Genomic DNA, 72,089 nt, shown 5'->3' with positions numbered 1-72,089 from the left:
CAGACCCCACTCACTCGGTCACTCACTTGGTGTTTGCAAACCCGGATCCTGTGCAGATCCCTGGTCACGGTTCCCTCCCTGACTGCATATCAGGACCTCGGCCTCCTTGGCCTGGCACTCAAGGCTCCCCCCGCAATGCCTCTGCTCTCCCCCTCCACTTTATCCCCCACCAGTCCCCCATGGACGACCTGCTCCGTTCAAGCTCAGTCACTGTACCTGGAAAGGACACTGAGGCCAGTGTGTCCCACCCACCCCAGCTTTCCCCTCTGTCCTCAGTCTGCTCATGCTCTCTTCAGCTCTGCGCAGCTTGTGGGGTTCACCTCAGCTCTCACCTCCTCTGGGGATCCTTGCCCAGCCCCCTCCAGCTTTGCAGAAGCCTCCCCTGCAAACTCCCAGCACCAGTCCTCTGTGCCCCTTGTGGGTCTGTAGGTTGTGGTGTTCCCTTCCTCTCTGTATCCTGGCTCCCCAGCTGGCCTGTGAACTCCTGGGGGCTCCCCGGTTTGGACTAGGTCCCCACACTAGAATGACATCAGTCTCACACAGAGCTCAACACGCACACATCTGTTGGTTAATAGAATAATGGGGCAACAGATGCATTCCAATGGCGTTTACCTCACTGGAATCCACTCCCTTTGAAGAGCAGGGCCAGGCCTGCTGTATTCTCCGTCCCAGGCCTTCCTCTCTAACCTGCAGGACCCACGTGGCTCCGAGATCGCTGAGACTAACGAGAGGCTTCAGCAAACGGGAGCCTCTCCACCCCTGGTATCTGGTTCCCTGTGCCAACAATTACATAGTAATTGACAGTCAGGTGTAGGCTGAGTGGGCAGGGACTCATGGGGATGTTTTCATCAAACACAAAGGACTTACAAACTGACCTCTCCTTTTTCCCACTTTTCCCCCACAGTCACTCTAAATTGAGCTGATTGGACCTCCTGGCCATGACAATCACTAATGTCAACGTCTCCCAAATGCACATCCCCGCCCTTAGAATAAGTTGGTGAGCTTCGATGACCCTTGTAACTTCTGTGTTATAATTTCTCTGCCAGGGGTGATTTAGCAAGCCCCTGCCTCCGCTGGGGGACATTTGGCAATCTGGAAACACCTGATTGTCACAACTGGGGAGAGGAGTGTTAGCGGCACTTAGTGGACAGAAGCCAGGGCTGCTGATAAACATCCTGGATGGACAGGATTGCCCCCGCCGGGGTGTCAACAGCGCTGAGAGTGACCACCCTGCTCGGGTTCTGTACTACATCTAGGAACATATCACAAATTGCATCTTCTAGATGATCTGTTTGATTTCAACTGTGAATTGACATCTGCTGTTTGTCCCTGCCGAGAGAAGCCACCAGCACCATCCTAGGGGGACGAGGAATGAAGACCTGTAGGAGGCTTCTAACTTGGAGACCAGGCAAAGGGCGCACGACACCCACAGTCGGTGAGCTCGAAGGGAAGTGCCAGCAGTCCTTGCGTTTCTGCCAGAACCCCCCACCCCCGAATTCAGAGCTCTCAATCGAGCAGCTCACAGGAAGGCTACCGAGGAAAGGGTGATGAGAGACATGGGAAGAGAGCACTTTTGTTTCTAAACTTACGGGGAAGGGCAGAGGATCTTTCAACAGGGCCAGATCACACACACCTCTGTTGGGCCCTGAAAAATGTGCGCCTCAACAAGACAAAATGATGCCCATGACTCAGCTTTTCATGGGCGCTACACACACGGCTTACCAAATGAAATGGGAAGGCTTATTTGCTTACTGGAAATTCTCCAATAATGGCCCTGCCTGTTGCAGCAGGTCAAACATGCAATTTCATCGTGCTGGAGTTTTTCAACGCAGGAGTTCTCTGAGAATATTTGAACAGATGGGGTGTGTGGCAGGCACCTAGGACAGCAAGAGGCCTGAGCCGTTCCCAGCCTGAGACCCAGATCCAAATGTCTCCCACTGCCGGCCGATGTGTTCGTAGAACTTGCAGCACCCCGAGATCTTGCCTTCTGTGTTACTTACATTCGACTGGTCTCATTTTTGCCGGCGTTTTCCCCCTAAAGTTTGTGGATTGTATGAGTTAGGATTGCTTTCAGCTGCAAGTCATGGCAAACCCATCGGAGACGGGCTTGTGAAATTCAGACGGTCAATTATGGCACATGACAAGAAATGGGAAGTTGGAAAGTCCCAGGGTTGCTCTCATGTGGCTCAGTGAGGTCCTGGAGGACTCTGTTTCTGCTTAGGTATTTCCAACAAGTTAGATTTTCATCCTTAAATTTGTCACCTCAAGGGCATAAGACGTCTCGGCAGCTGCAGCTACAAGGTTTCCAACAAGATCAAAGAGGGGGTCAATGCCTAGAGTGACCAACTAGCCCCCCTTTGCCCAAGACTGGAGGGGGGCCTTCCCTGGAAATTTCCAGGCAGACTTGGGCAGGTTGGTCATCCTCTGGCCCCCTGTTATTAGGGAAGGACTTCTCCTTCAGGAGCCCCAATGATTTCCCCTTATGTCTTTTGAACCAGACCTAGGACACACCCTCACCATTGGGCCAGTGACTAGAAAGAGGCCTGGGATCCCCTGTCATGATTCACCCCCTTGGGGCAGGGAGGAGGGCCTCCCCCGGGCTTGCCCAACACTTGAGCAGAGTTGGGGTTCTATTAGCCAGGAAGAAAAGTGAAGAACTGAACATCTACCTGAGTGCTCATGAAAAAATGTAATGAACCAACTGAGCAAAGTCTTAAAGACTATTCATTCAGGGGTGCCTGGGTGGCTCAGTTGGTTAAGCGGCTCAGGGCATGATCCCAGAGTCCTGGGATCGAGTCCCACATCGGGCTCCCTGCTCAGCGGGGAGCCTGCTTCTCTCTCTCCCTCTACCTGCAGCTCCCTCTGCTTGTGCTCTCTCTCTCTCTCTCTGTCAAATAGATAAATGAAATCTATTCATTCATTCATTTGTTCATTCATTGAACAAATGTGTGTTGAACCCTACCGGCTTGGGTGCCGGGAATACAGTCTCTGTTCTCCCAAAGCTTCCAGCCAAGTGAGGAATTATCTGCACTGAACGTGTAAGGTCAAGTGTGATGAGTAGTTGCAAGAGTAAGTAGCTGCAAGAATCAGAGTTCTGGGGCCCATGTAACAGGGAAGCTAACTAGTCAGGGAGGTCTTCCTGGAGGAGGTGACTATGAAGTGGAGACCTCCAGGGTGGACAGAATTTGCTAGGAGATGGAGAGGGGAGAGAGGCAGGAGAGGAAGAATAAAGGGAAGGAGGACATCCACTGCACAGAGAAGAGGCATTTCCCTGCTCTGGGTGGGTGGGTGGGAGGTGGAAGTGGGTGGTTTATGTTGGAGGAGCCTGGAGGACACTGGAGGGAGGTGTGAAGGACACTAGGGAGGGGCCAGGTTAGGTACCCATGCTCTAGGGCCTTGGTGTGGTCTCCTCCACCCCCACCCCCATTGCTTCCTTTCACTTTGCAGCCCCGCAGCCTGGAGCAGAGCAGGCCTTTCCTCCCCACAGGGCTTCCCGAGGGGCTGAACTCTTGCCCTGCCTGCACTCGCCATCTCAGAGGAGAGAGTTCTAGAGCAGATGGCTCCTCCTCTGGAGGACCTGCATTGGTGACACCTTCAACCAGTGCTTCTCGGACTTTAACGCACATAAATCCCTGGGGCTTGGGCACTACTCAGTAGCTCCCGGGGATACTGATGTTGCAGGTCCAGAGGCTGCACTTTGATAGCAAGGCCTCGGTCTGATTCTGGAAGCTCCATGCTGCTCACATCCTGCCCAACCCTGACCATCACAGCGATCTCCAACAGCTCTGCTCTCCTACCTCTCCTCTCTTACTTCCTGCGTCCTCAACTGCTTTAAAATTTAGGATGGGACTCTCCTTGAACCCCAACCACCATAAGGAATCCCTGTATATTAAAGTACTGATTCATTGAACTAATGAGTCCTTCCAGTGGCCATTGAATGATTGGAACTCTGGGCCACCTGCACGGAGCCACTGTGGCTATGAGCAGTTCAGTGAACAATGACATCATCCATCTAATTATTGAGTCCTTTCTACATTCTGGGTATTCTTCCAGGAGCTGGGGATAAAATAAAAGACAGAAATATCTGCTCCCATGGAGCTGACCGGGACAGTCCATAAAGGGAAAAAATGGTATGTGCTAAGAAAAAAAATATAAGGACAGGAAATTGAAATTATATGTAGGGCATCCAGGGAAGGCTCCGCAAACAATGTAGACTTTACTGCAAATTTGTGTAGAAGCAGGGAGGCTTTGTCTCATGTGTCACAGCCCTTTGTGGGCCTGTGAACCCCCATGTCTCTCCCTGGCAGGCCTGGTCCCCAGGGCGGTACAGCTGGGCCTGTCCCTGAGGAACGTCCCACACGCAGATCAGCCATGCAAGGTTTCCCTGAGCCCCGAGGAAGACAGTTGCCTCCGTTTTGTTGCAAAGGGTTACGGGCTTTCTGGTTAAAGCAATAGAAGTGCTGTGGTGTTAAACAGGGGCATAGGAGAATCGCATATGTCTTGGGGTCATTCTGGCCTCAGTGGGGAGACAACAGCCCCCTGCTTTCATGTACCACTTCATGCCCTTGACAAAACCGCCTTAAATACAACACTTGGGCTGCTTCCATAACTTCGCTGTTGTCAATAATGCTGCAATAAACATAGGGCTGTGTGTATGCTTGTGGTGATTTTAAAACAGGGCTGTAATATTTTTCACTCCTTCCTTTGTAGGGGCAGAGTAAGGTGGAAATTAAGTCTACATCTCCTCTGCTTGAGTCTCTCTGACTGCCTTGACCACTGGGATACAGAAAAGGTGTGACTTCGGGGCACCTGGGTGGCTCAGTTGGTTAAGCAACTGCCTTCGGCTCAGGTCATGATCCTGGAGTCCCGGGATCGAGTCCCGCATCGGGCTCCCTGCTCGGCAGGGGGGTCTGCTTCCCCCTCTGACCCTCTTCCCTCTCGTGCTCTCTGTCTCTCATTCTTTCTCTCTCATATAAATAAATAAAATCTTTAAAAAAAAAAAAGAAAAGGTGTGACTTCTGACATGGACTCATAAAAGGTCGTGCCCTTCTTCCTTGTTCCTGGGGACGCTTGCTCTTGGAGCCCTGAGCTATCTGTAAGATCAGCTCCCCGAGACGGCCATGTGGGGCGCTCTGGTCTGCAGCCCAGCTGAGTCCAGCCTTCCCAGATCCCTGCCATGCTCGGTGTCAGACATCATAGACCCTCCAGATTAGCCCACTCGCCAGGTGAGAGCCACCAAGGACCTCCATCCAACAATACCACGAGCAACAGAAGAGTCGCCCGGCCCAGCCCCGTCTGAATTTATGACTCACAAAACTGGGTGCTCTAATAAAATGATGATCGTTTTAGGCTGCATAGTGCTGAGGTCCTTTGTTATAGAAGTAATGGTTAACTGGCACATACTAGTAATGTTACTTTCATTAGTAGTGTTATTACTACTGTTATCAGTACCAGCATTAAAAGACTGACAGGCAGGCACTAGAGTGCCTTCCTAACAGAGCAGGAACCAAAAGCAGAAAGTTAGAAGTTCTCGAACAGGGGAGCCACAGCTGCTTTTCTGGGTTGGGCGTCCTTCCGACCGTCCGGCATGACCTCTCGGCTGGGTCTTGCACAAACCATTTCTGTCTGGTGAACTGCCCTTTGGGAAGCTACAGGAGTATCCCTGTAGGACTCACCCTCCAGGAAGATGACTCATCCTATAGGATCTGGCCCCAGAGAAACCCATCAAGCTCTGTATATAGTAAACACCACCATGTTGACAGTCCTCATTAAAAACCCTGCAAAATGCAAACCAAACCCGATGCCAAACTAGCAACAACACCCCCATGCACGCACACACTTTTTGAATTAAAATAATACAAAAGCTAAACTCCTGGTTTCCCCTGAATACAGCTGAGGAGCCTTGGCAAATCTGATCTCTGTGATATACCAGCCAAGGAAGAAAAGCTCTGATAACCTATTTGTTCTATCTGTCAGAGGGAAGGAAACAAACACAGTGCTTTTAATCAATATTTATGTAACACTCACCAAAAGCTGTACTTCCTGAAGTAAAATATAATCTTTCTCTCTTTAAACACCTTTTACTTGTTATTCATTAGGAAGTTATTCTTGCAGAATTAGCTACATCTGTCAACCCAGCATTCCTGAGTGCCACATATAAAGCTCTTACCATATCCCACCTTCTCAATAACTTTCTCCTTAGCTTAGACTTTATTTATTTTTGACAACTCTCTGGGGCTGCCTGGCAGGAGAAATCTTTAGGACTGGGGTAAAATGGTTTTTACATTCAGGGATATGTTATTTTTTTTATTAGTGTTTTCGACTCAGCCTAAGACAGTCGGACAAATCCATGCCAAAAGCAGGCTGTTTTTTATTAATGGTTCCACAGACCAACATTTATTTTAAGCCTTAATGTTCCAACTTTCTTGTCTCCTTCATTGGTTTAAAAGGTGCCCGGTATGTTCTCAAAGGTGTTTTTGTTGGATCGGCGTAGGCACTTTGGCAGGAAAGCACGGGTTAAGTAGATGACAAATCACTGGATGCAATCTGCAAAATTCCATGTGCGACTCCTATTGTTTCCTTACGAGGGCCATAAATTGATCAGGTTGAAACTGCGCCATTTGCGACATGGATCATGGTTTATAATCCCTTATCAATGGGTCTTCCAGCTTTAGGCCGTGGCTGAAGACACACGGATTTTTTTCCTTCTGCATTCTGCCCCATGTCTAACCCAGTCCTCGGGCTCTTGCATCTATGGATGGCCCTCCCCTGTCATGCTCTCTGTCGTTGGAGCGACACAGAATTAGGTAGTTTCGCGACTTCCCTAAAGCCGGCAGGTCAGAGATTTTCCTTACTCGCCTGGGAGGACATTGCACAGAGGGCCGCAGTCTGGTCCCAGGGGAGGAGGGTGCTTGGTTTGCAAGAGAATGGATTTGACCAATCAGGCCACTCTTGCGGGTGCTCAGCTGCAGCATTCTATCAGGGCTCCCGTTGGGGTCTGTCTGATTTCAGTGGAAGCCAGGGAGGTAGAAACTGAGCCCTGGAATGGATTGGCAGAGGTCTGAGCCCTGCTTTTTCTTTTTTAAAAAATTTGCCAACCACTCTTTGCCTGCCGCGTGGACACAACCATTGCTAGGTTCTCTTGAACACCTATGCGGCCCAGGCTCTAACTAGCAGGCTTACCGTGGTATTTTCCAGATTTCACTTTAAAATGTACATTATTTATTGTACCCTGCCTTGATCCAGAAAGGGCTTAAGGCAGCTGACTGAATATATAATCATGAAAAGCTGATTCAACTTATTTGGCTGAAGACATTCTGCTGTAAGTGGAAAAAAAGTTTTGAAATCCTTTTTTCATTAGAAGGTGATTACCTGATTTTACAGCAAATAGACGTTTCTCGTAAGTGAATACAGTTAAGTATCTGTCCAAAAATTTCCTTTGACCTTGTAACTTACAGCTAATATATAGTGTTTTCATTCCTTCCTAACGAGGAAATTTGATGTCATCATATAAATTATGCAGAAGAAATGTCTTGTATGGGCAAAGCTGGACAGTCAGGAGATGTGGATCAACTTTGACGGATGCCCTAGCCTGCAGCATGGAGGTTCCTCTGCTCCCATCCCTCCCAGGATTATTTTATTTTATTTTATTATTTTATTTTTTTAAGTTTATTTTACTATTTATTATTTTACTTATTTATTATTAATTATTTTATTTTATTTCCTCCATCATTGAGACACATCGCTTTCTCATTTTTTCCTTCCGTTGGCCACTTGAAATCCCACGTTTCTGTGATTTATTAAAATATTCAAATATCACTCTCTTGTTTCAAGTTGATAAGTGAACTTTGGGCTGTATCTCTAGAGCAGAATGGAATTTTCATATTCTCTGGCCAGGTCAGGCTTTGGTGGGATTCGGTGGCAGTGGGTGACCATGAGGTCATTCTGCTCGACCGGTCGTTGCTGTTTCCTGAAGTGTCTGCCATGTCCCTTCCCATGATCCCTCCCAGACAGCCCTCATGGATGGGCAGGCAGATTCTGGAGGAAGGAGGAAAGGGAAAATGCTTCCACCTTCTTACTTGGGCGCAGGTACAGGTGGGGATGGGTAATTCAAAGTCATTTGGTTACATGTTCCCATTTGGCTGTCATGTGTTGGACAGTAATATAGTGCTCACCGGGGTGTGTGTGTGTGTGTGTGTGAAATCTGAGGTTATGGGCTTTTACTTTTCTTTTTTGTTTTTTTAAAAAATGTGACAGTAAATTATGCAACAAAGTGGAGAAAGAGAATAAAATCATAGAGGGTAGCTTCTTTTAAAAAGCCACTCTCCATGTTTTGAGCTTTGTAGGGCAAGGCACCATGCTAAGTGACCTTCACACACAGGATCTCCCTGTAGGGGGGACATCATCACCCCCATTTTAGAGATGAAGAAGCCAAGACTTAGAGAAGACAGGATGTTCTAAGGATGTGTCTGGGATTTGTTTTAATCAGGTAAGCAAACACAGAAGTAGTTGTCAGGAGGAGTTTGTACTCACAGCTCCCTAGAAACCAGAGGCACAGGGTATGGGGAAGCACCGGGGTCCGTCAGGAGGCAGAAAGCAGGGAAGGGGAAAGCCTGGCCCACAGCCCTTTATTGGGGTTTTGTGGGAAGGGAAGGCGAGGCAGAGTTAACAGTTGAAGATTAGCTAGTTTGAGTGATTATGGCAGTCTCTGGGCTACAGAACTGTCCCAGTGTCTATACCTGGCCCTGGGGTGACAAAAGGGATGGGCTAGGGGGGATTGGCATGGCATCTGAGAGTCAAACAGAGGATCTGGTTGAGGCGTGGGCTCTGGATTGGTTCGTTTCTGATCAAAGGCATGCCTGTAGGGCAGTTGTCTGCTGTCTCTAGGAATTAGCTAGCCCTGGAAGGGGCATTTTCTCCAGGTTCAAGGCCCCAAATGCCAGAACGTCAAGAATACAGACAATAAGAAAACACAGTCACTACACAGGATGTGGCTCAGATGTGTGCTGGTAGTAAGAGGCAGAGCCAGGGTTCCCACCAGGCTGCCTGGCCCCCGTCCTTCATAGGATTCAACCCTGTGAAGTGTTCCCTTCCCCCACTACCCACAGCTAGCTGATGGGAGCACAGGAGCTGATTAAGGTGTATGTCCTACTCTTGGGAGCTTATTCTTCTTAGTAAAAGACAGACAGAGGCTCAGATTCAAGGTTAGGATAACCCTCCTGGAAGTTACCAGACTTGGCCCAACAGTATTTCAGTGCCTCAGGGACATTGACATTTTCAAGGAAGCTTACGATTCATCTTTTCTTTGTTTAAAAAAATTTTTTATTGAGGTATAATTGACATACAACATCGTATTAGCTTCAGATGTACAACAGGATGATTTTCAGTATTTGTATATAATGCTAAATGATCATCGCAAGCCTAGCTGCCATCCGTCACCATACATAATCACAAATTTTTTTTTTCTTGTGGTGAGAACTCTTAAGATTTACTCTCTAAGCAACTTTCAAATATGCAACACAGTGTTGTTAGCCACGATGGTGTCCGTTATCACCAGTAACTTCTTTATCGTGTAACTGGAAGCTTGTGTCTTTGACCCCCTATCACTCATTTCCCCTGCCTGCTACCCCCACCTCTGGCAACCACCAATCTGTTCTCTGTATCGACGAGCTTGGTTGGGTTTTGTGTTTTGTTCTTTTTTTAGATTCCATATGTAAGCAAGACCATAAGGTATTTGTCTTTCTCTGACTTACTTCACTTAGCATAATGCCCTCAAGTTACATCCATGTTGTCACAAATGGCAAGATTATCTTCCTTTCTTATGGCTGAATAATATTCCAGTGTGTGTGTGTGTGTGTGTGTGTGTGTGTGTGTGTGGGTGGGTGGGTGAGTGTATACCACATCTTCTTTATCCATTCATCCATCGATGGACACTTAAGTTGCTTCCATATCTTAGCTATTGTAAATAAGGCTGCAATCAACATGAGGTTCCCTATCGTTTTGTTTTTTTTTTTTTAAAGATTTTATTTATTTATTTATTTGAGAGAGAAACAGCATGAGAGGGGAGAGGGTCAGAGGGAGAAGCAGGCTCCCCGCTGAGCTGGGAGCCCGATGTGGGACTCGATCCCAGGACTCCGGGACCATGACCTGAGCCGAAGGCAGTCGCTTAACCAACTGAGCCACCCAGGTGCCCCCCCTATCCTTTTGAATTAGTGTTTTCATTTTCTTTGGATGAATACCCAGAAGTTGAATTGCTGGACCCATAGGGTAGTTCTATTTTTGTTTTTTTGAGGAAACACCCTACTGTTTTCCACAGTGGCTGCATGATTCATCTTTTCTATAAATTAACAATTCACTTCTCTTGCTTTCCTTCTTTAGACCCACCTTGCATCTTTGGGCTGGGGAGAATCAAGTGTACTAAGAACACATCTATTTAGGTGCTATTTATGTGCACACCTGTGAGACTGCTGAGAGGCAGGAAGGACCACTGCCCTCTGTGTCCCCTGTGCCATCATCCACGTGCAGACCCACCGTCCCCCATGACCGACGCTGGGTGCGTGGAGATCTGTGCTGCAGGCAAGAAGAAGGTGAGAGGTGTATTGAGAGAAACGAATGAGTGTGGTAGATCTAGATCAGCCCAACCCAGTAGAAACCTAATGCACACCACAGATGTCATTTTACATTTTCCAGTAGCCACATTAAAAAGATAAAAAGAAGCCAGTGAAATTAATTTTAGTAATCTATTCTCTATAATCCCATTTATCCAAAACATTATTATTTCTTTTTTTTTTTGAGATTTTATTTATTTATTTGCCAGAGAGAGAGCACGGGAGAGAAAGAGAGAGTGAGAGCACAAGCAGGGGGAGCGTCTGGCAGAGGGAGAAGCAGGCTCCCCGCTGAGCAAAGAGCCCAATGTGGGACTTGATCCCAGAACCCTGGGACCATGACCTGAGCTAGAGGTAGATGCTTAACCTACGGAACCACCCAGGCATCCCCAAAATATTATCATTTCACCATGTAATCATTATAAAAATTATTTACGAGACATTTTACATGACCTTTTTTCTTACTAAGTCCCTGAAATCAGTGTGTATTTTATACTTACAGCATATCTCAATTTGCACTGGCCACATTTTCAGTGCTCGGATCTCATATTTTCATGTGGCTGATGCCTACCATCCTGGACAGCACAGACATAGATCAGTAAAACCCAGGCCATGTGTTCTCTCGGTTTCCACGGGCAGGAAAGGGAAGGACTGTCGTCCTGGACATAAAGAACTTATGGAAGACGGTGGGCTGATAGGAGCACTGGGACAGAAATGAGACAGAAGGGCAAAATATATGAAGGAGGAACAAAGGGTAGGCAGAAGCAGGACAGAAAGGAAGGAAATTTACAAGTAGTCCATTCCTTGCGTTTGATGGCTGTGTAACCACAGCGCGGAGCTCCTAACTCATCACCCCACGGGGTTCTTCCTCTCCTTGTCGTCTGAGGAAGCCAAGACTCCTGGCACAGATACAGCTCACGGCTAGGGACTCGTGATTATAGGGTTCAAACCCACTCTTGCCTGACTACACTATTGCCCCTAAAGGTCCAGGAACGTGCCACGGACATCACTTATGTTTGGGCCAAGGTGGAAAATTTTCTGCTGGAAAGATTTATGAGTGAGTTACCATGAATCCAAATGTCACTGATTCTTCACGGTTTTCACCCGAATATCAACTGGAAAAATTAGGCAGGATGACCTCCTCATCCTCACAAGAGGCCAGCAAGCCAAGGCACCACTCATAGGCAACCTTGTAGGCATTCCATCGGATAAAAGGCACTTGTTTTTCCCAGAATGGAAATATCTATGTTGTTTTGTTTTAGGGAGGTGTGTGTTCATTATAAAATGTCCCAAAACAGAAAAAGAGCCTCTGTCATTCTTCTCCCCACTCTGTAAGAATCACTGTAGGTGTTTGTGCATAATTAGAATAAAAAGAATCCACGTGTGGGGCGCCTGGGTAGCTCAGTCGGCTAAGCGTCTGCCTTCGGCTCAGGTCATGATCCCGGGGTCCTGGGATGGAGTCCCGCGTCGGGCTCCCTGCTCAGCGGGGAGCCTGCTTCTCCCTCTGCCTGCCGCACCCCCTGCTTGTGCTCTCTATCAAACAAATAAATAAAATCTTAAAAAAAAAGAATCCACGTGATACGTACCATTGTGTACCTTTTTCACTGTGCTCAGCCGCTCAGATCTTTCTGTTTCCATGGCAACACCCATCCCATGTGGCTTATCCTTTTCTTGGGTTGTAGAGTGTTCCATCAGTGGAGAGACCCCAGTTTAACAATTCCCCTTTGACGGGCATGCAGGTTGCGTCCAGTGTCGTGATGTAGAAACTACCCTGCAGGGAGCATTTCCTAAAATCCACACGTCTTCATGTGTCTCCAGGTGTTTCATCAGGACAAGCTGACATGGCAGGTTTTATGGAGCTAGTGTCACCGTGCCTGTTATGCTGGGCTGCACCCGCTGGGGGTAAAAACTCCACACCCCGGTAATGATACAACCTGCATTCTTGGCTTTGTGCCCACCACTGGGGGACCCCCAAGCCTCATTGATGCCCCCCAAACTCTACGCCTGGGGAGCGTGACACAGGCCTTCAGGCCACCCTGCGGCTTCTCCCACTTTCTTCTTACCTTCCCTGTGCCCATCTTATGATGTCAACACCCCAGTTCCCCATGCTGAGGACCCAGCTCCCGTCTCTGGTACCCTAGTACCGCAAGCCTCTGAGCTGATGGAGGAAGGGCAAAGTCATTCCCCAGATCTGTCACATAGTGTCCAAGCTCAGCACTGCCCTGGCTCCTGCTGTCCCTGTCCTTATACCAGAGCATAAGCAGGCCTGGAAGTTTCCAGAACCCTCACTCCAGGACACTATTATTATTATTCTAGGCAGGGCTGGAAGATGTGCTGGCCCTTATCTTTGAATGGGTTCTTTCCTAGGGGGGTTCTCAGGCCCCCAGAACACTAGACTCCTGCCTCAGGTACCCGCAGGCTTTGGACATGGCCAAACCCACCAAAATCCTAAAGTGAATGGGCTTAGATTCTTGCTGTGTCTCCATCCCAGGCTGTCTGTTGACCCTCAGTCTCTAGGGAGGTGACAGGACCACTTGGAGATTTTGTGAGAGGGCTATCATGGGCATCTCCACGTGCAGGAGACTGATGAGGTTGGGGAGACTGGAGGGGACAACTCGGGGGTGGGGTTCACATGCATTTAAGAATGTTGGAGTATCAGAGCTGGAGGGGACTGGAGTGGGCGTATTAGTCAGTGTTGCTGCAGTAACAACCAGCCCTGAATTCTCAGGGACTACAACAGCAAAGACATCTTTCTCACTATGTTATGGGGTCCACTATGCTGCGGTGGCCTTGCTCCACCCATCTTCTCACTCCAGGATACTGGCTCAAGAAACAGCCCTGTCTTGGCTCTCAAGGCAGGGGAAAAGAGCAGATGAGCTGATGGAAGCTCCCACAGTGTTTCCTAGACAGAGCTTTTCTTCACACATGGCTTAAGTCCATGCACTCATGTCCCATTGGCCAAAGCATACACCATGGATAAGCCCAAAGTAATGGGGCAGGGGTGTATAATACTTTCACGGGGGAGGGGAGAGTGAGTAATTGTGAATACCAACTCGGACTACCATACAGAGCACATCCCTAACTCTGAGATACACCTGGAGAAACTGAGGCACGGTGAGGGAAAGTGGCTTGACCAAGGTCCACAAACCAGAACCAGGACGAGCACCGGATCTCCTGGGAACCAACGCAGTGCTCTTAATCCTACCCAGAGCTTCCCAACATGCGCTCCAAGAGATCTTATGGAGGGCCCGTGTCATAAGACCCCTCAGAACCTCCAATAATGCCGTTGAGATTTATGGCTGTGCCTGCAGCCTTTCCCAACTCTTTTGACCACAAAACCCACGGAACCAGCTGAGGAGCCGCCCGTGGTGATGGCCCTCCTGGGAACACACTTTGGGAGATGAAGCAGCACCACCCCTGCCAACCACCCTGACTCTAACTCACCATCGGGAACATGAAACTTAAGGTTTTTTGTTGCTATAAGGATTGCTTCAAAATACCCTAAACTTCGTATAAATTCTTCACAGCTTAGAAGTAGACACAGTTTGCATTTTTATTTTATTTTTTTATTTATTTAATTTTTTTTTGTTTTTAAAGATTTTATTTATTTATTTTGAGAGAGAGAGAGAATGAGAGACAGAGAGCACAAGAGGGAAGAGGGTCAGAGGGAGAAGCAGACTCCCTGCCAAGCAGGGAGCCCGATGCAGGACTCGATCCCGGGACTCCAGGATCATGACCTGAGCTGAAGGCAGTCGCTTAACCAACTGAGCCACCCAGGCGCCCCACAGTTTGCATTTTTAGAAAGTGCACATGACTTTGTGAGGCCATCATTAATTTTGATTATTTTTTCCATTTTCACTTCTTTCTCAGTTGCAGCCAAAAACGCAATAACTCTAGTGAAACAGATATTCATAAAGTCTTGGGTGGATGAATCATGGGATCTGGAAAGTGTGCTTGTGTCTGCGATAAGCCTTTCTTCTTTTTTCTTTGATAAAGACAACAAACGTTATGTACCATTTCTCAACCATAAAAATATGTCAACACAACAAAAACCTGTGCTTTGGTGTGATCATGGCAACACATCATGTCATTCTCAAGATGTCTCAAAGGGTCATACGTGGCCTCTGCTTGGGGCCACAGAACTCTTGGGAAAAGGCTACGAAGATCAGATCATCTCAGATCATTAGGGTATTTTTTTCCACGAAGATTCTTTTGATCTGTAACATATGTGAAATTAAAATAAACTTTATACAGTGTCGGATTTCCCCAAAACCTTCAAAAAGTAAAATCCTATTCAAATGGCTCAAAAATAAAACTGTGGAATACACTCCAGTCACCCTTTAAAAGAATTTTCTGAAACGCTGGGATGATCATAAGCAGGCTGGGAGGGGCGGTGCTTCTCTGGGGCTCTCAGGCAGGCAGCCCCACAGATCACAAGCTCCTGGGTTGGAATGGTTCACCTAGAGCTCAAGGGCTCTCGAACGTGTCCCTCCAGATCACTGCATAGACCCTGGGGACAGACTCTTCCCTTGGGTTAGATCAGGTGGTACAAAACTGTCCTTTATGTGCAACCTGAACACACTTCCCTACAATGCCCATCTCTTGCGGGGGGTGAAATGAGCCTAATTCCTCTGTTCCATGACCATCCCTTCAAATATTTGGAGACTGTCACTTTCCTCCCAATCATTCTCTCAAATAGTGGCTGTTCCTGGGCTGCTCCTGGCATGAATGTTTCTGAGGCCTTCAGCTGCTGCAGACAAATACTGGCCTAGAGGAGCCCCATGCATCCATGATACCAAGATGGGGCAGACATGCCTTCGGGCAGCTACACCGTGAGAGGTGGGGACAAGTGGAGGGCAGGTGGGGTCAGAGCCACATGTGATGGGGGCGCGGGGGGGGGGGGCGGAGGGCTTGTCTTCTTCATTGCACCATGTCACCATGACTATGTCCCCACATTGCCATGATGTGGCCTTTCTACCCAGGGCCACACACGGAGAATTTGGGCCTCTTTGTTCCTGCGGTCATCCTGATTAATAGACCACCAGTGTGTGTGTATATTATGTTTTATATTATATTATACACATGTCATTTAAGTCACATTCATAGATTTGCATAATATCCCTATTACCGGGGTGCTTGGGTGGCTCAGTCGGTTGACCCTCTGACTCTTGATTTTGGCTCAGGTCATGATCTCAGGGTCATGAGATTGAGCACTGAGCGTGGAGCCTGCTTGAGATTCTCTCTCTGCCCCTCCCCCTGGCTCACTTGCTTGCTCTCTCTCTCTCTCAAAAAAAAAAAAAAATTCCTCTTACCATTCCAGGATGCAGTGGTTTGTCATCCTTATTAGTGGTCTACACTAAGTCCAAAATTTTAGGTTGTTCTCCAGATAATATTGAAAAAATATATAAAATAATATAAATCTTATAGATATGGTGTCAAAAGAAAAGCTTAGCCAGATCCCTGTTTTACTAGATCACAGACTCCTGCAGATAACACAGGGCATCTTTTCTCCCTAGGGTGCCCTTCATGTCCCATGCAATGCTGCTTCTGTGACGGGTTGAGAGCAAGAATAAAAAGAGGCTGGAGAGGGCGCCTGGGTGGCTCAGTCGTTAAGCGTCTGCCTTCAGCTCAGGTCATGATCCCAGAGTCCTGGGATCGAGTCCCACATCGGGCTCCCTGCTCGGCGGGAAGCCTGCTTCTCCCTCTCCCACTCCCCCTGCTTGTGTTCCTGCTCTCGCTATCTCTCTCTCTATCAAATAAATAAATAAAAATCTTAAAAAAAAAAAAAAGAGGCTGGAGAAGAGAGTTGGTCGGTCCTCCCTCGCTCCGTCTGGGCCTGCTCAGGGAACCAGGCGGGTTTTCCGTCTGTGAGCCCCGAGGCCTGCCATTCCCACATCCACACCTGCATGAGCTGGAGGCCTCTGCTAACCACCGGGCTCCTTCCACCTCCTGGCCTCGCTGGGGAACAGCGAGCCATTGTTGTTATGAAGGAGAAAAGAAGGTTTTAATGAGTGTGTACACACCCTAGGTCTCCTGTGCACACGGTTTCATCCTTGAGGACACACTCCAGAGAACGAATGTGGTTTTTCTGCGGGGCCCCACGGAGCCCACACACCGCACGCCACGGCTTTCCCCCAGCGTCCCCACCGCAGCAGGCACAGCCTTGCAGGCCCCCAGGTACACCATCCTCCTGCCCTCGGACTCAGAGGGGGAGGGGGGCCCGCAGGACTGCAGGGTGCATTGAAGGCAGCCTGCATAAGCTACTGGCTTCTCACCGCTGGAGGGGAAGCCACCGTCCATCAGCCACCTAACTGACTTGCAGGAAGTCACAAAATGCTGAAATACCGTATGGATTATCATCCCGGATGCAGCATCCGCTTTGTCAGGAGAACCCTGAACTCCCCAAGGTGATGCCCCGGGTGCCATGAACACTCCTCCCACCCAGCACATCCATTCTGTTTTGGTCACAGCAAAGGGTGCGTAAAGCAAACAGCGTGTGCTCGCCATGTATTTTTCTAACAGGGCAGTAAGAAAATACTTGCTACCTGAGATATTGCTGCAAGTCAGCGAAGCAAGCGGTTCCACATGTGGGTTGCATTATCCTCGGAGTTGAGCCTGGCTTTCTAACACGCACTAACCAGGCGTCTGCGGGAGGGTGAGTTTAATAAAAGCTGCAGGTTTCCCCAGTGCCTCTAGGCAATAAAGACTCAAGCAGCTCGTGGGTGTCAGAACAGGCTAATTGCTGTGTTCCTACATCCCTAAATGAGGGGCGCCCCCAAAGACAATAACCCCGCCAGCATCCACGTGGACCAGCCTGTGATGAAGATTTTGAGGCATTGGCACACATGTGTGTGGGGAGGTTCTGAAGCTTCATTCCTGAGGAATGAAGTTTTGTGCCACTCAGGACTCCCCTAGCGTCCCCCCAGCCCTGCCTGGCCGTGGTCTCCAGTCCTGAATGGGTTTAATGCTCCATCCCTCCATGACGCTCCCGTAGGACGAAAGCGCCTATCTGGACCCCAACAGTTTGGTCCTGGAAGAGTTGCTTCAATGTGTTTGTGTTTATGGTTATGCCTTTAGATTTCATTGAGGTCATTACAAGAAGCAGCTGGTTGAAAATTCCTTCTGCACTTGGGCTGAAATTATGGTCAAGGGCAGGGTTCATTCTGTCACCCAGCCCCAGCGAGCCCAGGGGGAGACCCAAGAACGTGGTTTGGTTTTTTCGTTTTTTACGAATGTAAGATAGTAGGAAGGGAAAAATGAAGGGGGGGAAATCGGAGGGGGAGACAGACCATGAGAGACTATGGACTCTGAGAAACAAACTGAGGGTTCTAGAGGGGAGGGGGGTGGGGGGATGGGTTAGCCCGGTGATGGGTACTAAAGAGGGCACATACTGAATGGAGCACTGGGTGTTATACGCAAATAATGAATCATGGAACACTACATCAGAAACTAATGATGTAATAATGTATGGTGATTAACATAACATAATAAAATTTTAAAAAAAGAATGTAATGCCATGTGCAGAGAAAGGTTATTTATTTGTTTGATTGTTTGTTTGTTTGTTTAAGAATACAATGCCAGGGCGTTTGGCTAGCTCAGTCAGTTAGGTGTCAGACTCTTGATTTCGGCGCAGGTCAATATCTCAGGGTCGTGAGATCTGAGCCCTGCGCTGGGCTCCGCACTCCCTGGGGAGTCTGCTTGAGGTTCTCTCTCTCTCCCCCCTCTCTGTCCCTCCCCCCACCCCTGCAATCTCTCTTTCTTGAATAAATAAATAGATATATAATGCCATGTGTGAGGGCGGGTTTGGGAAACCCCTTAAGGATTGCTGGCTCCCCTCTTCCTAATAATGAATTTTATGCAACCCCGTGGCTGCCAGGAAGTTCAGAGCCAAAGTCAAGGATAAGTCACAACAATGACCTGGGTTCCGCTTTCGGTATCTGCTTCCTCCTCCTTTGCATGGTCTGGTTTTTCTGTGGCATTAACAGAAATTTGCCATACATATGGTGTGCTTGTAACAGCTTCCAAGCCTTTTGGGAAAGAGATGGCATATAAATAACTACCACTAGATAGTGCTACCTCCATAAAGAAGGTTTTTTTGACCATGACACTTGATTAACATCTCTTTGCGGTGTCCATAATGTCTTCTTGCTTTGGAGCTCTTGCAACTTTAAAATATACCGATATTTTCTTTATTGAACTCCTTTGCATGATAGAGAAAATACAGACAGGAATTTCTTTTCTCTTTTTATTGCAGTAGAGTTGACATATAATGCCACATTTGTTTCAAGTGTACAACATCGTGATTTGACAATTCTATGCATTCAGCTATGCTCACCAGAATAGGTGTAGTTACCATTTGTCACCTTACAGAGTTATTGCAATATTACTGACTCTCTTCCCCATGCTGTACTTTTCATCCCTGTGACTTATTGATTTTATAACTGGAAGTTTATACCTTTTAATCCCCTTCACCTATTTTATCCATCCCTCCACCCTTCCCTTCTGGCAACCACCAGTTTGGTCTTTGTATTTATGATGCTCTTTCTGTTTTTGTTTGTCTGTTCATTTGTTTTGTTGTTTAGATTCCACATGTAAGTGACATCATATGGTATGTGTCTTTGTCTGACTCATTTTACTTCACGTAATACTCTCTAGGTCCATCCAGGTTGTCACAAATGGCAAGACCGATTCTTTTTTATGACTAATATTCCACTAATATTTCAGGACTGATATACCACATCTTCTTTATCCGTTTATCTATTGTTGGACACTTAGGTTGCTTCCATATCTTGGCTATTGTAAATAATGCTGCAACAAACACAAAGGTGCATATATCTTTTTTAATGTTTTTGCTTTCTTTGGTAAATACCCAGTAGTGGAATTACTAGTTTGTATGGTATTTCTGTTTTTAAATTTTTCAGAAATTTCCATACTGTTTTCACAGTGGCTACACCAATTTACATTCACACCGACAGTGCTGGAGGGTTCCCTTTTCTCTACATCCTTGCCAACCCTTGCTATTTCTTATCTTTTTCATATTAGCTATTCTGATAGGTGTACAATGATATCTCATTGTGATTTTGATTTGCATTTCCCTGATGGTTAGTGATGTTGAGCATCTTTTCATGTGTCAGTTGGCCATCAGTATTTCTTCCTTGGAAAAATGCCTCTTTAGTTCCTTTGCCCATGTTTTCATCAAAATATTTGTTTTACTGATGTTGGGTTGTATAAGTTTTTTATATACTTTGGATATTAATCCCCAACTGGATATATCATTTGCAAATATCCTTTCCCATGCAGTAAGTTGTCTTTTTGTTTTGTTGATGTTTTCCTTCACTATGCAAAACTGTTTAGTTTGATGTAGTCCTAATAGTTTATATTATATACTTATATATTATATACATATTTATATAATAGCTTTTATTTCCCTTGCCTGAAGAGACAGACGTAGATAAATGTTGCTAAGACCAATGTTCAAGAGATTACTGCCTATTTTCTTTAAGGAGTTTTATGGTTTCAGGTCTCACTTTAGGTCTTTAATCCATTTTGAGTTTATTTATTTATTTATTTATTTTTGCCTTTATAAGATATATAATTTTTTATTATTATTATGTTATGTTAATCACCATACTAATCATCAGTTTTTGATGTAGTTCCATGATTCATTGTTTGAGTATAACACCCAGTGCTCCATGCAGTACATGCCCTCTTTAATACCCATCACCAGGCTAGCCCATCCCCTCACCCCCCTCCTCTCTAGAACCCTCACTTTGTTTCTCAGAGTCCATAGTCTCTAATGGTTCGTCTCCCCCTCCAATTTCCCCCCTCTTCATTCTTCCCTTCCTGCTATCTTCTTCTTTTTTTTTTAACATATAATGTATTATTTGTTTCAGAGGTACAGGTCTGTGATTCAACAGTCTTACATAATTCACAGCGCTCACCATAGCACATACCCTCCCCAATGTCTATCACCCAGCCACCCCATCCCTTCCAGCCTCCACCACTCCAGCAACCCTTAGTATGTTTCCTGAGATTAAAAATTCCTCATATCAGTGAGGTCATATGATACATGTCTTTCTCTGATTGACTTATTTCGCTCAGCATAATACCCTCCAGTTCCATGTCATTGCAAATGGCAAGATTTCATTCCTTTTGATGGCTGCATAATATTCCATTGTATATATATATATATACCTCATCTTCTTTATCCATTCATCTGTCGATGGACATCTTGGCTCTTTCCACAGTTTGGCTATTGTGGACATTGCTGCTAGAAACATCACGGTGCATGTACCCCTTCAGATCCCTACATTTGTATCTTTGGGGTAAATACCCAGTAGTGCAATTGCGGGATTGTATGGTAGCTCTATTTTCAAATTTCTGAGGAACCTCCATACTGTTTTCCAGAGTGGCTGCACCAGCTTGCATTCCCACCAACAGTGTAGGAGGGTTCCCCTTTCTCCACATCCCCGCCAACATCTGTCGTTTCCTGACTTGTTAATTTTAGCCATTCTGACTGGTGTGAGGTGGTATCTCATTGAGGTTTTGATTTGGATTTCCCTGATGCCGAGCAATGTTGAGCACTTTTTCATGTGTCTGTTGGCCATTTGGATGTCTTCTTTGGAAAAATGTCTGTTCATGTCTTCTGCCCATTTCTTGATTGGATCATTTGTTCTTTGGATGTTGAGTTGGATAAGTTCTTGATAGATTTTGGATACTAGCCCTTTATCTGATATGTCATTTGCAAGTATCTTCCCCCATTCTGTCGGTTGTCTTTTGGTTTTGTTGACTGTTTCTTTTGCTGTGCAAAAGCCTTTTATCTTGATGAAGTCCCAATAGTTCATTTTTGCCCTTGCTTCCCTTGCCTTTGGCGATGTTTCTAGGAAAAAGTTGCTGTGGCTGAGGTCGAAGAGGTTGCTGCCTGTGTTCTCCTTTAGGATGTTGATGGACTCCTGTCTCACATTGAGGTCTTTCAACCATTTGGAGTCTATTTTTGTGTGTGGTGTAAGGAAATGGTCCAGTTTCATTCTTTTGCATGTGGCTGTCCAATTTTCCCAACACCATTTGTTGAAGAGACTGTCTTTTTTCCATTGGACATTCTTTCCTGCTTTGTCGAAGATGAGTTGACCATTGAGTTGAGGGTCCATTCCTGGGCTCTCTATTCTGTTCCATTGATCTATGTGTCTGTTTTTGTGCCAGTACCATACTGTCTTGATGATGACAGCTTTGTAATAGAGCTTTAAGTCCGGAATTGTGATGCTGTCAGCTTTGCTTTTCTTTTTCAACATTCGGGGTCTTTTTTGGTTCCATACAAATTTTAGGATTATTTGTTCCATTTCTTTGAAAAAAGTTGGTGGTATTTTGATAGGGATCACATTGAATGTGTAGATTGCTCTAGGTAGCATTGACATCTTCACAACATTCATTCTCCCAATCCATGAGCATGAAACATTTTTCCATTTCTTTGTGTCTTCCTCAATTTCTTTCATGAGTATTTTTTAGTTTTCTGAGTACAGATTCTTTGCCTCTGGTTAGATTTATTCCTAGGTATCTTATGGTTTTGGGTGCAATTGTAAATGGGATCGACTCCTTAATTTCTCTTTCTTCTGTCTTGTTGTTGGTGTATAGGAATGCCACTGATTTCTATGCACTGATTTTCTATCCTGCCACTTTACTGAATTCCTGTATGAGTTCTAGCACTTTTGGGGTGGAGTCTTTTGGGTTTTCCACATAAAGTATCATATCATCTGCAAACAGTGAGAGTTTGACTTCTTCTTTGCCGATTTGGATGCCTTTTATTTCTTTTTGTTGTCTGATTGCTGTGGCTAGGACTTCCAATACTATGTTGAATAGCAGTGGTGATAGTGGACATCCCTGCTGTGTTCCTGACCTTAGGGGGAAAGCTCTCAGTTTTCCCCGTTGAGAATTATATTCACTGTGGGTTTTTCATACATGGCTTTTATGGTATTGAGGTATGTGCCCTCTATCCCTACACTCTGAAGAGTTTTGATCAAGAAAGGATGCTGTACTTTGTCAAATGCTTTTTCTGCATCTATTGAGAGGATCATATGGTTCTTGTTCTTTCTTTTATTAATGTATTGTATCACATTGATTGATTTGCAGATGTTGAACCAAACTTGCAGCCCAGGGATAAATCCCACTTGGTCATGGTGAATAATCCTTTTAATGTACTGTTGGATCCTATTGGCTAGTATTTTGGTGAGAATTTTTGCATCCATGTTCATCAAGGATATTGGTCTGAAATTCTCCTTTTTGATGGGGTCTTTGTCTGGTTTGGGGATCAAGGTAATGGTGGCCTCATAAAACGAGTTTGGAAGTTTTCCTTCCATTTCTATTTTTTGGAACAGTTTCAGAAGAATAGGTATTAATTCTTCCTTAAATGTTTGGTAGAATTCCCCTGGGAAGCCATCTGGCCATGGGCTCTTGTTTGTTGGAAGATTTTTGATGACTGCTTCAATTTCCTTAGTGGTTATAGGTCTGTTCAGGTTTTCTATTTCTTCCTGGTTCAGTTTTGGTAGTTGATACATCTCTAGGAAAGCATCCATTTCTTCCAAGTTCTCTAATTTGCTGGCATATAGTTGCTCATAATATGTTCTTATAATTGTTTGTATTTCTTTGGTGTTGGTTTTCATCTCTCCTCTTTCATTCATGATTTTTTATTTGCATCATTTCTCTTTTCTTTTTGATAAGTCTGGCCAGGGGTTTATCAATCTTGTTAATTCTTTCAAAGAACCAGCTCCGAGTTTCATTGATCTGTTCTACTGTTCTTTTGGTTTCTATTTCATTGATTTCTGCTCTGATCTTTACTATTTCTCTTCTCCTGCTGGGTTTAGGCTTTATTTGCTGTTCTTTCTCCAGCTCCTTTAGGTGTAGGGTTAGGTTGTGTATTTGAGACCTTTCTTGTTTCTTGAGAAAGGCTTGTATTGCTATATACTTTCCTCTTAGGACTGCCTTTGCTGCATCCCAAAGATTTTGAACAGTTGTGTTTTCATTTTCATTGGTTTCCGTGAATTTTTTAAATTCTTCTTTAACTTCCTGGTTGACCCATTCATTCTTTAGTAGGATGCTCTTTAGCCTCCATGTATTTGAGTTCTTTCCGACTTTCCTCTTGTGACTGAGATCTAGTTTCAAAGCACTGTGGTCTGAAAATATGCAGGGAATGATCCCAATCTTTTGGTGCTGGTTGAGACCTGATTTGTGACCTAGGATGTGATCTATTCTGGAGAATGTTCCATGGGCACTAGAGAAGAATGTGTATTCCGTTGCTTTGGGATGGAATGTTCTGAATATATCTGTGAAGTCCATTTGGTCCAGTGTGTCATTTAAAGTCTTTATTTCCTTGTTGATCTTTTGCTTAGATGATCTGTCCATTTCAGTGAGGGAGGGGTGTTAAAGTCGCCCACTATTGTTGTATTGTTTTCAATGTGTTTCTTTGCTTTTGTTGTTAATTGGCTTATATAATTGGCTGCTCCCATGTTAGGGGCATAGATATTTACAATTGTTAGATCTTCTTGTTGGATAGACCCTTTAAGTAGGATATAGTGTCCTTCCTCATCTCTTATTACAGTCTTTGGTTTAAAATCTAATTTGTCTGATATAAGGCTTGCCACCCCAGCTTTCTTTTGGTGTCCATTAGCATGGTAAATGGTTTTCCACCCCCTCACTTTCAATCTGGGGTGTCTTTGGGTCTAAAATGAGTCTCTTGCAGACTGCATATCGATGGGTCTTGTTTTTTTATCCAATCTGATAGCCTGTGTCTTTTGATTGGGGCATTTAGCCCATTTACATTCAGGGTAACTATTGAAAGATAGGAATTTAGTGCCATTGTATTGCCTGTAAGGTGACTGTTACTGTATATTGTCTGTGTTCCTTTCTGGTCTATGTTACTTTTAGGCTCTCTCTTTGCTTAGAGGACCCCATTCAATATTTCTTGTAGGGCTGGTTTCGTGTTTGCAAATTCCTTCAATTTTTGTTTGTCCTGGAAGCTTTTTATCTCTCCTTCTATTTTCAATGACAGCCTAGCTGGATATAGTATTCTTGGCTGCATATTTTTCTCTTTTAGTGCTCTGAATATATCCTGCCAGTCCTTTCTGGCCTGCCAGGTCTCTGTGGATAGGTCTGTTGCCAATCTAATGTTTCTACCATAGTAGGTTACATATCTCTTCTCCCAAGGTGCTTTCAGGATTTTCTCTTTGTCTCTGAGACTCATAAGTTTTACTATTAGATGTCGGGGTGTTGACCTATTTTTATTGATTTTGAGAGGGGTTCTCTGTGCCTCCTGGATTTTGATGCTTGTTTCCTTCCCCAAATTAGGGAAGTTCTCTGCTATAATTTGCTCCACTATACCTTCTGGCCCTCTCTCTCTTTCTTCTTCTTCTGGGATCCCAATTATTCTAATGTTGTTTTGTCTTATGGTATCGCTTATCTCTCGAATTCTGCCCTCGTGATCCAGTAGTTGTTTATCTCTCTTTTTCTCAGCTTCTTTATTTTCCATCATTTGGTCTTCTATATCACTAATTCTGTCTTTGCCTCATTTATCCTAGCAGTTAGAGCCTCCATTTTTTATTGCACCTCATTAATAGCCTTTTTGATTTCGACTTGGTTAGATTTTAGTTCTTTTATTTCTCCAGAAAGCGTTTCTCTAATAACTTCCATGCTTTTTTCAAGCCCAGCTAGTATCTTTAAAATCATCATTCTGAACTCTAGTTCCGACATCTTACTAATGTCCGTATTGAGTAGGTTCCTAGCAGTCGGTACTGCCTCTTGTTCTTTTTGTTGAGGTGATTTATTCTGTCTTGTCATTTTGTCCAGAGGTGAATAGATGAATGAAAGAACAAAATGCTAACAGGGTAACAATGTCCCCAGAAAATATACACTAAACAAATCAGAAAAGACCTGAAACTGGGGGAAAAGAAAGGGAAAGAAAGAAAAAAGAAAAAAAAGAAAAAGGAAAAGGAAAAGATAAAAACAAACAAACAAAAACAAAACAGAAAAACAGAATATGATCAAATATGATCAGGCTGGTGCATAGAGCAGTGACACATACTAGATTTTGGGTGTATTTTTGTCTGTTAGAAAAAAGTGCCTCCCAAAATTTTAAAGAAAGAAAAACTTATGTATGTACAAAAATAAGGGTTAATACGATGAAGGGATGGAATATGACTGTAAAGATGAAAATTATAAAAGATTTTATCAAAGGAATTGATAAGAAGTTGGTTGAAAAAAGAAAGAAGAGGATTTAAAAAAAAAGGGAGAGAATGTGATCAGGCAGGAGACTAGAACAAAGCCATTTGTTTGTCATAACACTAGAGAGTTAGGGTATATTTTGATCTGTTAGAAGAAACTGTATATATATATATATATATATACCAAAATAAGGTTAACTACTAGGAAGGGATAAAATATGACTCTAAAAATGAAAAATAAAAAAGATTTTTTAAAAAAGGGATTGATAAGATGTTGGTTGAAAAAGGGAAAAAGAAAAATTCAAAAAAAAAGGAAAAAGAAAATTTAAAAAATTAACTTTGAAAGACTAAAGAATCATGGGGAAAAAGCCATGAATTCTATGTGCAGTATTCCCCTAGTGCTGGCGTTCTGTCATTCTCATTGATTGGTAAACTTGGTCTTGGCTGGCTGTTCTTGCTGATCTTCTGGGGGAGGGACCTATTGCCATGGTTTCCAAATGTCTTTGCCGGAGGTGGAATTGCCCTGCCCTTGCTGGGTCCAGGCTAAGTAATCTGCTTGGGTTTGCTCTTGGGAGTTTTTGTTCCGTGCAAGCTTTCGGTACAGCTTTGGAGGCCGAGAGTGAAAATGGCGGCCTCCCAATCTCCACCCCGGAGGAGCCAAGAACTCAGGGCCCCACTCCTCAGTGCACCCCCAGAGAAAAGCAGTCAATCACTCCTGTCTCCCTGGTCTCCAGCCACACTCCGTGCTCACCCGTCCTGTGACCGAGCATTTCTATCTCTGGCACCCGACCCCGTGTGGAGTCTCCAAACCCAGCAGATCCCTGTGGTGCACTCCTGCGCTGGGGAGTCTCCCCAGATCTGCTGCTTGTTGGGTCCCTGCTTCCAGAAAGTGGTTGCTTTTCTGTTCAGAGAATTGCTGCTATTCTTTTCTTCGATCTCCTGTTGAGTTTGTAGGTGTTCAGATTGGTTTGATCCCTATCCAGCTAAATTCCTGGGACCAGACGAAATCCAGGTCTCCTACTCCTCCACCATCTTGCTCCTCAAGATATCCATTTTGAGTTTATTTTTGTGTATGGTGTAAGAAAGTGGTCCAGTTTCATTCTCTTGCATGTAGCTGTCCAGTTTTCCCAGCACCATTTATTGAGAGACTATCTTTCTCTCCACTGTATATTCTTGCCTTCTTTGTTGTGGATTAATTGACTATATAAGTGGGTTTATTTCTGTGCTATCTGTCCTGTTCAATAGATCTAGATGTCTATTTCTGTGTCAGTACCGTAGTCTTTTGATTACTATAGTTTTGTAGTATAGCTTAAAATCTGGGTTTGTGATACCTCCAGATTTGTTTTTTGGTTTTTTTCCTGGTAAAGATTTTTATTTATTTACTTGACAGAGAGAGAGCACACACAAGCAGTGGGAGCTGGGGGAGTGGGAAGCTCCCTGCTGAGCACGGAGTAGGATGCAAGGCTCAATCCCAGAACCCTGGGATCATGACCTGAGCCGAAGGCAGACACTTAACTGACTGAGCCACCCAGGCGCCCCTCCAGCTTTGTTCTTTTTTCTCAAAATTGTTTTGGCTACTTGGGGTCTTTTGTGGTTCCATACACATTTTAGAATTGTTTGTTCCAGTTCAATGAAAACAACTATTTTGACAGGGATTGCATTGAATCTGTAGATTGCTTTGGATAGTATATCCAATTATATTTATATATTTATATTTATGTATAATATATATTACATATATAATACATATTAATATATTATAACATATAATATATTATAAATCCAATTTATATTTAACAATATAAATTCTTCCAATCTATGAGCACAGTATATCTTTCCATTTGTTTGTGTCATCTTTAATTTCTTTCGTCATTGTTTTATAGTTTTCGGAGTACAGGTCTTTCACCTCCTTCATTAAATTTTTTCCTAAGTATTTTATTCTTTTTGGTGCAGTTGTAACTGGAATTGTTTTCTTTTTTTTTTTTCTTTTTTTTTTTTTTAAAGATTTTATTTTATTTATTTATTTGACAGAGAGAGACAAAGCGAGAGAGGGAACACAAGCAGGGGGAGTGGGAGAGGGGGAAGCAGGCTCCCTGCAGAGCAGGGAGCCCGATGCAGGACTCGATCCCAGGACCCTGGGATCATGACCTGAGCCGAAGGCAGTTGCTTAACCAACTGAGCCACCCAGGCGTCCTGGAATTGTTTTCTTAATTTCTCTTTCTGCTACTTCATTATTAGTGTATAGAAATGCAACAGATTTCTGTATATTAATTTTGTATCCTGCACCTTTACTTATTTATTACTTCCAATTGTTTTTTGATGGAGTCTTTAGGGTTTTCTGTATATAGTATCAAATCATCTGCAGATAGTGACAGTTTTACTTCTTCCTTACCAGTTTAAATGCCTTTTATTTCTTTTTCTTGTCTGACTGCTGTGGCTGGGACTTCCAGTACCATGTTGAATAAAAGTGGTGAGAGTGGACATCCTTGTCTTATTCCTGATCTTAGAGAAATGCAGTCAGATTTTTCTCATTGAGTATAATGTTAACTGTGGGTTTGTCATATACGACCTCTATAATGTTGAGGTATGTTCCCTCTAAATGTATTTTGTTGAGAGTTTTTATCATGAATGGATGTTTAATTTTGTCGAAGGCTGTTTCTGCATCTATTGAGATGATCACATGGTTTTTATCTTTTGTTTTATTATTGTGGCGTATCATGTTGATTGACTTGCAGAATGTTGAACTATACTCCATCCCCAGAAAAAATCCCACTTGACTGTGGTGACTGACCTTTTTAATATATTGTTGAATGTGGTTTGCTAATATTTTGTTGAGGATTTTTGCTTCTATGTTCAGGGATATTGGCCTGTAAGGATTTTTTTATTTGTTTTGTTTTGTTTTTTTGTAGTATCTTTGTCTGGTTTTGGATTCAGGGTAATGCTGTCCTCACAGAATGAATTTGGAAGCTTTCCTTCCTCTTTTATTTTTCAGAGTAGTTTGAGGAGACTAGGTATTAACTCTTCTTTAAATGTTTAGTGGAATTCACTGTGAATCCCTCTGGTCCTGGACTTTTGTTTGTTGGGAGTTTTTAAATTACTGATTCCTTTTGTTACTAGTAATCAGTCTGTTCAGATTTTTTATTTCTTCTTGATTTAGTTTTGGAAGATTGTATGTTTCTGGAAATTTATCCATTTCTTTTAGGTTGTCCAATTTGTTGGCGTCTATAAACGAGCTTTGTTCTGTATGTCTGCATGAGTCCCTTGCATCTTCAGGTCTGGAGACACCCTCATGGCACCAAAAAGTGGTGCCACTAATCAAAATCTCTAAGAAATTTGCAAATTGGGGTACCTGGGTGGCTCATTCAATTGAGTGTCAGACTCGATCTCCACTCAGGTCTTGACCTCAGGGTCGTGAGTTCAAGCTCCACATTGGGCTTCATGCTGGTGTGGAGCCTACTTAAAAAAAAAAGAAAGAAAGAAATTTGCAAATCCTGTAAATATGAGGAAGAGAAATCCCTGTCAGATCTGATTTCATGACTTGAGGGCAAACACCAACAAGTGCTTTTGAGAATACCAATTTTTCTGCCCAGTCCTGGGAAATGATGGGACAGATGCAGTACTTTCTATGAGAAGTATTTTCTGTAAGAGTCCACCCTGACCCATCCCTCCCTAGAATATTCATTCTTTAAAATGTCCTACTTAGAAACTACGTTGTCACTGATTAAAAAGAAACACCATTTCTAGAAGAAAAGTAGCACCCTAAGGCAGAAGCCTCTCAAAAAGGTGATTAAAATATTGTAGTTTCCACTATTTCCCATGACCCCACCTAATAACTAACCTATCAGCCACACACAGGAGCTGGGGAGGAGCTTAAAATTATTCTGCCCCAACTGCAGATTTTTCCAGTTAAAGGCATGAAGAGGTAGGAGGACCAGGTTCCACATGATAAATTATCTTTAGTGTTCTGCTAGCCCAGCATTCTAAACCAGGCTCTGCCTTGGTAGCTCTGTGATCATGGACATGTCATTTTGCTTCCTGGCCTCCATTTTCTTATCTTTGAAATCAGGAACATGTCTTAGATGATCTTTTTTTATTTAAGATTTTATTTATCTATTTGACACAGAGAGAGAGATAGTGAGAGCAGGAACACAAGCAGGGGGAGTGGGAGAGGGAGAAGCAGGCTTCCCGCCGAGCAGGGAACCCAATGCAGGGCTCGATCCCAGGACCCCGGGACCATGACCTGAGCCGAAGGCAGACACTTAATGACTTAATGACATCTAAGACACTGTGTCTTAGATGATCTTAATGTCTCCTCTTATTCTTAGCCTGTCGCATCCAAGTGGAACCAATCCTTCCTAGAATTGCCAGCAGGTACCTTCCTAAGGGGAGTGTTAAAGATGTCCACCAGGGGGCGCCTGGTTCACTGCAAACACTGGCCTGGGATCAGGACAACCTGCGGGCAGGTAGGGTGACCCCAATTTTCCCACCCAGTCCTGGAAGGATTCCAGACATCCAAGAAGGGTAAGTCTTCCTAGGGGTTAGGCTAGAATCACACCATCTCTTCTAACAGCCTGTTTTGCAATTTATCCCCGCCTCTGAGTAGATGGTTGGGACAACTCTCTGAAATTTCTAGCATTTGGTAGTTTGGGGCCATCTGTCTATGTGGGAAACATCTTTCCAGTTCATTCATTTATGGTTCCAGCAGCAGCCGAAAAACTGGGAACTGGTTGAAATTGGGGAAAAAAAAAAAAAGGTCTCTGTCTCTTGCCTTCAATCCCTGGACACTGAGAACAGGGCTAGTGGCCATGACCACTGTGATTTAGAGGGGCTGGTCAAGGAGGGTCCCCAATGGTGGGAAGGTGGTGAGTGTGCTGGTATTGTCCGGAGATGTTCTGAATGCATCTCCTCTCTCTCATGGAAGCTTTAGTCAACCATGGTTAAAATACACTGTTTGAACCACCACTATTTGTTGCTGGAGTCTCAGGCCAAGTGAGAATTCTCTGGGTGTAATCACACCCGGACACCAGATTCTTCTGTGCCTCCACTGAGGCTTCTTCAATTCTCTGGGGTGCTAGGTCTAAGGCTTTTGAAGAACCTCCCAAGCTCTGTAGACCATGTTTGCTATGGGTCATATGTTCCTCAAAAAGATATGTTGAAACGTGACCTTATTTGGAAACAGGGTTGTTGCAGATGTAATTAGTTAGGATGAGGTCATTGGGGTGGGCCCTAATCCACTATGACTAGTGTCTTAATGAGAAGAGGGGATTAGGACATAGACATAGACACACAGAGAGAAGGCCATGTGATGACAGGTGGAGATTGGGGTGATGCTCTACAAGCCGAGGACTGCCGGGCAGTGCCAGCAACAACAGAAGCCTGGAGAGGAAGCTTTCTCCCCTGCAGGTTTCAGGTGCCGACACCTTGGTTTTGGACTTTGGGCCTCCAGGACTGTGAGAGTATCAGTTTCTGTTGTTTTAAGCCACCCAATTTATGGCAATTTGTGCAGCACTGCAGGATGTTCTGCTCTAGGGTTGATCACTGTCCCTTTCTAAAATAGTCTCCAAACTCTGCTGCTGAAATTTTGCCCCAGTTTTCCTTCCTTCACTGAACAAATATTTACAAAGCACCTACTGTGTGCCAGGCATAGTGCTTGGCCCAGGCTATGGCAGCCCTGACCGAAATGGTCCCTGCCCCAGGGAGCTTATGATCTTCATTTGTCTCTCCTCCCTCCCTCTTCTCACCAACTAAATATGGAGTTCCCCAGGTTCTGCCACCGCCCTTTCTGCGCCACCCTCCCCCCCCGCCCTTTGAAGCTTCTGTTACAGGAACAACCCCCAAATCTACAACCCTCCCTATTCCTGGGCCTCCAAGCTTCCAGAACTGCCTTTAATTGCAGCTCTGCGATCCCTCCTGGGGTCTCCTGTCACCAAATGCCTTCCTCCCTCCCAGTGTCCCTGTCCCCATCAATACAAGGGCTGTTGTCCCATTGGAGCACCCCCCACACTGTCACCTTGATTGCTCCCTCCGACTTGGCCACACCCAGGCCCAGCTTCCTCCCCTCCTGGGTTTGCCCTGGGACCCCTGCATCATTCTGATCTGTCTGTGCCACTCTGATGCGGATTAGTCATCTGAAAACCTCACTTTCACATGCACACCTCACATTGAAAACCCACGGCACTGGACCGACTCCAGAGTAAGTCCAGCTTCCTAGCAGGGCGCCATAGTCCTCCTTAATGGCAGCCCAGCACCACGTGCCCTGCAGGCACCCCTACTCCTGCCAACCTGGGCCACTAGCCATCCTGAAACACACCCCAGCCCCATCCTCCTCACTGCCTCCCTTCTCAGTGCCCTCAAACTTCCCTAATCCAACCCTTCCAGCCGTTGGCCCAGAGTCAGTCTTGCCTCCCTGGGGAACACGTTCTCGCCTTCTCCGGAAGGCTTATGGGCTTCTGAAGCACAATTTAGCCTGTTGCTTGTGCAGCCCGCTGCCTCCGGCCTCCTGTTCCTGGAACCTGAACATTGTGGGAGCCACCCCGGGCCACCATGGTAGGACCATCTGTCACCCTCTCCCGACCACCATTACAGGCGTGGACCCAACGACCAGCCCCACGGTAGCCCCAGAGTTAGACTGAGACTATGGAATCCAGGTAGGAGATTTCAGGTCTTGGGGCAGATTTTATCCTCCTTCAAGTTAAACATGAATCTTTAAGAGATAGATGGAAATAAGGTGACAAGCTCAGGGTAACTTTGAGCTGCTGTCCCCTGAACATGCACATTCCTCCCCTCGTGACCCCTGCTCTCAAAGATGCCAAGGCCCCCTGCTATTGAAGCGTGTCCCTCCCCCAGATCCATATGTTGAAGTCCTAACCCCCAGGACCTCAGAATGTGACCTTATTTGGGAATAGACTCATTGCAGATCTGGTTAGTTCTGATGAAGTCATAATGGAGTCGACTCATTGCAGATCTGGTTAGTTCTGATGAAGTCATAGTGGAGTAGGGAAGGCCCCTTGTGCAGACTGATTGGTGTCCTTGTAAAAAGGAGAACCTTGGACACAGACATGCATAGAGGGGATGATGACCATGGGAGGACACAGGGAGAAGACAGTGTCTGCAAGCCCAGGACAGAGGTCTTGGAAGAATTCCCTCTGTCAAATAAATAAATAAAATCTTAAAAAAAAAAAAAAAAAAAAAGAGGTCTTGGAAGAAACCAACCCTGCTGACGCCATGATTGCAGACTTCCAGCCTCCAGGACTGCAAGACATTATATTTCTGTTGTTGAAGGCTCCTGGTTTATGCACTGTGTTACGGCAGCCTCAGCAAACAGATACAGTAGGGGGACCCTCTCCATCAGCTCCTGCTCCTGGGAGTCAGAGGAGGGGCTGGGAGGGAGGTGGAGGTCCAGCTGGAAAGGAGGCAGAGGGGGACACCTACCAGTGCCCTCAGAAATCTCCCATCATCTGCCCTGAAGGACTGCATTTGCCCCCAATACCCTCAGTTAGAGACATGGTTACTTCCTACAGGACATGACGCAGCTCCATCCGGTGGCTAATTACTCCGCTTTTCACGGGAGGCTTTGGGGAGGTGGGTTTGGAAAAGCCCTGTCCCTCTCCTCCTTCTGTCCTTCCCCTTTTCTTCTTCGCTCCCTTGGGCATTTCTCCATTCAACCAATGCTTAGGGAGGGCCTGCCCATGCAGACGTAGTGCTGGCAGCTGGGCACGTGTCCCACCCTGACGTGGAAAGGACATCAAAGTGCCCTCTGAACCTCAGCATGGCGTCCGTATGTCTGGCTGCTCAGTGGGCGGGCGCCCTCTGGACCCTACGGTCAACCCTGGAGTAGCAGTTGCCTTCGAGAACACAGATCTTCTTGGGGGCGCTGCATTCTATGCAAATATTCCAATTTGTGCTGTTCTTCAAAGGCAAAGAGGAGCTCCCTCCTCTTGGGAAATTCCAACCTGCTGAGCAAGGAGCCTGTACCATTTTCCCCGCAGGGTGGGCTGGTGGCTCTTCCTGGGAGTACACAGGGTGTGGAGGGGAGCTCTAGCTGTGGGATCTTGAGACAGACACGACCTGCGGCTGGGGCAGGGCAGGCCGGCGGGGCGGGGAGGGGAGGGGGCTGAGCTCTGTGTCCCAGGCAGGGCAGGTGATGAGGGGCACCAGCCTGGAAGCAGAGCGCATTGTGCACAGAGCCAGGGAGGGACCGGAGTCCGGCCGGCAGCCAGAGGCCCAGCCCACCACTGGCTGTGCTGGGGAGTCCTGGCAGGGGCCCTGGGAGCAGAAGAGAGCCCAGAATCCGGAGAGGTGGGCAGCTGGGCTGGGGGAAGGCCATAGCAGGCTGCAGGCTACCGGCCACGGTTCCAGAGGAAAACGCCAGACCCGGAGAGAGGGCAGGTGATACTAGGCAAGGCCAAGCCTCTCTTCTGAGGAGAGTTTAGAAGCTCACCAGCACAAGGAGCACCTGCCCTGGGTGCAAGACCTCAATCTAGCATCCTGGCCTGGGTGATAGAAAATAACTGTGTCTCTGAAAAAAAAGAGAAAAGCTCAAGTTTTCAGGAGTGGACTGGCGGAAGGAGCGAGAAGCCACACTCCTGAATGTAGGACAAGCATTGCTGCCTGAGGTCAGGACCCAACCGGGAGGAGGTGGGGAGTGAGAGGGAAGCGGGGAGACACAGAGCAGAGACCAGCTGCAGAGGAAGGAGGGCTCAGAGCCGGCCTGAGTATGGCCAGTCCCCGAGCCATGCTCTGGGGATCCAAATGTTCCAGTGGTTTTTCAAATCGTCCCCAAAGCTATTGAAATGTCCCCCAGACGTTTCCATGTCTTAACACCGTCACCCAGACGCCCTTTTCCACTGGACAGCAATCCTTTGAGCCCTGAGCTCTTGAAAACACACTGCCATTGGATCTGAGGCCGGAGCTGGTGGGCAGTAAGCCCCCAGCTGATACAGGGCAGCCTGTAAGGAGCATAAGGCGGCCCAGATAAGGAAGGAGAAGTCTTATCTGGTCTCCATCGCAGTTCTTGGGAAAGATGGGAAGCAGAGGCGGTTGAGCAGCTGACATTCAAAGCTGACCTGCATTGCTGTTTGAGTTGCAAACGCCCATTAACGAGAAGGCTAATGTTTAGCTTTCTGCTGCCATTGATAAGAGTGGGGAGCTTAGGAAAGTCTCGTACCTTTTACCATTTCCTGACCTGGAGTAAAAATAGCTTCTTTGTCTACATCCTTAGATGCACATTTGGGGTCGTATCCTTTAGTGAATCTGATCAGCCTGCAAATAGTTCACCTTTCCCTGGAATTCTCAAACAACAACAAAAGGCAAGCCGGTCCTAACGTGGAAAGGGAGAAGGTAATTGTTGCAGGAATCATCTGTTTTTGCAATGTGTCCTGTCCCCTCCACCAACTCTCTGCCCACTCTTCCATTGTGGAGATGTGCTGGCAGGGGTAACTCCTGCATGACGAAGTCCACAGACTCATAGCCCCATGGCCTCAGCAGACAGCGCTCATATATGCGGGGTGCCTGCGTGGCTCAGTCGTTAAGTGTCTGCCTTCAGCTCAGGTCATGATCCCAGGGTCCTGGGATGGAGCCCCACATTGGGCTCTCTGCTCAGCGGGAAGCCTGCTTCTCCCTCTCCCACTCCCTCTGCTTGTGTTCCCTCTCGCTGTCTCTCTCTCTGTCAAATAAATAAATAAAATATTTTAAAAAATAAAAAATAAAAAATTCTTCCATATCCTCTAACTGTTCCCTTTTCAGAGCAACCATTCTCATTTTATAGATATCTTCTAAAATTTTTCCAAGTTTTTTATTAGAGTTTTGGGTAAGAATCTTGTTTTGAGTTCTTATCTGGTGCCTAGTTTGTGCTTTCTTTGGCTTCCATTATTCTGTTAACCGTCTTGGTCCTCCTATTCGGGGCCATTTTTCCTTTTAATGTGTGGTGCTCCTTGGTTGCCATTCGTATTTATTTGCCAAACCACAGGATTGATTAATACAGGTAGCTCTGTCCTCTGGTATCATGTAGGTCTGACCAGCTGCTTGGATGAGCTAACTGGAATTGTGAAGCATTTGTTCTTTACCATATCTATCGCCTCTCCCTCTCCTCTGCTCCCCACATAGACCACTCACTTGTCCCCTCTACTGGATTCTTTCCCATCCAACAACTCCAAGAAATACATACCTATGGTGTGAGCCCACCTGAAGTATCTCTGTAAGGGCTTCCGCAACACTGGAGCAAATCCCCAAGGATGCCCCCTTGATGCCAGAGTTGGTACATTTCTCAGGTGCCTAGTAGACACTTGTCGTCCGTCCAAAGCGTACGAGCATTTTGTTGACAGGGTGTTAGAAGCCCTGAAATTAATGCACCCAAGTAGCTCAAAGTATCCCACACAGTCTGCTGGTATCCACATATATCATTGCTACAACCTAACTGACCAGGCTAAGGAGCCCATTGATACAGTGGCTCCTGATGAACCAATATGGCACTGTCAGATTGCTATGGGGGCCATCCACTGCCATCAAAGTGGGCCCTGGGTGTGGACATTTACGGCACTGACATGGAATTTAACAATGTTCCACAGTCCTAGACTCATGCCTGAGGCAGAAACACTATTTTTGTTTCTTTCTGCCTTTTATATATAAGGGGTGGGGGCTTCTCAACAAACTGAGGGCTAGAGATAGAACTATTTCTAGGGACAGCTACGTCCAGCAGCCAGCGTATTCCTGTGATTAACACAAAAGAGAGCTGGATGCGCTCTCCACTCCAAGGGGGCTGCAACGGGAACTGAGTAGAGGTTATTTATTATCAACTAATTTACTCTCAGCTTCTGCATCAAGGCTGAATTGTGAGAAGCAAGAGAAAAGGTGCTACCCAAGAGGGGTTTTCCAATGAAAGAGTAAAAAATCAGTTGGTTCCAATGGCAGTGGCAAAACAAGAATTCAAAGTTCATCTGCATGCCCCCGTCCAGGTTGACCAGTTCTCCAGCTTAACTAGTAAACACCAGGGATCAAATCGAAAGTAAAAGCTGTTTCTGTGCCTTCCTTCGTGCTCTGTTTTAATTAAAAATACAAATACCTGTATTCTAACCCCCAGTGTCTTTATTGGCTAATTCATGGGATCCATTTGGCTAGTGCTGATAAATTTTCCCACAGTTTTTAAAATAGCTTCAATTTCATTATGTGGGGTCAATACATTTGGCTCTCAGTTTCTCCTAGAAATTGGAAGTGGAAGAATCCTTTGTTGCTCTTTTTTTTTTTTTTAAAGATTTTATTTATTTATTTGAGACAGAGAGAATGAGATACAGAGAGCATGAGAGGGGGAGGGCCAGAGGGAGAAGCAGACTCCCCGCCGATCAGGGAGCCCGATGCAGGACTCGATCCCGGAACTCCAGGATCATGACCTGAGCCGAAGGCAGTCGCTTAACCAACTGAGCCACCCAGGCGCCCTCCTTTGTTGCTCTTAATGAGCTCCTATATCAGTTTCCTAGGGCTGCCATACCAAAGTGCCACCAACAAGAAGGTTTAATACAGTAATGTATTCTCTCATAGTTCTGGAGGCCAGAGGTCCAAGATCAAGGTGTTGGCAGGATTGACTCCTTCCTGGGGACTCAGAGTCTGCTCCATGCCTCTCTGCTAATTTCTGGTGGGTGCTGGCAACCCTCAGAGTTCCTCGGCTTGTAGCTGGATAGCTCCGGTCTACCTCTGTTGTGACATGACCATCCGTTTCCTTCTGTGTCTGCGCCTCATGGGGTGCTCTCTGCGTCCAGTCCCCTCTTCTTGTAGCTTCATCTTAATTACATCTGAAAAGACCTATTTCCAAATAAGGTCACATTCACAGGTCCTAGGGGTTAGGACTTGAACATAGCTTTTTGGGGAACACAACCCACAACAATTGCCTGCCAAGTCCCACAAACTTTGGTGTGGTTATATTGCTGGAAGTGGGGACCCAGGGCGATCAGACCAAAAAATCCTAGATCACAAGTTCTTGGCCCATGGCTACACAAACTGTTTCTAGCTATGAAAAGGGATTCCTAAAGTTAGTTATGTTGAAATATGCCAAAGACCTCTAACCTTGAGACCCAGAAAGCCCCAGAAGCCTAAGCTCTCCGTCCTGGTCCCAAAAGCAGGCCATCTTCTCAGCCACAAGGGTGTATAGACCTGCCTTGATGGTCTCCTTGCCACAGGACCAGCGCGTGCAGCCTTCCTCTGTTTCCCCGCAAAGCCATGCACAGCATATGGTGCTGTTCCAGGCGTCTAACAAAAGGCAGGATGTGGCTTCACGTGGTACTTTGAAATGATCAAGAAAAAATACATTTACCAAAAATGAGCTTAAATAGGATGTCCAGATACTGAATGTCAATGCAGAGTAAATCAGTGTTTAACAACCAGGACAACAGACCTTCAGTTTCACAGGACTAATTCAAACAATGTATAGGCAACACAGGAAAAAGTGGTGCACAGATTGGCTTAGAGGGAAATAGAAACGAAGGGGAAAGAAAACCAACTCCAGGCAGAGAAGAAAAAAAGGAAAAAGGCTAAAAGAAAAAAAAATGTGCAAGTGTACCTCTTAAGTCCCACAAATCTGCAGGGATTTGTAACTCAGGAAAACCCTAAAGTGAAACACAAATCAAAAAGTGACCAAGAGCCATAATCCACATTCCTAAATAGTTGTCTTTTCCGGTAATGAAAAAAGAATAAGACTGTAAATATATAATATCTCTCTCCATCATTGCAGCTTCTTTCATTTCTTTCTTAAAATATTACAAAGCAAACAAATCCTGCATTCTAATCCATTATAAACCAGTTCCATATCTAATCAACTTGAAGCCAAAGCCATATGGGCTGTGCAAACATAAAAAAAGTAATTCTAAGATAAGCAAAACAGGAAATTGGAGGTCGGTGATGATGAAACTGATATCTGAATGGTAATCTGAGCAGCAAAGTCACTAAACCCTTCCTGCTCCATAAACAGTTTCTCGGGATGTGTTTCGTTCTCCTTCCCTTGTGATTTGGCAGTAGGTTGCAGCAGTTAGTGCAAATCATCATCTTCCTCTTTCTTACCCCATGTCAGCGAAATGTGCCCGGTTGCAGGATCCGAGTGCACCAGGCATTCCCATCTGCTCCTGCTGAGCTCTGCGTGGTCCGCCCTTCAGCCCACGCTGCCAGGGAAGGGACAGATGGATGCACCTTGGTTTCCCAGTATTTGTGGCAAAAGCTGGTCTGCTTGTCTAGACCAGGGCTCCCAACCTCGGCGCTATTCACACTTGGGCACCGATGGCTTTGTCCCATGCCTTGTAGGGTATTTAGTTGAGTCCCTGGCCTCCACCCTCTAGATGCCAACAATACCTCCTTTGGTCCTGATGATCACAAATGTCTGGGGATATTGCCAGATGTCCCTGGGAGGGGAAGGCCAATCACCCACAGCTGAGAACCACTTATTTAGAAGGAACCTTTGCTAGAAAGAGCTCAAATCATTCATTTTAGATAGTCTTATTTCATTAGCCTTCACGGAGGGAATTCATTATGCCGCTTTGGACTTGAAAGTCACCTTCTCCATAAGGCTTCCCCTGACCACCCTATTTACACTCACCTACTATTCCCGTTTCTTATTTATCATGTTTATTGTTTAATCTTCTTTTTCCACTGCCAGAATATACGCAATTCTGGACACATAGCAGGTGCTCAAAAAACAATTGTTCAATAAATGGGTGGATGCTCACCAAGTTCTACATGGTGTAAACAATGAAGAGATGCATTCTCCACGTAACCAGGGTGCTGGCTGAGGCGGCTCCAGGGTTCTCTGACTCAGCGGAGCCACAGTGACAGGCTCTGGGGTCTTTCTTTCCTGCTCTACTTCTCACCCAGCTGCATCAATGCCCAGTGGGAAAGGAGGCGTGGTCTTCTCCCCATCTCCCTTCAAAAGCAAGGAAGCTTGCCCATAGTCCCTGGGAAATGCCCCCTGTCCTACCCTCCAGTATCTCACAGGCCAGACCTGAGTCCCAAGCTCATCCTTAACTCAATCCTTTGCAAGGAAAATGGACCAACCTTAACTGGAACAAGCCAGTCAGGTTTACTCTTCAGCAGCAGATGGAATACTCTCCCCAAAGACTGGAGACCTGAACAGAAGCACAGATGTGGCAACAAGGAGGAAGAGGAAGGTGTTGCCAAACAAGGTTGGGCTACTTTCAGAAATGAAGGGCCAGGGAGGGTCAGTGCTGTGCAGATCACACCACCAACAGTCTTGTTCTGAACACCCCCTGTCCCTCTTTGGGCCCTGGCCCCTCCTGGTGTTCTTTCATTTCAGCACACATCCTGTATACTCTTGCTCAGGCATCTGCTAACACTGACTCTCGAGTAGCAGTAGCTCATGGTGTTACCTTTCCCTGACAACATTAGGACTTTTCTGAGAGTCTCAACATCTTAAAAGTCTTTCATATCCAAAGGAATTAATCTCTAATAGCCAAACATCAGATTAGTGGGTATAATATGTAGGGACAAAAGAGTTCTCTAGTGTCCCTTAGAAGCCCAGCCTCCTCTACCACTTCAGTAAGTCAATACAGAATCCCTGTGGTCTGTGGCCAAGTTCTCTGATGCCTCTCTGAGTCCCATCATTACCTTGTTCCCACAGTACACTTAATGCCTGCTCCATGGGAGGCACTCAATGTCTTTGTTGAGTGAATGGACCAACTCCCTTTTCTTGAGTCAAGGCTTCTCCAGTGCAGGGCATCATAGAACATGAGATATTAATTTTTCCTCCTGTTTCCAGGACATGAGGTACCTTGCTGGAACCCTCTGATCCTGTGGCTGGGAAGAGACAGGATCTGAAACCTGGGCATAATCCAGATTCCTATCACCAAAACCCTTTCCACCCCTTGTAGATGGGCAGCAGTGTCCATAAGAAGGCTGACAACTTGGGTCCTTGTCCTGGGGGCTACACGTCCCCCTCTCTCAGCCCTCCAGACCATCTGGAGAAGACACTCCTCCCAGAAGATGTGGAGAGTGACAGAGCCTTGGCTGAGGACCAGTGAGGGTCCATCAACAACCCGGAGCAAGCAGGCCTGCACTGTTCCCACTGAAAAACCATCTCCAGTCTTCTGGTATATGCTGAGGCCATGTGGTATAGTGGAAAGGGTTTCCAGATGGGACCCAAACCCAGAGTTACAGGTTCCCAAATGCCTGTGTGTATTAGCCAGGGTTCTGGGTTCTCTAGAGTAACAGAACCAACAGTGTGTGTGTGTGTGTGTGTGTGTGTGTGTGTGTGGAGAGAGAGAGAGAAAGGGGGGGATTTGTTATAAGAAATTGGCTCATGCAATTATGGAAGCTGAGAAGTTCCATGATCTACATTTGGCAAACTGGAGATCCAGGAGAGCTGATGTCCTATCCAAAAGTTGGTAGGCTCAAGACCCAAGAAGAACCTGTGTTTCAGTTCAAGTCCAAAGGCAGGAAAAGACCCAGCTCAAAGCAGTTGTGCAGGAGGAGTTTCCTCTTATTCATGAGAGATAAGGCCCACCCCCACTAGGGAGAACAATCTGCTTAACTCAGTTTACCTATTAAAATGTAAATCTCAGGAGTGCCTGGGTAGCTCAGTCAGTTAAGCATCCGACTCTTTGTTTTGGCTCATGTTGTGGTGGTCTCAGGGTCGTGGGATCGAACACCGCGTCAGGCTCCACATTCAGCGGGGAATTTGCTTGAGATTCTCTCTCCCTCTCCCTCTGCCCCTCTCCCTGCTTGTGCTGCTCGTGTTCGCATGCTCTCTCTCTCAAATAAATAAATCTTTAATAAAATAAAATGTTAATCTCGTCCTAAAACACCCTCACAGAAATACCTAGAATATTGGACCAAATATCTAGGCACCCCATGGCCCAGGCAAGTTGACACATGAAACTAACCATCACACACTGGGTGACCTTGGGCAAGGGAGTCTCAGTTTACTCATCTACAAAGTGGGCATAATAACACCCACTTTAAGGGCTACTGGAGATTAAATGAGATCATAAGCCCATTGGTGCCTGACATCTGATGGGTGTCCAGCAAACACTCTTTCCCTGCCCTGTTTTCTCCCAGAAGAGCATCTACAGCATCTCCTCTGATGAGGCTCTTCGCTGTATGGGCCCCCTGGGCCTGGGCCAGACACTGCTCCGCAGATGACTTGAGGACTTGATCTTAGCAGCCTCTTCCCATTTTGCCCTGAGGCCTGGGTTCATGGTAACAGACCCAACCTGCCAGCCCAACCCTTGGCTACCTGGCTTGCCTGGCTACCTGGTGTTCAGTCCGCATAGCTGTTGGCCAGCATTCTGGGCCTCTGTGCAGCCAGACCTGCAGTTCAGCTCCTTCTGCCACCGTAGGACATCCAAAATTTCCTGCCTGACCTGTCCCAGGTACTCTCTGTCCTTCTACAAGCATCTCAGGCTAAGAAAATCTGATATCCAATTTTGTAAACTCCATATGTCATGCATGCATGTTCTTTCTGAGACGCACGTGGCTCCAGTGTCATGGTGTGTGTCTTCTCCATTAGTTGGGGGCACTGCCAAGTTCTCGTGGATTTACACTACAGAAGCTAGCTTCTCTCTCACAAAGAGTTCCAGGTGACTAGAGCTGCTCAGCTCCACACGTGCACACAGAAACCCAGGTTCCTACCCTTGTGTTGTTCCTCCATCCCCACTGGCTTTCTCGTTGTCTGCATGCCTGCAGCTGAGTTGCCACCAAGGCTGGGCTCCAGCCAGCCAGAAGGGGAAAGAGTATGGACAACATGAGATGCTGGTCCCAGACCCAGATGCTGATGTCCCCACTCACACTCCATCAGCAGGAATGTAGTCCCATGGCCACACCTCACTTCAAGGAAGGCAGGGGGTACAGGCAGAAGGCTTTTGGTGGGCAGCGGGCTCTCTGCACCCCCTTCCCACTTATTTCCTGAGTGGCGGCCCATACTGCAGGGAAAGAGAGACAGTGCTGTGTGGCTGTGTCCCTGAGAGGCAGCGGGGTCACCAGGGACCTGAGAGGAAGGACAGGCCTGCTCAGGATATGGTGGCTGCATGGTCAGCACCCTGATCTAGGGGTTCTCCAGCTGGGAAATACTAATGATGAACACAAAACTATAAACAAATGAATACTTTCTTTATAAATAAGAAATTAAAAAATAATGACACTAAACCATTATTTCATCACGAGACATTTAAATTGGCTTCTGATTCCTTAAATCTCTCTTCTCCCTCTCTCTCTTTATATACATATATCCTATTGGTTATATGCATATCCTGGATTTATCGCAACTCTGTATGTATATCTTGTCGGTTCTGTTTCTCTGGAGAACCCTAATACAATGTCATTTCTGTTTCAAAACTTTCCTCCAAGGGAAAGAAACAACTGACATGATAAACTTTTTCTTGTCCTCTCTATTATTATCTATTATTATCTATTATTATCATTTTTATTATCTATTATTATCTATTAATTTTTTATTATCTATTATTATCTATTATTATCATGAATTATCTCTATTTTTTTCTTATGATCCTGAGTGATGAATCAATGAACTAAAAATCATTCTTAAACAGCACACCGGAAACACTGTTCTAAAACTTCCATCTAGACTCAGATGCCTGGTGGACTCCACAGACAGACTCACATTCTACTTTAGTAAGGACAAGCAACATCAAACCCAACTGCAATTGTCTGGTCTAATTCAGGGTGACCTCATGCATGTACCTGTGTGTCCCCCAAATAAATGTTCTTTTAAAAGTTTAGCCAAAACTGAGTAAACATAGTCAATTCATTGAAAAATTCCTCTTTGGCAGTGATGCCACAGCTGTGTGTCATCTCTGTCCTGTCTCAGCAGGCAAAGAGCAAAGAACATCCCTGCCCCCTTGATGCCGAGTCCCGAGAAGAAGGGAATTGTCCCCATGTGCTCACGGCTGGTCATCCAGCCTCTGACCTCGGGACTTCAGGAAGTTCTAGAAGCTGGGCTAGGCTCTGATCTGGGGCAAAATAGGTGAGAGTGGATGAAGGCTCCTTCTTCCCGTGAGTTCAAGAATCAGCTTTTTCTGGCTCTTGGGCAGCCATCCATGACGTTGCCATCAGGAACACCATTTGTCACCCTGGGAGTAGCTGCATTTTCTTTTCCCCATTTTGGTTTTGGCGTTGCAAAGAACAGGCCTTGTTACAGGGCTACCCTGACTATGCTCTCTGTTGTCCTCACAGAGGAGGGCCTGGGAGGGGTTCCAGAGGGAACATGGGGCTCCTGACTCCCCAGCTGGGCTGCTGGGCCTGGCCGGACTGAATCCCATCAGCATGTCGCTTCAATGCCCCGTCTGGCAGGCACTGCTACTGACCAGGTTGAGAATGTCCACTTCTCACCATCCCCACATGCCAGCAGACGTGGAAGGCTTACAGAGCTGCCGGAACCAGGAAATACTGAGACAGCCAAGCAGGAGGTGCATTTATCTCATCTGTCAGCATTTACAAAACACCTACTATGTGCCGGGACCTGGGCTAGATGCCGAGCGAACATAGGCAGAAGGCAGGCACGAATCCTATTTATTTATTTAGTTTTAATAGTCTCAGAGTTCTGGTCACAGAGCAAAGATTCAATAAAGATTTTAAATTGTGTGGTGTGTTTGTGAGAGAGAGAGAAAGAGAACAAGAGAAACCGGGAGAGCGCATAAGGGAGTTAGCTCCTGACATGCCCAGTAGGAACCATTAAAAACAAACCTCCGTCATTAGTTTCTGCAACAACCATCTCAAACACTTCATTAGGGGGAAAAAACAACTCATTTTCCTCCTGAGAGTCGGGACAGTATTGATTTTCAATGTTTCAAACCCATAAACAAACACCCCCTTTTATAAAACCCCATTTCACTCAAGAATCATATGTCTTCATCTCAAACGCACATTTATGCTTCTTGGTCGAGAAAAGAAAAACACTAAACAGACCTTAGTGACCATTTCATCCAACCTGGGAGGATAGAGGGGGCTCAGCTTTCAGACTTTATCAGTGGAAAGCGGTTCCATGCTTGGGTGTTACCTGATAGCATTTACAGAGCACCGGAAACTCCGTCAGCTGGGGACAATGGGAGTGACCGTCACGGGAAGGAGAAGGGGTGTCAGGAAATTTTGAGCAGGACATTGCAAAGTTGGGTCAAGTCCTTCATCGTCAACATGACATGAAATAATAACAGCCTTCCAGCTAGTCTGAGGTGAGGGACCCTCCTTCCCAACGAGAGACTTTGTTTATTTACAGTAACTCCACACCAGCAAGAGAGTTCCCCAAATAGTTTATTTTAGGAGCGCACTCCAAGAACACTAACTGAATTACCTTTTCCCTGACCTGGCAAAACCGCAGCCCCAAATTTATTTCTCTACTTAGTGTTTGCTTAACTCTGTGGGGTCAAAACTCCATTCTTAGGAATGATGACCCACAAGCTCAAGATGCCTGCAACACAAGCCTCACCAACAACAGCAATTTCACTCTGCTCTTAACACTCCTCTGGTGCTGCTGCAGAAGCTTCTGGGCATTTGTGCTCTGCCCCACTGCGGTTCAGAGTGTAACAGGGTCACTTAATCACTTTCCGACCATCCTCTGCGTGCATAAGACCAGGAAGAAGACATAGTGGCAACAAGACTTCCTGGTCACAGAAAACCAAGGTAACAAACTCAAAACACCTCTTAGAAAAGGAAACCACGTGCACTCCGTGAACACACCCTGGAATATTATTCAGCCATGAAAAGGAAAGAAATTCTGGTACACGCTACAATGTGGATGAACCTTGAAGATATGATGCTGAGTTAAAGAAGCCAGTCACACAAGAGTACGTGTTGTGTGATTGCGTTTGTACAAAATGTCCCAAATACGGAAATCCATAGGAACGGAAAACAGACTGGGGCTTGCCAGGGCCTGGGGGGAGGGAGGAATGAGGACCAACTGCCTAATGGGTTTCCTTTGGGGGCGATGAAAGGGTTTTGGAACTAGATAGTGGTTGCACAATACTGTGAATGCCACGGAATTTTTCATTCTAAAATGGTTATTAATTTTATGTTACATGCATTTTACCTCAGTAAACACACACACTCATTACTGGCAACCTAAAAAGAGGCCCTGATTTTAAACTTTTGATTTCCCGTGGATATCTTTTGTAAGTTGTACTTATGTCTCCAGAAAATCCCTTTCCAAACACACAAGACACATTCCTGGATTCTGATAATAATTTTTTTTAAGGAGGATAGCATCTGAAGTAGGGGCCCAGGTGCTAAATCTTCATCTTCAGTGGAGTCATACACGGAAAAGTCTTGATAAGAATAATTTGCTTGGGGGGGCGGGGAAGGGCACAATTCCAGAACATCCAGGTCTCTCCTCTCTAGGAGAAACATCAATTACTCAGAATTGGGGTGTTTAGGGAAGAACATATATTTTTCGGGGGTTCCCACCCAGCCTGTGTCCCTGATGTCTCCTTAGAAATAAGGGACCATAACAGCCTCCTTGGGAAGCCACGTTCTGACTTCCACATCTGCGTTAGGGGTTGAATGACATGCAGTTTCTCGTTTCAGTGCTGGAGGAGTGATGTGGGATGTCAGATGTCACAAGGCATTAAATAAAGCTGCACAGAGATGGAAATTGGTACCGGCTTTATTTGGAAGTACCAGTGGCTGCTTAATTGCAATTTGTAGAAACAAGCTATTGGCCGAGAGCTTTTTTTCAGTCAGGGTTTTGGTTTCTGCCATTTCCAGGGTGAGCCTCAAGTACCGAGTCTTATCCTCTAAGGTGGCATGATTTCCCAGTCAGGCTCAGGGCTTATGGCATTTGGTGAGGAGCTAAATCACAGGTCCTACAGAGACCCCCACTTAGCCTCACTGCTGCCTCAGAGGCTCCTGCCCTAACTCACCCCAAAGAAGCTCATTACTCACACCCCGCCATGTCGGATGAAGGACCACCACCGACCGTCCACCCTTGGCTATTCCCAGGCAGACTTACAAGTTTGGGATTAACTCAGGGTTCTTGCTTCCTTTCCCTCCCCTCCTCTACTCCCTTTTGGCTTTATAGCACCTCTGCTGAAGGGCTTAGGCAAGTCAAAGAAAGAAGAAAACCGACTGAAACCCATTTGGCTGCATTTCCCTCTACAAACAGGAGAAAATCTGAAGGGGGAAGTTGCAGTTACATAGTTTGCAGGGCCCAATGCTAAATGAATGGATCAAGCCCTGAGGCAGGCTCCCTGCTCAGCAGAGTGTCCCCTTCTCCCTCTTCTTCTGCTCCCCTTCTCCTTGGCTGGTGCTTCCTCTCTCTCTCAAATAAATAAATAAATAACATTTTTAAAAATTTTATTAAGAATTTCAAGAAGGTGACAGAAGAGCTTCAAACCAAGGGTGGGGCCTTGGAACACAGGGCTCTGTGGGTCCACACAGGCCTCAGGCCCATGATGCTTGCCAGGCGGTGGGGAGAGGAGAGGTGGCAAGAAGGATGATACACAAGAAACTTTAGTTATTTAAGCCCCATCCTGAGTTAAGGAGTCCCAAGTTCTAGGAACAGTACCTAAAATTGGATGGATTCATCTCTCTCTGTTCTAAGCCCAGACTCCACCCCCAAATGGTGAGAGAGGCTAGGTTTGGAGAGGAGCTGCTGAGCTGAGACAGGAATAAGCTAAGCAGGAGGCAACTGTGGGACATCCCAGGGGAGAAGTCAGCTGTGGGAAATGGAACAGCCCAAGGAGCCCTCCAACAGCTCCAGTGCCCACCCTCCTGGTACAGCAAGTCCAGAAGAAAGAGATTGTCTCCTCCATCCCTTGCAGAATAAAATTCCCAAGGAAGGTTGATGGCACCAGCTTCAATCACATGGCCATCCCTGAACCAATCACTAGCCAGGAGACAGGACACCCTGATTGGCCAGGCCTGGGTCTTGTGCTCCAACCACTTGGCCAGCAGAGGGTGAGGCACCTTGGGGAAAGTTCTATCAGAAAACTTTGGGCATTGAGTATGGTTCCCAAAAGCAAAGTTGGTGCTTCTACTAGAAGAACAATGGGAAAGTGTGTTGGACGGACACAAAACAAAGCAAACAAAACCAGCTACAACAACTCAAGCCAAATGATACAAAAAAGGAAACTTAATTACATGAAAAATTGAGAATTCCTAGAGCTAGCTTCAGAGATTCCAGGGACACACATGTTATTACCAGATCTCCTATCTATCTGGCTAACTACACATATATCCATCCATCCATCCATCCATCCATCCACCCATCCATCCATCCATCCATCCATCCATTTCTCTCAAGCTCCTGCTTTTCTCTATGTATTGTTAAGGCACTGGGCTCTGAAGCCCAGCTACTGGAGTTTAAGTCCAGATTCCATAACTTGTGGCTGGGTGGCCTGGGGACAATTTACTTACTCTCCATACCTCAGTTTCTCCATCTGCAAAATGGGGATAATAATCTATCTCATAAGACTGATGTGAGGATTAATTGAGTTATTCTGGCATCCTCAGAATAGTGACTGGCACCAACTGCTCCATAAACATCAGCTCTCATTGTTATTACTGCAGATGGGCTCTTTGCATGTGGTTTGGGTGGGTAGGGGTGGGAGAGGTGTGAGGAATAGCCACAGATAGCTCCAGCCCTATGCTCTTCCATCTCCACAAACCTAAAGGACAGAGAACGCTTCAGTCTTTCAGCATCTATACATAAAACTTTAAGAATGGACCCTCTGGCCCTGGCCATGGTCTCATGCCCATGTCTGGGTTCCGGGTCACTCACTGTAGCCAGGGGATGGGATACTAGGATTGACCAAACAGGCTAAGTGTCCAAAACTATGCCTGTAAGTGGGGTATATGATTGGTGGTCTTGCCAGAACCAAAACAAGGGAGCAGCTGTTACTAGGAGGCAGGGGAAAGAATACTGGGTAGACTAAAGCCACAGGAATACCTTACACTAATAAACCTTTTGGGGACACGTCAGTACCTCTTACCTCTTCTATAAATAGCTACAGGATGGACTGTGATGGGCCATAATTTTGGACCCATCCTCCAGGTTCCAGGGGCTTCTGTACCCTATATGGCTTGCAATCTCCCTAGCCCCTGGCACAATGGCTGACACAAAATGGGTCTTTCTCTTTGCTGACTCTGCTGTCAGCCCATGTTCATGATGTTCTGTCCTAGGTTCGTATGAGTTTATCTTCATCTGGGATTGTTTCTTCTGAGGAGATTCTTTGGTTTGTGGGACCAATTTTATGTCAATCCTCAGATTTGGAATTACCACACAAATGAGGTAAACTCATATTATAAATGGCATCTGGCTTGGGCTTCAAGTTTTAATTTCTCATAGAATAACTTTTTTCCCCACTCAGAGCCTTGGATAGAAAAAAAGAACTTTTTTGGTCTCTGAGTACCCCATTTGGAGGGTGTTGCCTTTAGAGAGTCCTGACTTTATGCAGGGGGTCTGAGTTCCAGGTATGCTTCCCTTAAGTGGGTGTTAAAACTGAGTGCTAAGACCTAATTCAGGTGAAACTCCACCCCAGGATCTCCGACCTTAGTGACAGATCGTTCCCTTTCCCTCTGACTTCCAATTCCCTTCGAGTTTCTAGCACTGGGATTTTCCCTTTTTTTCAGCGATGACTTTTTAATTGCTTTAGTTGTCCAGATTTTATGGGAATTGGTATCTAGAGCTATTCCATATCTGCTTGGCCCACTATGTTGCCAAAACCAGAAGTCTCTTGTAGACACTCAGTAAAATATTGTCAAGTTTTAGAATAATGGAGAAATGTACCAATGACCTATTATCTCAGGGAAAATAAGAGCAATGGTTAGGTTGCCTGCCAGACCTACTGTTCTCTAACTATTTGAAAGACAGTATAGAGAATATTATGGGTGCCATTCATCTTTCCCTTTCCCATCAGCTAAGAGATAAGAACAGCCTAATGTCACCGTTGTTAGCAACAATACAGATTGCCATCTAGACAGCATTTATTCACCATGCACCAGACTGAAGTGAGTGCTATATATGCATTATCTTGTTTGATTTTCAGTATAATTCTGTAGGATAGCAACAGTATTATTGGTCACACTTTACAAATGCTGAACCTGTGTGATCCAGAGAAGTAAATCCACAGCTAGTAAATAGGTGTGCTAGATTGAATTAAAAGTCTTAAAAGTCTAAAAAAGACTTAAAAGTCTGCCTATTTTCAGTAAAGAAAAATAGAAGCAAAATGGCAGAGTGAATGGAAAATGCTAGATCTCTTCTGACTTAAATTTCCTTGGCATTCACAGACTCCATGTTGTGAGAACACAGCACGCTGGTTAATTTACTTCAGTCCCCTATCCCACCCCCACATCCTCCTTCCAGCCCAGAACTGCATTAACATTTTTGGATGGTTTCCTTGGCTCACCCTCAACCCTACCTCACTCCCACTTACCAACTTCTTTTCCCTGCCATAGATTCAAGCTGCTGAAGCCCACAATCTCCAGTGCTATGGCTCATCACTAGAACCTTCACAAGGTGATGAATATCAGTAATGCCCTACTATTTCCCCAGTCTTCAACCCCTTCCCCCAAGCCTAGGAGCAAATCATGGGTTCTGCACCAGAAGGTAAGCTGGGTTTTGTGGTAAGCCCTCACCCCTTGGCATAAACACAGCATTAATTAAACCTTCCAGAGACCGCACTGCCAGGCCAATGTCAGAATTGGATCCCAATAGCTGCCTTCCCTAGGGAGGGGGTGAGCTTTATATTACAGTAGTCTAGAGCCCAATGAGATCCAGGGAGACCTCAAGAGTACCTGTCCAGGAAATTTTAGGGAGTTAGATGAAGGAGGGGAGAGAGGAGACCCAAAAGGTCTTCATGCCAAAGCATTCAAAACACTGGACTAGAAGCACATGGGTACACATCCTTCTGTTGGTCTCTGCCATCCCTGCCCCTCATTCTCAGAGCTGCCCAGTCCTCTTTTCCAATAACTTCCCCTTTTTCTGGATTTGTTTTCCTCTCCAAAGCTTTATGCCTCCTCTCATTTATGTCCCAGGTCTGAATCTAAAAGAAAGATGTGCAGACACTTCTTTCCCACCTTATCTGCAGCAGCACCACTCCCCAGCCCCCCAACAAACACACCTGACAACTGACAAAGGTAGACCTCTTTGTTTGTCATTTAGTGGAGACCAATGGCATTTTCAAAGGTTATTTCTCTTAAACTGTACAGCCCAGGGACAGTCACCTTGTGAGCTTCTTTATTCATGAATCCTCACTCTTCTTCCCAGATTGATGGGTAACAGCTCCTCATTCTGGGCCTTTCTTATATATATTTACAGTAGTTTCCAAAGTACATCCTTAATCAAAGGGGCCATGACTCGTTGACACATCTTTGGAATATTACTGAGTAACTCATTAAAATGTTAATAGGTTCTGTCCAGATATATTGATTGTGATGTCAACTATTCTTGGAACAATAAATAAAGTTGATTCTTTAAATTTTATCTTTTAACCATGCTGAGTGATAAGTGAGCCAAGGACGGTCTGAAGGGATATAAGTCACCTTGGAGGCTTCCAGGTGAACTGGGATCGAAAAAGAAGGTTCTATCAAGCTCTGTGATGGAAAATGTTATGGCAGACAGAGTTAAACTCAAACCCAGAGTAGGGGAAAATACCCCAAACCCATGGACTATGGCTACTTCCCAAGATGTTTCTAAGTAACACGATGAATGAGGGAGATTTTGAATCAACAACCTGAAAATACCTCCTGGCTTCCCCGAGCGTTCCAAGCATGGATAACTCTAGATTGAGAGAAGCCAGCATTCCAGGAGCCATTTTCAGTTTCCCAAGACTACCATCCCAAATGCACATCCTCCGGTGCTTTGGCCACCTGCCACTTGCCCTTTGGCTTCTGCCACACTAATCTTTCTACCTCTCTGATTCTTGAACATGCCAAGTTCATACATCATTGAACTTGTGCCCTTGCTGTTCCTTCTGCTTAGAACACCTTTCCAGCCTCAGATGTTCACATGGCTATGGAAGGCTGTCTCCTTCATGCAGGCTGCTCTCAACCCACCTGTCATTCCTGAAGATGCTTCCTGGACTACCCATCCTAAAACACCACCCCTCCACTCCCAACCAAAAGCTTCCCTAAGGGGACCCACTTGACTTTTGGTGACACATCCTTCTGAAGTCATCCTTATTCTTTGTTGACTTGTTTTTTATGCCTCTTCCCAGGAGGGTGAGTAGGAACCATGTCTATCTTACCCGTCACTGTGGCCCCAGCATTAGGTCCATGTCTGGCACATAGTAGGCACTCAATAAATATTGGTTAAATAAATGAATGAAAGTTTCCTAAAACTAGGAAGGGATCCTGGGATGCCCAGAAGAAATTAAGCCAGGAGAGTCTCTACTAAGCAAAGCAAGGGAGAGGTTGGGAAGATGTAGGAAAATCCCCAGGAAATGTTTCCTACTCAGAGGGTGGGGAGGAGGAAAGGATTCAGTTGGGATGCACATCTAAAACTCCAGTTACTACTTGGAGCTCAGTTCGAGGGGGAAAATCCTTTATATGGCTCCATGACTCAGGTCCTAGGCAGTATGTTTAGGGCACGCTAAAGCCCTAAGTCAATGTTTCCAGAACAAACACCCGCAACCAGAAGTGGCTGGGGCCAGTGACACATCACCCCACTCTCTCAGGCCGGGGTGGGTCCTGTCAGAAACATTATTATCATTCCCGATGATCCGCCATCCCAGCCCCGGCTGCTCTGATACCACATCAATGGGCCCATTCAGATGGAGCCCCGTTTTGCATATTATTCTTAATAAACATTCAGAGTACAAGCCATAATGGCCCTTTCAAGGCTGCTGCTTTGAATGCGTGCTAACAACAGACTGCCTTTGTGTACTTACATGTAAAAATACACTGGCCACCCTGTTGATGTATAGCATATATATTTATAAATATTTATCACCAAGTCATCGCTGACATTTTCAAAATGCTGCATCTGAACCAGGCCTCATGTTTTTCTGTCTCCCAAGCTGAGAGGCCAGACGAGGTTAATTAATCCAATTTTGCCTAATAATGTGTGGCATAATGATCTCCATGCCCTGGTTTTATTTGTCAAGGGGGAGGGGACTCCAAGGAAAGGCCCCTGTGACTCAGAAAGGAGGGGTTTTCTGACTCCAGGCTTGATCCCAAGCCAGCCCGGGGTGATGGAGACGTGACCACAGCACCTTCTGAGGAAGCAAGAAAGAGAAGAAGAAAGTCACAAAAGAAATTCAGGGTTCTGGACTCGGGTTATCCCCAGGGTAAGGAATAAAGTCATGCAATCAGCTTCTCTCCCAATTCCATCCCCTGTCTCCTGCCTGGGCTGCTGGGAGACTCCAGTGATTCAGAAATGGCATCCCAAATGCACTCCTTGCACCTCATGCTGTGGTTGATATGAGAGCACTTGCCCCCGTGGCAAGGGCAAAATGAGTATTGGATCTGATAAGGATTGGCCAACAGAAATACCTGGTCTTTAAAAAACTGATGAAGGGCATGATGCAAACCCTTTGACTTCTTGCATTGGGCTGGTTTTACGAGCCACAGTGCACTGAAGACTCCTTTGCAAACCTGATCTCTCCAGATTATCCCAGCAAGAGCATCCTGTTTTATGCATTTTGACCCATATTTAGACTTGCCTTCTAACTCTTGGAGCCAGGAGGCATGTAAGCCAGGAAACTATTTCAAAAGGAGGTCTTTAAACCATATCTAAATTCCCAGAATGCCCACTTGTCTCCACTCAGCTCATGTGGGACTCAGCGTTGCCTTGGGGTTGTGGACTTCTGTCTCTTCCCTGAAATGGTTCTTGGTGTTTTAGGAATCCTGTTAGCCAGCCCCTGCTCCCCATCTGGCTCCTGAAGTCACAGAACAGACCTCACAGACAACTGCTCCAAGCTCATCCTGCCTCATCACCTCCAGGCTGGTCCCTGTCCATCTCTGTGGGACCAGCAAGGATCCCATTCCACCCTCCAGCCCACATTCACCTTCACCCTCTTGTCACCTCCATTAAACAAAACTAGGCCGCCAAATCCCACACGTCAGTTCCATTTAACACTGATTCAAACAAAATAAAGAGGAAAGTGGATCTACTTAAAAAAAAAAAAAAAAAAAGGTTGGGGTCAGGCCAAAGCCAGTTAGCTTTTAAACCATCGATTCTTTGGATCACCCATGTGCCACCGAGTTCATCAGCACCTGTGGCTCACTGCTAGAGTTGCTTGAGTCTTGGACCCCTTACTCAATACACCTTCGAAAATTGATTGTCAAGTGGGCATTCACTGCACCCTTGTTCACTTCCTCAGATCGTACACAGCAATGAACTTGAAGTCAGAAACCTGGAAAAGAATCCTTTCCTGCCTGAAAGCTGCACAGTCTTGGGCAAGTTACCTAACCTGTATGCAACAGGGATCATAAACCTGCTCCACGGGGCCATGGTGAGTCCTGAAAAAAACAGCTTAAACAACCTGAGTACTGAATAAAACACCCTGCGTGGCCATAGTAATTCTCAGCAAATCTCTGTGGATACAGTGACCGAGGAAGGAAAAACTGGAGATGTTTTTTTTCTGTTACTTAAAATCAGGTTAAATAACCCCTTGATAGTTCCAGTAGTGAAACCTTCAAACTCAAAGCTAAGCATTTGTAAATTTGTGAATGTTGACATTTCTTTTAAACAAATGTTCCCCCTCACCTGGATCCCATGGCATTTTATTGGTGCTATTGGGTGTATATCTCATGCCAAGCTGGAATCCCCCTGATTACATGTGTAATTAATGCCTGTGGTATGATTTGTTCTCATAGGCCCTAAGCCAAGGAGGCATTGATGGTTATTTATTCATCAACATGTGAATGGGCTCACCTAATGTGCCCCTCAGAATCTCAGCCTTACCTGCCTCCTGCCCCCTAGGCTGTTTGCTTGGCTTCAGGGCAGATGAACTCCACTGGGCCCAAGAGGTTCTACTGCTTCATGCCAGGCAGCTCATGCCCAGTGTCTCTCGCTCCTCCTGACCCTTGTGGACTCACTGAAGTAGGATGAAATCCACACTACAGGGCATAGGGCCTGACTTCTGCCTGTCTGGGAAGGAGCTGGAGGAGACACTTGATTGTACAGGAGAGTTAACTCCCCAAGGGGTGGATGCGGACCAAGGGAAGCAGGAGATTGGAGGAAGCCAAGGAGATAAAGGTTTTCTCCCTTTCTCCCTCCAACAGACTACTCTTAGACATAGTGACATCTGTGGAGCTGATGAGTATACCTGCCAAGCAACTGTTCTGTCTTCATGGCTCTCTGCATTGCTTCTCAGTTCCCCTTTCCCTCACTCTCACTGCCCTGAGATGGCAGCCCAAATAAAGCATCAGTACTTAATCCTTGCCTCAGGCTCTGTTTTCTAGGGAACCAAGACAGATTATTTAAAAGATGTACAAGTTGAAGAAAAAGGGAAAAGCCTTCTGGATTGACATGGAAGAGACAGAGGCTGAGATTGTCAATACGTCCACTCAGTGGATTTCATTAAATTGCCTGGTTAACATGGTGCAGTGAACTGAATGTTTGTGTCCTCCCAAAATTCAGATGCTGAAGCCCTAATCCTCAATGTGATGGTATTTGGAGGTGGGGTCTTTGGGAGGTAATTTGGTCATGAGGGTGGAGCCCTCGTGAGCAGGGTTAGTGTCCTATAAGAAGACTCACAAAAGAGCTTTCCCTCCCTCCCTCCTTCTCCCCACTCCCCTCTCTCCAGGGTGTGAAGACACAGCAAGAAGGCAGCCATCTGCAAACCAATAAGCAGGCTCTCACCAGGAACCCAACTAGCCAGTACCTTGAACTTGGGCTTCTGGCTCCAGGACTGTGAGAAATAAATGTCTGTTGTTTAAGCCCCCTAGTCTGTGGCATTTTGTTACACTAAGATACGGTCAAGCCAGCTGACCCCTACCCCATCTTGGAGCCCAAGTCATCAGAAAAGCAGGGGCACCAGGCTGTGGGCCCCATGTGCCAGCTCACCCCACTGGGCTCTGGTGCCACCCCAGCAGGAAAATCCAGAGAGCCCCGATACTCCCAGCTCATCTGTGTCCGAGACTGAGTCTACAGCTGCTCAAATTCAGTCAAGAAAACCCAATCGAGGGCAGAGCATCAGAACATTTTCTCTTCTTTGCCTTTTGTTATTTTTAAATAATTAATACCCATGTGGTCACATACTAAAGAGTTTTGCTCTCGTGTAATGATGCAGATATGGTCAGACTAATGTTAGGTGAGTGGATTACAGGCAGAAGGGCCCCCCCCTTGGGGGCGCCTGGGTGGCTCAGTCGTTAAGCGTCTGCCTTCGGCTCAGGTCATGATCCCAGGATCCTGGGATCGAGTCCCGCATCGGGCTCCCTGCTCCACGGAAAGCCTGCTTCTCCTTCTCCCACTCCCCCTGCTTATGTTCCCTCTCTCGCTGTGTCTCTCTCTGTCAAATAAATAAAATCTTTTAAAAAAAAGAAGGGCCCCCCTGGGCACACCTGCTCTCACTTGCTCTCTCTTTGGGGTAAGTGATCCACAAAGGTATCTCATCTTATTTTTGTCCATGGCAGAGTTCCTGAGGGCACAAGCCCAGCTGTGCTCCTTCTTGACCAGGCCCCCCACTCACCACCATCCCACAAAAAGAGAGAGGTGGCTTCTTTTGAAAGATCCTAACTGAGGGCTTTCATAAGTAAAGTCCCGATTAATTCCAGAAGCAGAAGCAGATAGGTCATTGCTTTAATAGTAAAAATAGTACCATGCACCTTAGATACGTAGCATTGCACTGTTTCCAAAATTCTTTTCCGGGTATTGTGCAGTTTGATTATAACTGCAAAGACCACTAAGCTGTATAGCAGCTTTGTATTAGGTTGAAGCATCTGAACCTTACCAGCGTTATAAGTAAAAAAATGGTTGACTATGAATGGCTTCACGCAGTTCAATGTATTTGGCAGCCAATGCCCAAATCTAGAGGAGAAAGCAACATGAGTAAGCAAGAGGCCTTGAGAAAGGGTCAGAAGAGATGCAGAAAGAGGGGGAAGGACGAGAAACCGTCCTTAAATTAAGTTGTACCAACAATGACTATTTGTCCTAGTCATGGGAATTCAGTGTGGTTTTGAGGTTTGGAATTCGGTCTGTATTCTTTCAACCAAAGAATCTTTTTCCTACAATTAACACATTTTAAAGTAGGCATTTAAGTATCTGCTGACTGATGAATGGACTCACAGGTCCACACGGAGAAGAAGGCTACCAGCACCCCAAAATGAAGGAGCAGTAATGAAGAGTAAGAACATGGAATGTTTGTCTAAGCAATAGTAGAGCTTAAGCCACTGTGGTTCCTAATACGGAATAATTTGTCAGGTGACCTTGAATGAGACTGTTAACCCTCTTTTTGTTGCTTTGAGAAAGGGGGATAATACTTATTCCATACAGGGCAGTTCTAAAGGGGGGTAAACCTGATTGATCACTGCAAGTTTGGAAAAGGAAGACAGTATAATAAATACTGATTATAATTACCATTCCTGGCTTCTAAGAAAAATGCCTTTTAAGAAAAGGAAGGAAGGTTAAAAAGAAAAGAAAAGAAAGGAAAGGAAAAGGAAAGAAAAAAAGAAAAGAAAAGAAAAGAAAAGGAGGGAAGGAAAGAAAAATTTCTTCCAAAGAGGGCCTCATGGGGTGGCCACGGGGTATCAGGGCCTCATGCACACCTGAATGAATCCAAAGGGAAAAGGGCTTACAGAAAAACTTATTTTTAAAAATTCTTCTTATAGGGCGCCTGGGTGGCTCAGTTGGTTAAGCAACTGCCTTCGGCTCAGGTCATGATCCTGGAGTCCCTGGATCGAGTCCCACATCAGGCTCCCTGCTCGGCAGGGAGTCTGCTTCTCCCTCTGACCCTCTCATGCTCTATCTCATTCTCTGTCTCAAATAAATAAATAAAATCTTTTAAAAAAAATTCTTCTTATATAAATTAATTCCATGTTTCAGCTGTCAAATTATCACAGTTTTAGATTAATATACTTGGGGCCAAAACTTGCAGGTAGGTATACGTTTCTTCACTTTATTTATGCAAACGCTAAATTTAAACGTGTAAAACGTAGGCGTCAGAAGCTAGCCCCATATAATAACTCTGATACATGTAAGGACAGATACTTTATCGGCATCCCTGGGCTCCCTGCAGATGGCTGTATCCTTGAGTGAATTCCGCCGGCTCTCCACGGCCTCGGCCCGGTAACCCTACCGCGTACAACACGCCGCAGCGCAGTCTTGAAACAAATGCGAACGCGGTGCCTCGATTTTCAAGATGGATTTACCAACCCATTGGCCCTTCGCTCTCAGTTCTGTTTCCTCCCTACTTCTCCCCAACACGCACGCAGTTTGCAGAGTGTCCGGCCCAAACAGAACGTGCTCCTCAGGGAAGCGGGCTGATCGGTTTAGTTTGCGCGCAGCCCCGGGAGGGGTGGTAATTGACGCTTGAACCGACGACATGTTGCATTCCTTCATATCGCGCGGTAATTGAATACACATGACACCCCCCTGCACTGGTGACCTCGGAGTGTGCCACACACCTGGAAGTAGTGAGGTTCAATTAATGTGTCACCGCCACTAATAGCGGCTACCAGTGAGAACCACCAGCAGCCGGGAACAAAGCCGAGAGCGGAGCAGAGGAAACCCCAGGAACGGCTGGGACCAGCTCTTAAAATCTGGGCTCTCCAGGAAGGCCATTTGCTTTTAATTGTGCCAATTAATTTTACCTAATGGCTTTGCTCATCTCTCAAAGAGTTATTTTTGCGCCAAAATAGCAAATAGCCAGCGGAGAGGAAATGACAATTGGCCCTAGATTTTTATGATATTGCATTTAATAATAATAATAATAAAGATGAGAAATTGAATATGATCTGAAAGACGGGACTCAAACTGGGGAAATGCAAAGTTAATATGATGAACTCCACCTTTTCATTCTTTGGGCCTTGCCCCGTGTGTGTGTGTGTGTGTGTGTGTGTGCGCGCATGCAGTGCTTACGATGGTCCAGGGACCCTGCAGGGGTTAGTGCAAACTGGTCTCCGCTTTCCCAGCGCTCAGGACTCCGGTGAGTCGGTACAGTTAGTGGGACGCAGAGTAGGAGGCGTATGGGCGCAGGAGCCCTAGAGTGACCTGCCTTCGGGTCTGCAGACTCTGGAGGCTGACTCAGGAGGAAGCAGCTCCTAAGCTCCAGGACGGGCAGGAGTAGCCAGGGGAGGAGGGGAAGCAGAGAGACCTGCGCGGGCAAAGGCTGGGATGTCCGAGACAAAGTCGGAGAACTTGGGGGTGGGGATGAGAAAGAAGGGGGCCACACAGGGGGTGCGGGTGGTGGGGGCTGGAAGCCTCTGGAGGAAGAATGTGACAGGGAGGACCCCGCAGGGAACCATCTCCCAGTCTTCTTGGAGTATGGGAGTTCTGACTGGTTTCAGAGTCCAGTTACACTTTTTCCAGGACCGATAGCCTTTCTCTTCCTTAAACACACACGCGGGGAAGGTGGGAAACATTGGCATATTAGAATTCAAAAAAGGGTAAGGCTACAGTTTGGGCATATTCTTGGAGGAAAGAAAGAAAAATTACACTGCATTTCATATTTGATAAATTCCATTTAATTAATTAACAAAACATGGCAGGAACTTCTGAATGAATATGTCCAAGTTGAAAGGCGACCGTGTTGGGCGCCTGGGTGGCTCAGTTGGTTAAGCGACTGCCTTCGGTTCAGGTCATGATCCTGGAGTCCTGGGATCGAGTCCCACATCGGGCTCCCTGCTCGGTGGGGAGCCTGCTTCTCCCTCTGACCCTCCCCCATCTCGTGCTCTCTCTCTGTGTCTCATTCTCTCTCTCAAATAAATAAATAAAATCTAAAAAAAAAAAAGAAAGAAAGGCGACCGTGTTTCACAAAATTTGACCTCTTCTCCCTGACCACGCTCTGACCTCCTTCTCTCTGGCCACGCCCAGTCCTCTTTCTTCCCTGGCCACGCCCAGTTATTGTTCTCCCTGGCCACGCCCAGACTTCCTGTTTCCCCAGCCACGCCCCAACCTTCCTCCGTCCTGGCCCTGCCGGGTCTTTGTTCTCGCTGGCCAAGCTCCAACCTCCTTCTCCCTGGCCCCGCCTCAACCCAGTTCTCACTGGCCACGCCCCATCCTTGGTCTTTCCCTGGCCACGCCCAGACCTCATTCTTTCTTACCACATCCATGACCAAATCATTTTGCCCCGTGTCATTGACTCGTTGTGGGGTATAGGGGATTGCTTTGATTCTCTGCGCTTCAGGCTCTCCTCTAAAACAAGGGGGCTGGGACTTGGGTAAGTATGCACTTTAACATTTAGGTTGGTCTCCAGGGAGAACCGAAGCCCTACCTCGGACCCCCAATGCTCCCTCTTTGACCCACTCCTGGCCCTTAAGACCCCTGAAGAGGAAGGGCTCCTTCACATGGGAAGCAGTCTAGGCTACCCTAGACATGGAGGTATTGTAGGCAGCCTTCTGGGTAAGGCAGGCTGCAACATACAAATGTTAATTTCTGTGGTCTCCTCAAATCCTACTAAAGTGACAGAAAAACCAAGAACAGAAGGTCAGGAGAAGAAGCATCAGTAGAGAGAAGAAATTCGTAATAATTGAAAGGTGAAAACGTAATGGACAAATGGTATCTGACGTAGCAGGAGGGACAAAGTTGAACCCTACCTGCTGGAGGGAGGTGGATGGGGGAAAGTCATAAGAAACAAAAGGATCCCTGCCACAGAGCAGCCGAGAGTCTCAGGAACTGGGAGCAACACAGATATCTGCAGGCAAGAGTCCAGGGTCACGCTGGAAACAGGACTGGTTGAGAGATTGTCCAGGAGTGGTGGCTCACTCAGGTCCCTTCCTCCAGCGCACATTTGTTCTGCACCCTGAATAGTGAGCCACTTACCCTCTTTCTGAATGTCTGCTCCCTGCCCACCCTTCCGAATACTAGAAGTTTCCTCTGACCAGTCAAACCAGAGAGTCTCAGGGCACTGGACCCAGCTGAGGGCAGGACAAGTGGCAAGCATGCTCTCTGAACAGGGAGATGAGCTCACCCCATCAGATGACATTGTAAAGTATGGTGTAGTCTTGGAGGGAAAGGCATTCCTAAATTTGCAGTTTGGAATTCATAGTTTGGCCCCTTTGAAAACTGGTGAGCGGGCTGCTCTTCTCACGTCAATCTCCGTGTGTTAACCTGAAGGAGAGCCTTGTTTGGGATGGTTTGAATCCCAGGGGAGAGGCCTGTTGACACTGAGCTTCTCTGCATGGGCAAGTGTGCCTGCAAGCCTTCCTTGTGCCGTTATTCGAAGTCTTTGCTGCCCTCGCTGTGGGAGGATTATACTTCCTCACCCCACATTGGCCTTGGCCAATGAAATCTGAGTGGAAGTGATGTGTGATGCTTCTGAACTGAAGCTTTGTGAAGCCATCTGCTCCTTCTCTGCCACAGAACCTGTTTGTCTTGGAAGGAAGCAGGATCCTGGATCTTCAGCTTGGGTCCCAGGATGAGGACAACGTGAGGCAGAGCAGACGTGGTGCGCACAAGAAGTAAATCTTTATTGTTGTAAGCATCTACAGTTTTAGGGACTGTTTCCATGAGCATTCCACAGCAAAAGGTGCCTGCTACTTCCCCAGGGACAGTTGCAGCCAGGATTGGCAGGAAGGGTGTTCTGTCTCCTGCATGGGATGAGCACTCCTGGCTCCTCAAAGACAAGGGTCTGGACTACACCTCAAGATGACACCTTTGGCCTGTGGGCTGCAGATGGCACAAGGAGGCTAGAGTGGGAGGACACAAGTTAGGGCATCTCCCTCAAGGAATCCCAGCCATACCCCAGGACTTTGAAAGGCCTAGAGGTCCCGGGGAGGAAGGTGGGAACATTGAATGACCTGGTAGAAACCGGGTCTCTAATTGGGCCAATTATTAAGCTTTTCTGTCTCAGGGCTCTACAGAGTCCATTGCTCCTTTGCCATGTGGCTCTGTCAGGCTCTGCCAATAGGAGACTACAAGGCTCGAGGAAGAACTGGAATTCTCTTCTTCCCGTTTGCTGTCCCTGGCAGCCCTGCATCAGCACACATCCCTCACTCCGGTGGCAGTAGTTGGCTCCTGTCCCTTCCTTGCTCCCAGGAGCAGCCTTTTGTACCCAGCCAGAAGGACAGCACTGGCAGACAAGGACCTCTGCTCAGGGCTCTGCACCCTTAACCCATGGGTCCCTCCTGCAAGCCTCTATGCTGATAACCGCTCCCCCCCAACCCCTGTCCTGTTTTCCTGACCACACCCTGCCTGGTACAGGAATGCAGACTCCACCTGAAGCCTCAGTGGGTGGAGGCTGGGGATACCTAAGATAACCACCCAGAGTGGGGGTCTTTGGTCCTAAGCCCTGTGAGCCAGAGGACTGGTCCAAGTAGTCGTGGAGCACTGTGTCCCAAATCGTAATGGGTGTGGTGCAAGATACGGGACATTTAAACTACGGCCCTGACCACCAAAAAGTTCAGCTGGAAAGAAGGGCTTTCTAAGTCCACATGCAGATCCAGGGAAGGGACAGTTTGTGAAGACCAGAATGGTCCAAAAGGTCACCAAGGAGTCTTGCCCTGAAGGCTAATCGGGCTTCAACCAGCAACTCCAGGCATCTTCAGGGTAGGCAGAGGTGCCAAGTATAATCTACTCAATTTCCTGAAGGAGAGACAGAACTTCAGGGAACTTACTCCTTTTCCAAGATTGCAAAGCAAATTATAGATGGCCAGTGATTGTGTCATATTTCCAGGAATGGCCAATTGTTTTTTTCCACAATGAGCTACCAGAATGGCTAAGATTTAAAGGACTGACAATAGCAAGTGTTGTCAAAGATTGGAGCAACTAGAACTCTCACACTGTTGGTGGAGATGTAAATTGTTACAAATGTGTTAGAACATATGTAGCAGTATCTACTCAAGCTAAACCTCCATATGGTCTATGCCCTGCAATTCCGCTCCTGGACATCTACCCATGGGACCTGAGTGCTTGGGTGCACCACAATACACTTACAAGAAGCTTTATTCCCAATAGCCTGAAGAAGGAAACAACCTTCTTCAGGCATGCCCATTAATAGCTGAAAGAATTTATTTAATTGTCTGATATTCATACAATAGAATATAACCTAGCAGTAAAAAATAGCAAGCAATTTCTACAGGCAATAACATTCACAGACTTAATTAATGTTAAACAAAAGAAGCCATACCCCAAAGAGCACTTACTGTGTGATTCTATTTGTATAAAGTTCAAAAACAGGAAAAGCTCATCTATGGTGATAGAGGTGAGATGAGTAGTTACTTTTCAGGCTATTATTGCTAGTGGGGTGGGTGAGTGAGCTTGCAGGGATGTTAGGCATGCTCTATAGCTTGGTCCGAGTGGTAGTTATAGTGGTAGTTACAGAGAGATATGCAAATAGAGAGTTATTGAGTTATTTGCTTAATATCTGTGTTCTTTATTGTACATACTTTATATCTCAATAAAAAAGGGTGAGGGGAGAGAAAAAATAAATTGCTCAGACATCCTCTGTCTGGTTTGGGTCCTCCTGGAGACAGATCATGAGACTGGGGTTGGAGGCACATGGTTTATTATTTTGAGGTACAAGAAATGTACATGGCTGATAGGAAGTAGAACAGTGACAAGGGGAAGATCGAAGGGGTGCTGGGAAGCCAGGTCTCAGGTCTGGTAGCTGGGCTTAATTCCACAGGGAAACTTGGAGAACACTCACTTCAGAATTATCCCGTGCGAGGGGTGAGGGACCTGGGGTATTTATACACCTACTCTGGAGAGTCACAAGTGGAGGGCAGCCAGGGAGGGGTGCAGGTGTCCTGGCTCTTATGGCCTGAAGGCTGCTGGGGCCACTGAGCCCTTGGGCAGCTGGAAGTCAGCCAGAGCACCCAGAAAGGATACAAGTGACGGTCAGTGTCACGCACTCGAATGACACACATCCCATATGTAGCTCCCGTTGGTTTAGAGAATTTACCATGACAAAAAATTAACTCTGAATTCTCAGATGGTCTTGAAATAAATGTGTATTTAATTCCATTATCACCGTCTGCACACATCTGAATACTGGAGGCATGGATGTGCTGGTGAGAAATATCATTCATGTAGATTCTCAGGGCCCTTGCAATGACCCTGGGACCTCATGGAGGGTCTGTGGCCCCCAGGATTCAGTGTGTCAACCACTAATGCTCTTTCAGTGGTGGAACGGGCCAGGGGCCAGAGCTGTTAGGGCTGGAGTTTGGGACCCATAGCTCTGTAAAAACCACCTTCTTCATCTGAAGATAAAGTCACATTTGGTATTATCATTGTCTGAATTAAATGGGCACCCAATGTGATTAGTGCTAGATTGAGGAGGAGAAAAAGGTGCTCCTTATTTTATTTTATTTATTCATTTGAGAGAGAGAGCACAGGCGGGGGGCGGGGAGGGGCAGAGGCAGAGGGAGAAGCAGGCTCCCCGCTGAGCAGGGAGCCCAATGCGGGACTCGATCCCAGGACCCTGGGATCATGACCTGAGCTGAAGGCAGACGCTTAACCAACTAAGCCACCCAGGCGCCCCTAAAGTGCTCCTTATGTATTCACTGTTGCCCTCACTGGCACAGAACTGTTGCCCACCAGCCCCGACAGAGCCAGCTCCTCAAAGGCCATGGCCACCTTTTTTGCCCACAGCTGTTGTCAGGCAGGACTTCGGCATGGCCAAGGGGTACCACTCCCACCTGCCATCTGCTGTCTCCAAAGCACTGTGAAAACCTGAGTCTTCAGCGAGCGGGACCTCTGCTGGCCTTTCCCGGCCTCCGACCCAGCTGTGAACCTGCCCAAGAGCAGGGACAGGGTGGTCCCAAAGGGCTGTGGAGAAAGCTTGTGCAGCGAGTATAAGATCCCTGCTGACCCCTGGGTTGGCAAGGGGGACGACAGATATTCCTTTTTCTATAATTTTGATTACCTCTCGAGCCTCCATTTCTGTTGGTGGCGGACATCTTGATCCTGGCAAGTCAAGGGAAATGCCAGCTACTTGCCATTTAAAACACACTCACTTTACAGTAACTCTTCAGATAATTTAGGCTGCTCAGGTGAGTCCCAGGCTTAAGTCTTAGGCAATCCCAGAAGCCTCCAACTTTCTATACGGCCACCCTCATCACCCCCTTTCTTGGCATTGGTGACGGTCCCCGCCTCTAACAACCCCACCCTTGTTCTGGTCTTGCCTCTAATCCATCCCACAGCCTATGCCCACAGGACCCCCTCACCTCAGGGACCTGGTGGCTGGCATTGTAGAAACCTCCCTCCCAGGCACTCAGAAATACTCACCCTCCTCAGCCAGACCCCACTGGGCTGGAGTGAGAACATCTAGGATCCCATTCAGAGCTGAGAGCAGGGTCCACCTTCTCTCTTGCCCTCCCCCTGCATCCTGGGGCCTTCAGTGCTTCGTCTGAACAAAGAGGCCATTCCCTCATGCCTGGCTTTGTGGATCAAGCCTGAGACCCCAGGAGGGGCCCCACAGTTCGACTATATACACATGGCTTACATCTGCATGACCTGGACCCATCCTTCTTCCAACAAAATTCAGTTTAAAAACCACTTAAGTTCTCTTCCCTCTAAGTCTTTTCTTCTGCTTGAAACGTCAAAAGAAAGCAGTGTCCCTGATGCCTATTTTGTCTGTTACAGAACCTTTTTCTCCTTCCCAATTCCCTATCCATGTGCTAAAGGGAATTCCTCTTACAATGTCTAACCAAATGCAGAAATAGGAGGGGAACCTTGAACCCAAAGGACAGCAAAGTTGGATAGGCAATTGAATAAGATGGAAGAGGAGACAGAAGCAAAGGAAGGGACAAAAAGAAACAGAAAGGGCCGAGCAGCTGGGGTGAGGAGCAGAGGAGCCGAAGAGAGAATGCAATGAGCAGAAACTGGTGACAAATACCTAAGTGGAGTCACGTGCCTGAGTCGTACCACTGGGGACCCCAGGCTGGGTGTTTGTGCTTGGGTCAAATGAGCCTTCAGTTCTCCCCCATTTGTGGAATTCCATAGAACAAGAGGAAGTTGACCCTGGCCACCCACCCAGAGCCTTGGTGATGCCTGACTCAGTTTACAAGGCCCCCAGTCCTGCCGGCTTCCTGGCCTCAGTACCATCTGGAATGGCCCCAGGGAGGACTCAAGCTGTCATGGTCACAAACCTCCCAGCCTCCCCCAGGGGTGAGGCCTGAGCACAGCCTCCACCCTGCCCCATCCCCCGCAGCAGAGCTGCAACCGCTCTGGCACCCAGGTCTGGTCTGACCTGACCCACGAAGGTTCTAGCAACGGCTGGGAACTACAGTCCAGAAGGATGGAATGATCTTCACCTGGGAGAGCTAGAGGAAGGAGCCAGCAGTAAATGACTTGCCCTCCCTGGCCCCGCGTCTCCCCCCACCACACACACCAGCCTGGTCCAAGCAACAGTGGTTCAACATGACCTCCCCTGAGAGGCCTCCCGAGGCTGTGCAGCCACGCTCTCCAGAGAAGCGGGGCCGGCCCGGTAACACACTGTCCCCCGTTTGGCCTCACTGCCCTTTCCCCCTCGCTCTGGCTTCCCGGGGATTACACCACCACCACCCTAAACACTATGAGCATACAGCTTTGCTGCACGTTCTGTCATCCAGAGCAGTGAGGAGCCGTATCTACTGTGAGTTAAGCTATAACCTCATCAGTTGCCTGGTGTATCCTGTCACAGTTCGGGAGACCAGAAGTGTGAGGTCAAGGTGTCCCCAGAGCCTGGGGAGGACCCTTCCTTTGCTCTGCCGGCTTCCGGGAGTCCCCGCAGTCCTTGGTGATCCCTGGCTTGTGGCTGCATCACTCCCATCTTTGCTCATCCCCCCTCCTCCCTGTGTCTAACCGCCCTTTGCCTCCCCAGGAACTCCTGTGGTGGCACCGAGGGCCCACCTGGATAATCCAGGATGAGCTCCTTATCTCAGGCTCCTTAACTTAATCACATCTGCAAAGTCCTTTTTCCAAACAAGGTCACGTTCACAGGTTCCAGGGATTAGGATGTGGACATACCTTCAGGGCACCATTCCTCAGCTAACTGTGGCATCCTCGCTCTCCTGGCTGGAATGCACAGCAGAGAAAGAAAAAGAAAAAAAAAAAAATCATGCAAAATGCGAACTTCACCCACCAGACAGTTCTACGGAGAGAGAAGCATGGGCAGGAAAAGGCGCTAATGTTTCCATCGCTGGGGTCGTCTGTGGCACAGGAGAGATCCCACCTTCAATCTTCTTGTCAACGTGTGTTATTTCTTCCTTGAGAGAAACAAAAACGAATAATCCAGTGTTGCTGAGTGAAAGAGCTCACAGATGGAAGAGCTGGGGCTGGCTGTGTGCCCCTGGCTCGTGGTGACCCGATCCACCCACCCGGCCTCCCCTCTGCCTCCCGCCAGCTCATTTCAGCTCCTCTGGGCCGAAGGGCCCCCACCCCAGCCCTAGCTTGAGTGAAACTGTCAGTGCCCCCATTTAAAACCCATTTGTGGAAGGCTCATAAATCACACCCTTGGAAAACTCACTCCTCGTTATAACTCAGCAGAGAACAACTCTGTTCAGAGATTTAAATAAATGTTGAGTGTGTAGCCAGTTGTTTGTCTTTTCAGCAGGGGGTCATGTGTAAGAGGATTCTGCACCACATTCTTTCAGCTGTTCATGTTATTAAAGCCAGGAATAATTATAGGCCATCTCTCCAAATGTAGCAGTCTCGATTGTCAGATCCAGCAAGTGGCTCAGAATTGCGATCAGCCTCCCCTAGGATCTTGCAAAATGACGAGATCAATGCCCCAAATTTTGCAGTTAGAACTTCCTTCCTTTGGACTTGTCCCTAGTCAAAACACTCATATTGCTGGAAAGGGTCACACTTTAAGCATGGTTTTATTTATACATTTACCCTAATGTTTTATCAGAGCAAGTCTTACAGTGGGAGTACAGAATAGTCCACTGGACAGGACAGGGAGACAACACTGAGGCTGGAAATGAGAAACCAAGGGCTTGGCTGGGTCCCGGACAATGCCTGGAGAGGGTCTCTTGTGATTCTAACTTTATAGGTGAACTAAAATGTTACCTTGTGTCCAGGGCTATGTTCTTCCACATAGATCCCCATCTGGTAGGCACCAAAGCTCATCTATTTATCAGCGGGGTGGGATCTAAGAGGCTGCACCTAAGCCCATTTGTTCCTGTCCAAAGTGGCATGAAACAAGTTACCAAAGTGTATATGTCCACGTAAGTTGAGTTGCACAAAAGAGCTGTCTCCAGGCCATGAAACAATAGGTGCCTTGGGGCTGACTTGCTCCCCAGCAAGATCTCAGACATGATGTATTTCTGGAGGTGGAAGAGATTTGCAGGGATGTGATAAAATAGACAGACACAGACAGACAGGGAAAGCTGAGTCTGGCAGGGGGGTGGGGGGGAGGACAGATGGGTGTCACCGGGTTCCCATGACCAGAAGCTGAGCAGAAACCACCAAGGACCAGGGCAGGAATGCTCAGGGGTTTGGCTGAAAGGCAGGGAGATGAGATTGGGGTAACTGGGAATCTGAGTGGCAGGAACTGGCCTGAACCTAAGGCGACAGGGAGGGGTGGGGCTGATCCGAGGCAGGGTCCCACAGGGGGACCGAAATCTGAGATTCTTATTGTGTAAAAAAAAGTCTTTGAAGAACTGTGAAATGCTCTGGCATGGGAGAAAGGGGGCTTCCCCATCTATTGGCAAAAGCAGATGTAGATTCTTTTTGGAGGAAAGCTTCCCAAGTTAGTTTGCAGGAACCACACAAATTAAAATGAAGCACAACTGGGGCACCTGGGTGGCTTAGTCAGTTAGGCGTCTGCTTTCAGTTCAGATCATGAGTCCCGTATTGGGCTCACTGCTCAGCAGGGAGCCTGCTTCTCCCTTTCCTCCCTGCTTGTGCTCTCTGTCGCTGTCTCTGTCTCTCTCTCTCAAATAAATAAATGAAATCTTTAAAAAAATAAATAAAATTTAAAAAACGAAGCACAACCTTATAAACAAAAATCAGTAAATATTTGGGAAGGCAAGTCACTTTGGATGAAAGCTAACAGAAGCAAGAAACAACTTTAGAATCCCAAGGACTATAGATGTTTCTACGGCAGCGACGGCATGCAGAACTATGACTATGAAACATCTAAAGAAGAAAGGATACACTTATAATGTGTGAATGGACAACAGGACCATCGGGCATGAATTGGTAGAACCGGGTCGGGGGTGGGGGTGGCGGTGGGTAACAAACAGAATGTCTAAAAATTAATAAGATAACTGTTGAAGAAAAATCCCGATGGATAAGTTAAACCATAGATTACACTTTGTTATTTCTTTAAGGATTTTATTTATTTATTTGAGAGAGAGAGAGAGCACAAGCAGGGTGGAGGGGTGGAGGGAGAGGGAGAAGCAGATTCCCCCATGAGCAGGCAGCCCAACACGGGACTCGATCCCGGGAGGCTGAGATCATGATCTGAGCTGAAGGCAGATGTTAAATCAACTGAGCCACTCAGGCGCCCCTGCAGATTACACTCTTAAAGAGAGAATTAATAGACTGGAAGATGTATCTGAAGAACTTATCCAGAATACAGCAGAGAGAAAGAGCTGAAAATATGACAAAGTGTGACAGATACGGAGAAAAGAATGAGAAGGGCTAGCACAAGGTTGGCAAACTTTGGCCCAGGTGCCAACTCCAGCTGGCCACCTCTTCTCATAGAAAGTTTTACTGGGGGGCACCTGGGTGGCTCAGTCGTTAAGTGTCTGCCTTCGGCTCAGGTCATGATCCCGGGGTCCTGGGATCGAGCCCCGCATCAGGCTCCCTGCTCGGCGGGAAGCCTGCTTCTCCCTCTCCCACTCCCCCTGCTTGTGTTCCCTCTCTCGCTGTGTCTCTCTCTGTCAAATAAATAAATCTTAAAAAAAAAAAAGTTTTATTGGAACACCCCCACACATTGGTTTATGTATTGCCCATGGTGTCTTTCACACTACAAAGGAGTTAAGTACTTGTGACAGACGTTGTATGACCTCCAAAGCCTAAAATATTTACTCTCTGGCCTTTTACCCCCCCCCCCACCAAAAAATTGCCCCTGGTGTAATATATATATGACCATGAACCCAGAAGTAAAATATAAGAAAAAAAGACAGGTAATAGTTTAAAAGATAATGACTAAAATTTCCAGAACAATTTAAAACGTGAAGCCGCATATCCAGAGAGTACAACATATTCCCAGCGGGGTACATAAAAAGAGTCTTGCTTGCAAGACTATGTAGTTTGAATTGTATCCCTCAAAAAGATACATCCAAGTCCTCATCCCCAGCACCTGTGAATGTGACTTCATTTGGAAATAGGGCCTTTGCAAATGCAGCCAAGTTCAAGGATCTTGAGTGAGGTCATCCTGAATATAAGATGGGCCCCAAATGCGATGGCTGGTGTCCTTACAAGAAAAAAAAAGGGGAGGAGAGACAAAGAAATGGGTTGGGTGCCCGTGACACAGAGAAATAGGGAAGAAGCCACGTGAAGACAGAGGCAGAGATTGGAGAGGTGCTGCCACAAGCCAAGGGACAACTGGAGCCAAGCAGCTACAAGGGAACCTTCTCGAGAGCCTTTGGAGGCCGCCCGGCCCTGTTGTCAAGCCTGGCTTTCAGACAGCTGGCCTCCACAACATTGAGAGAACAAGTTTCTGCTGTTTTGAACCACCAGGTTTGCGGCAATTTGTGACGGCAGCCCTAGGCAACTAACACAGATTTTGTTTAGTTGGGCAGAATAAAGATGATTCCAAGTTTATTGGTATTCTCCACACCAAGAGGTGTTAAGTATCTTCCATCCTCTTGGGGTGCCCAGATGGCTCAGTCGGTTAGGCGTCTGACTTCGGCTCAGGTCATGATCCCGGGGGTCCTGGGATCGAGCCCCATGTCGGGCTCCACACTCAGGGGGAGGTCTGCTTCTCCCTCTGCCCACCCCCCCCGGCTCATGTGCTCTCTCTCTCTCAAATAAACAAATAAAATCTTCAAAAAATTATTTTCCATCCTCTTGAATCTGGGTCGGCCTGTGACTATTGAAACCGACAGGCTATGGCAATAGTGAGGTTCTGCCAGTTCCAAGCCCGAGACCCTGATCAGGAGCCCTGGCAGATTCTGCCTTTCCACCTTTGGGAGCCTTGAGCTGCCTCCCGGGAAGTGCAGCTACCTACCCTGCTGACGAAAGCACATGGAGAAGCCAGAGGACAGAGAACCAGGACTCCATGGAAAAAGAAAGGCCCAGCCACCCAGATTCGAGCTGGCCCAGCCTTCTAGATGCCCCTGCCAGCCAAGACTCTGGAGCCAGCCTCCAGCTTTGTCTCCGTCCTGTCCCATCCCACAGCCTGGTTCTTAGGTCTAGAGTCCCTAGTACCTTCTCAATCCCAGGGCACTCGCCCAGAGGCAGCTCGGCCTCAACCAGTCCTGCCAGGGGATCCTGTCGCAGGTGGGTGAGCCATCTTGGATGTCCCAGCCCAGTTGAGGGGCAAGAGGAATGCAGCCCCAGGCAAGATCACATTCAGCCAAAGAACCACCCAGCTGATCCCCAGTCAACTCACAGAACCACAAGCAGACGAGGTACCGACCAACTTGAGAAAGATGTCCTTACAGATATAGGTACCGCAGGCAAAACCACGTAGAGATGAATGGTGTGTTCTTGGTTCCTGTTCTCAGCAGATGAGCTGATAATAATAAATTCTTTAGGCAGATATGAGTAGGAGATTTACAGAGCATCCAGACAATAGTTAACTATTAGGTCTTAGTATCTATGACTGTAATTTTGTTAACCACACACAAGGAGTGCCGCTTCTTTTTCTCCTTCGTCACCTTGTTTTACACCTGTGTAAATAAAACTAGGAATCAAATAAAACAAAGTATCAAGTTAATGAATATGGAAATGAAAAAATCATAAAAACAAACCTGTGTGGTTAACTGTGCGCCTTAGGGCCAGAAACTTGACCACTAGGTGGAACTGTAGAAACAAAACAACATCTCATTTATGGGTAATCATGGACATCTCATGCCATAAAGAGAAAAGCACCTCATATCTGAGACAAACTAAAACGGGGTCAGCAAAATCAAGGGAACCTTGCAACTTTCCTGTAAGTTACTAACTCCCAAGCAGAAATAACTTGATCCCAGACTTCTGTGATGCTGTTATTTGGAAATTTGTCAGGACCCTTGTGGATGTGACCATCATGTGACAAATTCGCTGTTTTTCTACTGTGCACAGACTAACTGTAATCTCAGTAGCCTTGGTAGTTTTGTGGAATTTTTTTTCCTTTAAATTCCTGTTATATTTTGTATGATG

Source organism: Mirounga angustirostris, unplaced genomic scaffold (assembly GCF_029215605.1).
Source record: "Mirounga angustirostris isolate CCGP_5_RB_7025 unplaced genomic scaffold, mMirAng1.0.hap1 SCAF_1, whole genome shotgun sequence".
Taxonomy (NCBI): domain Eukaryota; kingdom Metazoa; phylum Chordata; class Mammalia; order Carnivora; family Phocidae; genus Mirounga; species Mirounga angustirostris.
This window is presented reverse-complemented; position numbering follows the sequence as displayed.